This window comes from Cibotium barometz, chromosome 38 (genome assembly GCF_041138505.1).
Source record: "Cibotium barometz isolate CiBa-2024 chromosome 38, ASM4113850v1, whole genome shotgun sequence".
NCBI classification, from domain to species: Eukaryota; Viridiplantae; Streptophyta; class Polypodiopsida; order Cyatheales; family Cibotiaceae; genus Cibotium; species Cibotium barometz.
The window spans coordinates 20,462,568-20,534,656 of record NC_141083.1 but is presented as its reverse complement, the minus strand read 5'-3'; the positions used below and the strand labels follow the sequence as shown (position 1 = coordinate 20,534,656).

Below are 72,089 nucleotides of genomic sequence, written 5' to 3'. Positions count from 1 at the left end.
ATTCATTCCCTGGGGATGAATATGAGACACACACATGGAAGGAACCCTCAATTGCCAAAGAACCCAGAGACATAGGCAGCCTCGCGGCCGTACTGTCCACTTCTATGCAAATGCCATTGGGACGACTGCTACGCAATTCACCAACATTATGGGTAGACATAAAGGAATGGGTAGAAGGCACGGACTAAGGCTAGCTGACACTACAGAAGATGTTATGTCACCTCTAGTGGAAAGAACCTTAAAACACACAAGGGAAAGAACAACCAGAGTCATCAAGATACCGGTTAATCAGTTGGGGTGTTATTACAAAAGTGATGATACTAATGCTACAATCCCAATTCATCATAACAAATACCAGGCACTGTGTATCCTAGATGATGGGGCGGGGTTTAGTATCATCACAAAATAGTGTTGGAAAAACTGGGGAAACCCCGATCTAAAAAGAGCAGATCTTATCATTACAAGGCAAATGGAACATCTCTTTCAAGGCCCATTGGGCTTTTAGAGAATGTGAGACTCAAACTCTTCACGTTTCGCTACCATCATACATTTGTAGTAATGGACTTTCTGCGCCAACCAAACTCGTATGACATAATATGAGGAGGGAATCCAAATTGGTGCACGATTGGGCATTAAATCATGTGTATGTACATAGGGATTCACAAATTTTAAAGATAGATCTAAGAACGTGAGGAATGGAAGAGCAACTATTCAGTAATGATTCGATCACAAAACAACTGAGCAAACCACATCCGTACAAATATGCCAGCCCACGGTGGAAAATTCCAAAGAGGAGGAGGAAACGAAAATGTATGCATCACTTCCTCCTCCAAATTTCAACGAAAATTGGATGCATGTGCTAGCTACCATAGATGTGATGCAACCCCAAGGAACCCAATATGTGGAATCTAGAACTGTTCCCACTACCTCTGTCTGTATGGTCAATTTGGCAAACCATTGATGAGGAATCAAAAGAGGAGGTCTCTAGCATAGAAGGGACTAGATCACAAGGATGTACCAGCGCCCAACACCTTAGAAGATGGCAAAAGCGAAAATGATATATCGCTCGACAAAATGCCCTACTATGAAGAAAACCCACGGATGCCCAGTGGTTGAGATGCCTCTAAGCCACTACGGTACACGACAAGTTTTCTAAGGATCGGGGTGAGAAATTGAGTAAGATATCACTTGAAGGGAAACATAGGGAGGAGGAAGTCAACCAGAAACACGTAAGCTTACAAAAGCTGGGCGCTGAAAATGAAACAAAGCTTTTTTGGCAAAAACTGAACGAGAGGCCAGGAAAGTTATGGCTAAAACAAAAAGTGTGAATGAGGATAAACCAGACTTGCTTTCAGTACCAAACCATTTCAAAACCTACACAGTTGACAAACGAAAGGTGGTCCGGCTGATGGCAAAAAGAGTTAAGGAAGATGGGTTGTCTTTATCATACAATGGCCCAGCTAAAGTCAAGGAAATTGATATTGCGGGACCAAGGGAAGAAGCCAAACTTGTTCATATTGCTAAGGACTTGACTTCGGTTTAAGAAAATGAGCTCATTACTCTCCTTAAGGAGTTGAAGGATTGTTTCGCTTGGAACTACAAAGAGATGAAGGGTATACCACGTGAGGTGGTGCAACATACGATCCCAATCATGGAGGGATCAAGACCAACCAAGCAAAAACCATACCAAATGGGTTGTCACTAATCGTAATAGTGCCAAAAAAGAATGGGAAACTTAGGGTATGTGTCGATCTTAAAAAGGTCAATGCAGCTACTAGGAAGGACCATTATCCATTGACATATACAGAACATGTTTTAGAGGGAGTAGCTGGTGAAGAAGCTTACAACTTCTTGGATGGATTTTCAGGCTACAATCAGGTGTCTATAGTACCAGAACTTAGAAGACCAACATAAGACAGCCTTCAATACAATGTGGGGGACGTTTGCTTACAAAGTCATGCCTTTCGGTCTCACCAATGCCCCAGCAACATTCCAACGATTAATGTGCACAGCCTTCAAAGACTACTTGCAAAAGTGGTTGGAGGTATTCATTGATGATCTGTGTGCACACTCTCGATGAACAGACCATCTGGCTTACTTAAGGAAGGTGTTTGAGCGATGTTGATTATATCGTATATCCCTAAACCCTTTAAAGTGCCAATTTTGGGTCAAACACGGTGTGATATTGGGACACATTGTCTCTAAGAACGGTATATCCATAGATGACAACAAGGTCAAGTTGATCTTGGAACTACCACCACCCACTAATTACGTGTGCAAAAATTTATGGGCCACGTTGGGTGTTACCGCTGCTTCATAATCTTCTATGCTGAAATCACCAAGCCATTATACAAGCTACTCATTATCTTCGAATGGACTGAGGAATGCCATGAAGCATATGTCGATTAAAGCAGGCATTGGCTAGCGTGATAATTCTAAGGCCACCTAATTGGGACCTTATATTTCATGTGCATATCGATGCATCGAACTTTGCTATTGGATGCGTATTAGCACAGCCTAGGGAGTTCAAATTAGACTACCCAGTCTGCTTCGCTAGTTGTGCCAATTAAATGATGTAGAGGTGAATTACACTACCAAAGAGCGAGAAGGGTTGGCCATGGTTTATGCAGTCAAGAAGTATCGACATTACCTATTGGCCAACAAATTTGTGTTCTTCGTGGACCATCATGCCTTATTATATTTGGTGAACAAGCCTTGCACCACGGGAAGAATCACACGCTGGTTGCTATTACTATTGGAATTTGACTTTACAATTACGGTGTGAGAAAGGAGACACAGCATATGTTAGCCGATTATATGTCGAGAATTCCAAATGGGAAACGGGCAACAACTGGTGTTGATGATGACCTCCCTAATGCTTGTTTATTCAAACTAGACATGGTGCCCAAATGGAGCGAGGAAATATTCGATTATCTAGCTTATGGTTTTCCGCAAGAACGACCCTTGAACAAAGATAAAATGCGGTAGCTTATTAAGCTTACCGCACCTTATCAATTAATTGCGGGAGAACTATATAAGCTATAGGTAAGGACAATGTCCTAAGAAGATACGTGAGAGAAGATGAGTTCGTCTCACGATATTGGATGCACATTCAGGGAGGACACTTTGCTAGAGAGATTACGGCTCGCAAGGTGCTTCAAAGCAGGACTATCATGGCCTACTTATTTAGGGATGCTATAGAGTTTGTCAAAAGGTGCGAAGAATGTCAGCAATTTGCTATCCCACTACCGTAAACAAAGGGACAGGATGCCACTCACCCCTGACATTGTAAGACAACCTTTTGAGAAATGGGAGATTGATTTTGTTGGACCTATTAGTCCAGCAACGCATCCATCACAAGCCTGATATATAATCATGGCCACCACTGACTATTTCAAAAAATGGGCAGAAGCCAGAGCCTCTAAGCGAGCTGATGCACGAACAACAGCAAAGTTCTTATATGAGCAAATTATCTCGAGATTTAGCTGCCCATTAGAGTTAGTCAGTGATCTTGCGGTTTGGTTCAACAATAACTTAAAACAAAAAGAACTAGAAATGAGGGACCTTGTTCTTATGTATCGTGTAGGGAGCACCAGAAAAAAAAACTCAAGCACAGAGGTCTAGGACGTAGTGTCCGAGATCACACCTCAGGGGTCGGTTAGAATTGAGGGCGTAAAAATGGAGGGTTACATCAATGGGAGCAAACTTAAAAAATATTTTGGACCACTCACCCAAGAGATGCTCTTGCAAGAATATCTTTTAAAACAATGGAAGGAGCTTGCAAAAGAAAAAATCCAACAAGCTTAAGAAGAGGCTAAGGCAAGGGAGGCAGATACTCCAGAAAAGAATGTTTCACGTGAACATGGCTTCACTAACTCTCCTCGATGAAGAGGAACTAAACATTGAGCCAGCGCAACTCAGGGTGGGACTCTCTACGCCTAAATGTCATGCAACGAGCATTGCATTGATGATAGACACGGGATCAAGTCATAACCTGATCTCATATGAGACATGGGTATTCTTAGATAAACCACACCTTGAAACCACCAATGCACAAGCATGCAATGTGCACTTGACAACTACAAAAGCTGAGAGATTTTTAAGTGTTAATGTTTCCATCAGAAATAATTCCTTGGTTGAGAAGGTGTTTGTCATCAGAAATAATTCCTTGGTTGAGAAGGTGTTTGTCATGCTGCCCTGCAGGTTCCATGGAGGAGGAAATGATCCTAGGACAATCCTGGATTTGCGCTAGCAACTGTAATATCCAATGGGAGAAGAGGACAATACTGAACGAGGGCAACAATGTCATTTTCGTACCCTTATAGAGCCCAGCAGGCCATGATTGAGGATATAGAAACACCAAGCACGGTAACATCGGCTCATGGAGCAAAAAGGCATCAATTCTGTAATCCCTACGCAAAAAGCAACCCGTCATAGGGTACACAATAGTGGGTGCCTAAGGGTCAACTTGGAAACCAGCTCTACAAGGATGAGAAGGGTGTCAATAAGGAATCAACAAGAAGGGTTCAAAATGGAGACAAGGGACATAAATGGTCTTCATAGGTAAGCTGGTGGTACTCCAAAAACAAAACAACAATCCACAAAGCATTCGTAAGCAATGGGTTCAAAAGGACTTGCTAATGGCACAAGGTTATTACCAAGGTAATACAACAATATGGGTGCCCAAACTCCACCCAGTGGTGGCCATTGTTTGCAAACACCTTCAAATACAAAGAAAAGGGTAGTAAAGGCATTCATATCCAACTCCCAACTAAAACCAATGCTAAGAGTGCACAAACACTGGTGTGGAGGAAGAAGCCAACCCAACAAGATGGGTTAAATATAACAAAACCAATACCTATAACCACCTTTGTCAAGGAGCTGGACAAGGACACTGAAAGGAGGAAAAAGAAGGTGCAACAAATGGACACTGATACAAGCCCCAATCCATTGGACTCAGTAGAAACACTGTTTAGTTGGGTGGAGGGAAGAATCAAGCACTCTCACACGGAGTTAAAATGCATGCAACAACACCTACCCAGAAGTGCCAAAGTACCACCTTGGTTTCCATGGCAATAAAAAGATGAAGGTATTCCATTAGTCACAAAATGGATACAAGGTAAAATTGGGTATCATTCACTTCTTTGAATGCATGGTTGAGTGTTTGAGCATGAAGAGAAATATAGGGTATGAATCTTATACACACATGGTCCAAAAAGGTTCACGCCGTGAACTGATCTTAAAAGCTTCACGCCGTGAACTGGTACAAAACAGTTCACGCCGTGAACTGATCTTAAGAGCTTCACGCCGTGAACTCGTACAAAATAGTTCACATCGTGAACCAGTCTTATAATCAATAGTTATGATCCATGTTATTTGATGGATGATAGTTGTGCTCATTTATTATTTGAGGGACACCCAAGTATTTTTACTAGTTAGTAATGGATGGATTTCCATGTGTGGGTGGACTCCCATGTGTATTTGGTGACATTTTGGTATTTAATTTATATTTTTTATGATGCCTATTTCTCATGAACGCATTAGGATTAATTGATGCGATGTTAATTGATTGTTGATGATCTTTTTAGTAAGATGTTTTTATTAATTAGCATTATGTTAGGTAAAACATACATTGCAAAAAAATCCTTAAATGGCAAGTCCTAGGAGGCAAGATCGGCTTTGATACCAATTGTAAGGTTCCCCCCTTCCAAAAAATAGGGGAAACACTTAAGATAGTCCATGAAGTCTTAACTTGGAGAAAATGTCCTATTCATCAACACCTTGACCATGCAGAGATTCAAGGATACGATTCATAGGTAAGACCTAGTCCTATCCCGCAGGGGGAGCGTGATCTTCTAAAAATCAAATCACCCATAGGGTAATTGATCATAATTTGGGCAATCACTAGTCTTGATTCCTAGAGACAACACTTTTTTCATCATCCATGTAAGGCACAACCGCTGGCCTAGTCTTCTAGAATAGAATTTCCCGAGAACCTATTTATATAGCGTAGGGCTTTCACTTAATCTGTTTGGAAAGCTACCCGACTAATCGAGTCCACCCGTCTGTAGGATGGTGCCATCAGGGTATTCCATCCCCCCACCACTTTCCACCCTACTCACGCGTCAATTTTGTTTTCTAATTAATTCTACCACACTGTTTGACATAAATAAACATGTTCCTTAATTAAGGCCCTTTTTCACAAGGTTTGTTAAAACAGCCCTTTGCCATAGTACAATAATGCCAAAGACAAGATTTATAAAAAAAGTTTATATATGAATCAATTTCATACAAGCCAAACCGGCTCTCTTATTCTTTTCCTTTATATTGTCGATGATCTAGAATTCGGCCTTCCAACCTCTACATGCTGGGCAAAATCCTACGGGACCATACACCTCATCTCATCGATCGTTGGCGAGGACTCAAACTGGCGTGTCGCCCTCTCAGGCTCTGTCGCTTGATCCTCCCGTCCCTCAGAGGGATGTCTTCGCACTAGGGTGGGCTTATTCACCACAGTAGCCTGGGCCATGAGAACTAGACATCATCATAATCTCTCGCCTCAATTCGAGAACCTTGATCTCAATTCCGAGATCATTTGCTCAGCGTCGTATGAGCAAAAGACCACAGCGCATAAACCCTTTCTAAGGTCAAAACCTCTTGCTAAAGTCCACGCAAATGGGAGGGATTTGTGAGATGTCCTTCACAAAAACGTTTTGCTGAAGGGGAGAGGGATGTTGCTGTAAGTCTCTTCACACCGAGGGGGGTGGCGGAGGGAGGGAGAAGAGCTAAGGACACTGTCTTCTAACAAGGGGGGAGTTGAGGAAAGCTGTCTTATCTGAAAAGTGGAAGATGAGGGGGTGTTGAGAGGGGTAGCTGCAAGGGGCGGTTGCACTGCAGCAAGTACACTGCGCAGGGACAGAGAGCGGCACAAACGGCGACACGGGGCAGAGTATAGGCTACGCAGAAATGCATGCTGCTCTTGGAGCACCCAAGGGATTTATATAGCTATGGGATACGGGTGTGCGCACTGTGTAAAGTACGGTCGAAAGGACGGTGTGCCAGCAGCAAAGGATGTGGATCAGTGGCCTGCATGGCTCTGGGGAGGGAAAGGTACGGTGGCAGTTAACAGGGAAAGGAGTGGTACACATGTAACTTATCTGGTCTTCAGAGGCAGCATGGGTGTCCACATAGCGGTGCGTGTGGATCACACAGTGGGTGGCCGACCTTTGGTTCTTGTGTGGCCATTGTACGGGCACCCTGGTGAGTGTGTACAGTCCCTTTTTGGGGCAGGGTCTCCAAATTTGGGGTATCGGCCTCGATTTACATACCGGACCGCCCGAGGGGGGAGGTTTTTTTTTGGGTCTGGGATGTTTCCCTGGTCGTTGGGGTGCATAATGTTCGTCAATCGGACGCCCGGTCGTGCATTTATCAAGGTTTAAAGGTCATCGTTTTTTAACTAAAAATAATCAAAATTTGCGTATAAGCTTGATCCAGTGTCCGTTTTGGATACTGTAAAATCCTATATTAGGGTAAAATCACGCGCAGATTCCAAATTTGGGCTCAGAATTTGAAGACTCAAAGTAGAAATGGCTCATTTAATAAAATCATTGATTTTTATACCATAAAAACTCATAAATTCATCTATTACATGGAAGATGGGTATGTTACATCTTTCTACGACTTACTATAAACAAGTATGTCATCTAGGAAAACTACTACAAACTTTCCCAAGTATGGACATAAAATGCTGTCATCAATGTCATAAAGGTCGTTGGTGCGTTTGTTAGGCCAAACGGCATAACCAGGAACTTGTAATGCCCAAAGTGAGTCCTAAATGTAGTCTTGGGAATATCTTGCTCCCATATAACAAACCTGATGGTAACCCGACATAAGATCTATCTTAGTAAAATATCAGGCTCCAGTGAGTTAATCAAATAACTCATCAATTCTAGGCATTGGATATTTATTCTTAATTGTTATCTGATTAAGAGCACGGTAGTCTATGCGCATCCGCATAGATCCATCTTTCTTCTTTACCAGAAGAATGGGTGATGCCCAAGGTGAAGAACTAGTTGGGCAACTCTCACTCTGCCTCCTATGCTTTGGAGTGGCTAAGCCTATAAAGCAGGCTTACTTATTGGTTTTGAACTAGGCAATACCTCAATGGTATAATCAACAACCCTCGATGGTGGAACACCATCGAGGGTTTTGAACTAGGCAATACCTCAATGGTATGATCAACAACCCTCAATGGTGGAACACCATCTAGCAAGTCTTCTGGAAAAACATCCATATATTCTTGTATCAATAAGTTTAAAATAATTACATACTTTTGATTTTTCAAATTTTCATTTCCAACTTTGGACTATTTTATGTTTTGATTGCGAGCAAATAAAATAGGGTTTACAAATAGTGGGTCTTCGCCAAAGTCATTAATGTGTTCCGTTTCAACTACAGAAACAATAAGGTCATCAAAACAAAGAGTACAAGAATGTACTTGATCAACCTGGTCGAGCTCGATGGCATGGTACAACTCCATGGAAGAAATCAACGATGATGCCGGCACATTATGCTCACCATGCAATGTAATGATTCTATCCTCATGCATAAACTCAAAGCTGTTGTGCTGGTAACTACGATGTAGGCTAGGGCCCAAGTGAAATAATCACTCCCTCCCTAGTATCACATCAACTCTAGCCAAGTGCTTCACTTGAAAGTCGTTTGGTCTCATAATGCTGGAATGGGATATGCACTCCTAAAACCACTCCTAATGTGTCCCAAATGGTCTTATCAAAGCCATTTTCCAATGAGACCATGTACTTATGATCGCTACGGTTTCAGGTAGTTTCAATTTCTTAACCAATGCATAGTTAAGAAAATTGTGGGTGGCACCGTCGATCATTATGATGACTCTACGGTCATTGATCGAACTGTACATTTGGATCAAATCATGTGGCCCAAATGGTGGCTGCCACATTTCTTGCATAACACTACAAGCATGGGTGCCATCAATGTGATAGACTGTCACCTCCCTAAACTATGCAATCCGAAGAGGTAACATCTACACCATGTGTACTTGCCTAGAAGGCTTAGCATCTTTCTTAGCCTCATTGGAATTCTGTGTAGCACCCAACTTAGGATAAGCTATCTTACTATGTCCGAGTTCGAAGCAATGAAAGTATAAATTATCCTTTTTTGCTTTCTCATATTGCTCTTTCTTTTGCATGTGTGTGGGATTCCTTTCTTTGTGAGATTTTTGATGTCTCATGGTCCAGTGGCTCCCTTGTCCCTCTTTGCTCTCTTGCCCTCCTTGACCCCCTTGTCGGATCTTGTCACTCCGAAAATTTTTTCTTTAAAATTTTGATGTTCCACCCTCCCTAGATTGATGTTCAACGATCGACAAGATATGTCATCATATATCTGAGTGTACTTGATTGTTTTGTCAAGGTCTTCAAGTTCTTTGGGTTGCACATAGCTTTCGTACTCGGGTTCTAAACCACGCATAAATCCACACAAAATTTGGAATGCATCGATTCCCTTCAATTTCAAAACTATCTTGTGATAGTTTGAAATATAATGCACGAGTGTTATGCCTGTTATGGAGCATTTATCCCACTCACACCATGACTTCTCAAGCTTGTTCAACAGGTAAAAATTATTTGTGGAATGCACTCTCAAACTATGAGGCTATTTAGCACTATCGACTAGGCTCGTCTACCATTTATATGCCTTGCTCGACAACGTCAGGCTGGTCTCAACCACTCTATATTCCTTAGGCGTATGCCTAAGGTTATGTAGGTCAGACCATTTTTGCAAAAATATATTAACAACATCCTTATTGTGTTCTTTTTTCTCTCCCCCCAAAGATTGGCCAACACATTGAGATATTTTAAGATATTCCCAGCCGCTCCGGACTGCGTGGCAAAAGCGCTACGAACTGCCTTCATATGGATCACATGGCATATCATTGAGTATAGTTGAAATTCACTCTGCTTGATTGAGGGAACTTAAAAGGAAACTGTGGGGCTGTTGACTAGCCCCCCAAACGGTGGTGAATGTCCCAAAGGACTTTCAAGATATCTCGTTAGTTTTTCTCTAAAGTCTAGGTTCTTTTAAACAACTCCAAGAAAGTTTCATGATGCGAAACTTCCTATGTGGGAATCTCATCGGGTTACACATCTACGGCATCCTCCTCCTCAGTGTCTAAGAGGTCCTAGTCCGTGTCTAAGTTCATTTGGGCAGTGTTTAGATCTACATTGTATGCTCCCAAATGTAGGTCACCTTTAGTCTCTTACGGATTGATCTATGTCGTCTAAGAGGTCCTAGTCCGTGTCTAAGTTCATTTGGGCAGTGTTTAGATCTACATTGTATGCTCCCAAATGTAGGTCACCTTCAGTCTCTTATGGATTGATCTATGGGATCATCAAAGGACAATGGTAAGGTCTAGTTTCCACCATGAGAGCTACCAGTCTCGTGTGTGCCAAGTTGAGTTATTAGCGGAGGACGAATGGCCTTCGTCTGATGTGCATGCATTTCTTGATGCATATGAGCAAGCTCGGCTTGTGTCAAGGCAGAGAAAGGTGACAAGACTTTGGAAACACCCTTTAAGGTACCCTTGAGATTGAGGTTGGGCTATCACTTGTACAATGTACAAATGATAAATTATGCAAAAATGAACAGAAATGTTGAGTAACTAGATTTCTAGCAAGTGTACCGGCTGAATGCGATGTCAATGCCAAGCACGAGCTACATGATCGTGGGATTGAGGATGAGCTATGTCGTCGTGGGTGTCCTTTCCTTCGGTCTTTTTTTTTTAAATGCAAAGAAATTTAAATTAAGTATAAAAAAAGATATAGCACCCTAAGGTGAACACTGGAGCTTATGGACTTTCCTAAGCAGTAGATCCACAGTAGCTTTAATCTTCCCTCTCTCCCTAGTCCTTGCTAATACAAGACCTTCTACCACTAGATTCCTTGCTCTCCCTATGGAGCTATAGTCACAGCTGGAACCCCTGTGTAGTATAGCATTCCTAGATTCCCATATCCTGCTTAGTATCAAGCCTCTCAGTGTTTGCCACACTTGATATATGGCAGGGTTCATCCTGCCCTTGCATCCAATGACTGCTTGCTTCCAGTTGACCTTGTCAAGCACTCCACAGTCACTGAGGATTCTGCTGACTGCTGCCCACACAGGGTACACCTCCTTGCACTCCCAAAAGGCATGCCTCATAGATTCCTTATGGGTTTTGCATCTGGGACAGTAAGGGTTCCCCTGGCTCCATTTGCTGGTTATGCCCCTAACTGGTAGTTTCCTGTTCAATATTCTCCACAGGAGTAGGTCCAATCTGCCTGAGCCTGTAGAGCCCCATGTCTGCCTGGCTCTCTGCCTGCAATAATCCACTGTCAGAGTGCAGTTTTCCTTCTTCCAGGCAACAGCTGTCCTTTCCTTCGGTCTTGGGCAGACTGTGTGCTGCTATGGGTGGTGCCACGCTCTTACCCAGTAAAAATGTGTTCTGTGTTGGGCTTGCTGCCGTTCGCGTTGCCATTTATTGACCTACAGCTCTTTATCTAGCGCTACCGTTTATAATGCTCAGCTGCTGGGCTTGCTACCGTTTTGCTGCTTGCTTTTGGCATTGCCATTACGCTGAGACCACCGTCCCCTTCTTGCTTAGCACGAGGCTAGCATTGCCGTGACGCTGAGACTACCGTCTCCTTCTTGCTTAGCACGACGCCAGCGTTGCCTTGGCGCAGCGGAGGCAACAGCCGGTTCCTTTTTTGGCCTATAGTGCAGGCAAGTAGCTTGGACAGCATAACCCACGATGCTTGCTTTTTAGTGATACCGTGCTGCTTAGAGTCGTATGCGCTGCATTGCTCGGTTGTTGGGTTGCATTGCTATGTCTCCTTCTTGCTTGCTTGCACCTCTCTCTCCAGCAGTTGGAAGCGATGGCCTCCTACATGCTCCTCCAAGAAGAGGAGTACCTTTCTCTCAAAAAACAGCTCGAAGCGATTGCCTCCTCTGGTGTAACCGTTATATCCACACAGCCAACACAAAAAAAAAAAAACGATGAGATTTTTAAACCCATTGAACATCTTGTCTTGTTTTTCGCACATGGAAAGCCCATTCGAACCGCTCTGAAACCAATGTTGTGTTGCTTGTTAGGAAGACACCATAGCCACCCATATGAGGGAGGAGACAAGGCTCTTGTCACTACCCAGCTATAGAGGAATTGTGCTATAGAGGAATTGTGTTCACACTGTCGGGCTTATGTAGTGGCATGCTTGCCCACACTTACTCAACCCCGGTGCTTCACCCTTGAACCCCCGACACTCTTGCTGATCGTTCTTCGACGATGGGGCTCCATATCTGGTCGAGCCTTACGTAACCTGTTATTATAAGCTATGTGGCAATAGGGTTAGGGTGAGTGTAGGTAAGGATCAATAGGGTCATTGACACATCCTTGACCATCATATAATCCCCATTACCCATGCAATATTTGCACCTCTGACACCCCCCTCCCCCCAAGAGGGAGTGTTAAGGGGGTAGGTTTAAGGTGCATGTAGGTAAGGATTAGTAGGGTTACTTGACACATCCTTGAACATCTTATAATCCCTATTACCCATGCAAGATTTACACCTCCAACACCCCCTCCCCCCCCCAAATCATCATAGAGGGAAGTGACCTAGGATCTTTGTCTCACGGGAGTGAGATTTTTCAGAATATTTTATCGTGGGAGTGAATCCAATTAATTATGTGTGATGCATGGTTCATGTGTGAAGTATGGTAATGAATGATTTTTTTTATTTTTTTTTAAAGTTTGGTATTAGAGAAGAGCGGGCTTAGTACCCATGGTAATGAATGATTTTTATTTGTTGTAATTATTTTTGTGAGGGATTCCAAAGTAATTGTGATCTAACATTGTGGATTATGTTGAGTATAGATCATGAGTTCAAGATGACCAAGGTGGACATTGGACGAGATTATCTAGCCAAGCACATGTGTGCTAAATATTTAATTTTGTATGGTTTGGCCCATTGTATATATATTGGGCAAGGATTATTTTTGATGAGATGCTTTAAAAGCATTGGACTAAGGCTCAATTTTGTAAAAAAAGCCTAATTTTAGAAAAGCTATGCTATTAATGTCTCCAAGGGCTAAATTTATTAATATGATTAAAATACCGCATGTGGGAGTGGAGCCACACACGTCGGGGGGGGGGGGAGATTGCACCCAGTCTGCTGTTCTTCTTTGTGTGGTACTCTCTATCGTAACCTTTGATGATGTTGCTATTTAATGTATTTAATTTTTATTTGTTTAATGATAACAAGTCACGTTAATTGATTTTTAATTCAATTTCAAGTCTCCCTTTTATTAACTGATGTATATTTGTGAGGATTTAATTATTTCTTTTAGATGTACAAAAAGGATCCCCCTAACAGTGGTATCAGAGCTTGGGTGTACATTCTTGAAGAAGATTAAATCCTGAGAAAACAAAGGGTAAAAGAGGGAAAGCTCACAAGAAACCAAATGATAAAAGAGAAAGAACATAGAAGACCTTTAGGCCAAAGATTGAATGGTTATCGGATTAGTATGGACCCTTGGATGGAGATTAGAATCAATGGCTAGGAATCAATGTCACCTTTCTTGCGAATACCACTACTGTGTGAGAGAAAACCAAGTATGGTTTCACAAAAGTGGTTTTTAGAATTAGAATTTGGTTTTGAGATCTTTCTTTATAGATGTGAAGACCAAGGCATTAGTAGCACTCCCCTGTCCTCCGACTTCTGAGTAGAGGCCAGGAGGAGAATTATATAATGGACGGAGTGGGAAAATTTCAGCTTTTGAATATTATTTAGTACCTTGCTAAATTATAAAGGGCTGCATGCAAAAGCTTCAATAATTTTATTTATTTAAAATTTCTCTACCCGGATGGCTTTATGGAGAATTGCGTTGCTGCGAATTATGGAAGAAGGGCGATGATTGATTAGCCGCGTAGCGCTAATTCAAGCTTAATCTCCACTTAAGTAAGCTTTGATAAGCTTTTTACTACAAGCCTTACATATATGTACATACCTTATACCATATCACATCTACCTATCTCTCTCTTCACCTTTCGACGGCCTGTTATTTTTTTGACGGCGTGTTATTGATCTGAAGCCCTTGATTGAAAGTGAAAGTCTCACCGAGGCTTGTACATGAGACATCAAAGTGTGGTGAACCAGCCAAATGCTCACATTAAAATCCCAACAAACAACAGAATGTGTTCCTGCCATCAAAACCACTTTTATCTTCTCATTGCCAAGGTATGAGGCTGTCATGGAAGCTTATCTAGAAGGATTGAAAGCTTTGATTAAAACTTTTCTTTTATCTTTGTAATAAAGCTTTGATTAAAGTTTTTCTTTGATTAAAACCTTATCTTCTATTATTTTTCGGCCAGTGTACAGCAGCAAGGCACCTTAAATTAAGCATTAATTAGTACTTAATTAAGCATTAATTAGTGCTTAATGTTTGATTATCTATGTATATACAATTAACGTTTTAAAAATGTATATTTTGTTTTTAACAATCCTCTTAAAGAATTTTTAGATGGCCAGTTCTTTGAAGCAATGAAAGGAAACGTTGCTTCGTCACCATCGAGACTCGGCTCCCACAACTCATGAGCTAAGTCTTCGTTATTACGATTACTTTTTACCAGTTGAATTAATTAAATTATGGCATGCATATTTTGTGTCATCCAAATCAATTATTTTTGCAGCTCAGCGAATCAAATTCATGTGAGCTAAGTCCTTCACTACTCTCTCTATTTATTTTTATAATTTTGAGTATTTAATTTGATAATCATAATAATTAAATCTTAATTTATTGTTTCTTCAAATTATTAATTCGTTAAAAATGATTAGATCGTATCCTTTTAAATCCAAATAAATTTCATTAGTCATTGTTCAGATTATCACTTTTTCTTTGGATGATTAATTCATTTGCATGTGCAAAATTATTTATCTCAATGTTTATTTCTTAATTTTTAATTAAAAATTATTTGAAAAATTATAGTTGCATGCTAGAAAAATTCATAAAAATAAAATTTTAGTTTCTAAATATTCTTGATTAATTTTTAGATTTTAAAGGTATTTTTAAATTGATTTTTATAATTTATTTCATTGTATAATGCATTAGTAGATTAAAATTATAATAAAATTAGTAAAAATAGTACAAAAGTTCCAAGTAAATTTTTAAATGTTTTTAGATTTTTTTTAAAATTAGAAATTAATTTCTATAAATTTAGTTATTTAAATTAATTATTTAGTGATTTTTCTTAAGAACTGTATGAAAATTCATTTTTATTGCTAGAAAATTATAGAAAAATCATGTAAGTTATAATTTTAATCTCTTTAACCCTCTTTAATTTTAAAATTGGTTGTTGATTAATTTTTACTATTTCAAATTAATTATTTTATTCAAGTTTCATCATAAATGGTTGAAATTTCATTTTCGAGGTTAGGAAAATTTGTAAGCATTTATTTTACTGTCTTTTATATGTTTAAGTTTTAAGAATTAATCATTAATCATTTTCAAAGTGGAATTAATTAATTATTTCATTTCTTTCGAACAATTCTCTTGATTTTGAAAATTTAAAAATTAAGTATTAATTTCCTTCTGTATTATTGAGACCTAGGAAGAAAACTTTAGAGTACCCTAGTTTCTAGAAACCAATTATAGATGACAAGAAAACACTCAATTCATAATATCAAGAATAAGGAAAACTACTAGTAGATCACTTGGATTGATTATTACGACTAAGAGAAGATATGCTCAATTTAAGGACATAGCTAGTTGGTATCTAGCAAGTATTAGTTCAAGTGATGAGTAATTGCTAGTAGATAAAGACAAGTTCTCCATTAAGTTGTTGGAAAAGTACTTTGAAAATCAAGTTTTGTATCACTAGATCGTATCATGGATGGTAAGGTAAGATTAAAAGTAACCATGAAGTCAAGACTACGAATCAAAGTAGTAGTCCCTTTGGACTTTCATCTTCCATGCTTTCTTTACATGTGGGATCACTTGACACATCCTTCACCATCTTGCCATCTCCATTTTTGCACCTCCAATAGTTACCTTGAGGTAGGATCATGCACCAAAACTAGACCATAACTTTTTGACCAATCTTCTACACTCTTTATCTTTGACCAATGAAATCAACATTTGTACCAAATTCCAATGAAACCATAAAGTTAATATACGGGAACCCTTACCTCCCCTCACACCAAACTAGGAGAACCCTTAAATTACAATTGCCAAATACACAACATACCGATGAACTCTTGCCACCAACCAAACGCAATGTAAACGTGACATTTGTAAATTGGTTATATTCCCCATAATGGAGTCTTGTATGCACCTTGGTCCCAATGGCCCATGGGCATTTGTCATCTTTGAGTATTCAGTGTGGGTCTATGGGGCCACCGACCTCGAGTTGGCTCATAATGTCGAATCCTTGTAACAAAAACTGCCTTGGCTTGAGGCCTTTCTTTCTTCATACCATGGTTGATAATTATCCTATTTATTTTGTGTATGTAGACAAAATGTGGAGATCCCTTATTTAAAAATAAAATAAAATAAAATTGCGAGAGAATTACGTGCAAATATTTTGGACAGGCACACACTCAGTGTCCGCCCAGATGTGAAGGGTCCTCTAGAGACTAGGTCGTGTAGATAGTGGCCAACATTCTCTGTGCATCCGGAAAGGAAGGGCAGCATGAAGTCCGCGCTATCCATCCGCCGGGCAGCCCCAGCTCTGCTTCGCTTCACGCGCTCTTTCGCCTCCGTGGGAACCCGAGTCGACACGGACGCCACCATCCACATCCAGAAGGCCCGCACGTGGGAGGAAGGGGTTTCCAGCAATTTCTCCACCACTCCTCTGCGTGAGATTTTTGAGGTACTGTTTACCCTTTAGCCTAATCCACGCTTCTTTTCATTGCTTACACATCTCCACTATCTTGTTCTCTTTCATTAAGTGAAATCTCTGTGTACCTGCACTTTATAGAGGATAGAGCAGTGTAGTGTAAATTCTGTATTGTCATACCAACACCTCATGTCAAAGTGTTGACAGAGAGACAGCGAGAAAGACACATGCGATTAGAATGAGGGTCACAGGACCACCCCCCTCCGCCCCGTCTGTTTTCCCGCGAGCTTCTAACCTCATCTGAAAGGGGTCCAACCGAAAGATCTCTACCATATACACCCTGCGTTTAATGCAAAGGAGGGATGGACTCAAGTTAACTCTTACCACTTGCACTTTGTGTTTGGTTAGAAACACTAAGGGGAGGTGGGCTTGAGAAGTTCTACCACATGCACTCAACTCCGAGGAGAGGTGGTGTCAAATAACATACACTCCATGCTTGGAGGAGAGGTGGACTCAAGTGATACTCTACCACCGTATTGGAGGAGAAATGGGCTCAAGTGATACTCTTACCACATGCATTCCGTATTGGAGGAGAGGTGGTCTCTACCACATGCACTCCGTATTGGAGGAGAGGTGGACTTAGGTAAAGCTTTAGGTATGTTCCTGTATATCTGAAATAACATAACAGCCTACTATTCCGCGTGAAACTCGCGGCAGTTGCATAACAAACTATTCACTGCTAATCACACTTAGCCAACTTTAATCATTGCTGAATTTTGAAACAAAACAAGTCAGAATTTTCGGTAGAAGAATGGAAGAGAGAAAGCTGACACACGGAACGGCCGAGCCCCTTCACAAGAATATAGATTATTCCTCCAGTTTTTTTTTTTTTAACAAAGTGTATTGGCTGATTAAATTTAGCATGGAACTCACCTGTTTGTGTGCCACGCCAATGGCCTTGCAATGGGTCACACAACCGGTTGTCTTCTCTTGTGTGTTGGATGCACACAAGAGTGTAGTCCTTCGAAGAAGAATTCACAGCTAGCTTTTCTTCAAGGGCTTTGAAACACTTTCTCGCGTACACTTGGGCAGCACCTCCCGTTTGTGTGCCACGCCAATGGCCTTGCAATGGGTCACACAACCGGTTGTCTTCTCTTGTGTTACACAAGAGTGTAGTCCTTCGAAGAAGAATTCAGCTAGCTTTTCTTCAAGGGCTTTGAACACTTTCTCACGTACACTTGGGCAGCAGCTCCGCCACGAAGTGATGGTCTTCTCTTTTGCAAAAGAATCTCTACACTTGATAGAGTAGCCTTAGCCTCCTTGTCTTCTTGCTCTCAAGCTCTAAGTGTTGTTTCTCTCTCTCACAAAATGATTATGAAGTTCTTACCTCTCCTCTGACATGTGTATAATGAGGGTAGCTAGCCTCTTTTTGTAGTGAATTTCTTTCTCCTCTTCAAAAATAGAAAGAGAGTCTAAAAGTGCATCTCCCTCTTGAAAATAGAAAGAGATGGTTCCTAAAAGTGCATCTCTACACTTGATAGAGTAGCCTTAGTCTCCTTGTCTTCTTGCTCTCAAGCTCTAAGTGCTGTTTCTCTCTCACAAAATGATTATGAAGTTCTTACCTCTCCTCTTACATGTGTATAATGAGGGTAGCTAGCCTCTTTTTGTAGTGAATTTCTTTCTCCTCTTCAAAAATAGAAAGAGAGTCTAAAAGTGCATCTCCCTCTTGAAAATAGAAAGAGATGGTTCCTAAAAGTGCATCTCCTTTTTTGAAAATAGAAAGAATGAGTGTGCATGAGAAACTTTCTTAATAGTTCTCTCCTCAAAATAGAAAGAGATAGTCTACTCTTCTTTATAAAAAAAAGGAAAGTCATGGTTCTTTACAAGTAACTTTCCACCTTCAAGAAATAGAAAGAGATGCTGATAAGTGAACTTCTAAAACGAGTTTGCATGTTTAGCTAAAGGGAAAGTTGTTGAGCTAGCATGGGCGAGCAGATTTGGCACCACGTCATCATTTTTTTGGGGGTGTGATTTGGGGGTTTTCGACCGTTCTTCTATCCTTTGTTTTTGCAAAAGATGAAGGGAAAACCCTTAAATCAGATTTTGATCCTAAAAGTTAGTATATCTTTAAAATCTGTTGAAATTTAGGTGATAAGAATACTTAACCTCTTGCAAAATACAAGCAACTAGATCAACAACCAGTAACATGCAAACATTTGATGCTTAAGGATGAATGCCTATGTGTTCACGCATTCCCAAAACAGTATTCGATGCAAGTTCATTAAGCAACTTAATGTGCATGTGCCTAAGGTGAATACCATCCGCTCAATACACTTTGTATCCATCTAGACTCTCCTCCATAAAGGTAAGAGTGTATAATCCATCATGCTTTATAAAGCATGTCTAATCACACTTCCCCACTTAGGGATGGAAGTATGTCCATGGCCAATCATACTTCCCCTCTCAGGGATGAAAGCATGCCCAATCATACCTCCCCGTATAGGGATGGAAGCATGTCCATTCATGGGTTCCTCTGAAAGAAGAACTCATGTCTTATCATGAAGCTTGTCGTGCGAAGTCAGACAACATGTCCAAGTTATATTTATCTTCAAGATTCTTGATACAAGATTCCATGTACATGCTTAGGGTTCATACCTCCCCCCTATATTGTAGTTGTCCTCAATTGAAAGGCATCCAGATAAGGGTTCAATACCTCTGGATAATCTTCAAGGTCTTTTGGATCCATCCACTGAGCATCAAAGGGTGGATAGTTCTTAAACTTTACCAGGAATTTCTTGATAAGCTTTCCTTTGGGTCCTTTCCTGTCCTTATGATAGACAATTTGTTCAGGTTGTAATACCTCTATAGTCTGTTCATGTACGTGAGGTGGATCTTCCATGACTGGAGAAGTAGGCACCTCTCCATGATATGGCTTTAATAAACTTACATGAAAAGTGTTGTGAATTTGCCAATGAGAGGGCAATTCAAGACGCACAGCTACATCATTAATCATTTGTTTGATTTTGAATGGTCCATAGTACCTGTTTGAGAATTTAATAAATTGACTCTTTTCCTTTGTTCTTCTTTAAGCGTGCTTTCCCAAACTTGAGAAGCAACCCACTGACCTTCTTTATAATTAGTGTCTATTCTATGTTTGTTGGCAGCTTTCTTCTGTTTGGCTTGAGATCTCTCTATGGCGTGGTGCACTTGAGTGAGCATTCGGTCCATGTCTTCAACAAACTTATCAGCTACAAGGATCTTCTCTTTGGTTTGCATTATGGGCAGCAAATGCGTCCATAGACTACTTCGAATGGCGCTTTTTTTGTAGAGGATGTACAGTGTTGTTATATGCAAATTCAACAAGCGGCAAATACTACCATGATGCTCAACAGAGGCTCATGCTAGTTTTATACTAGAGGGGAGCCTTGCTTTTTGCTAGAAAGCTATCCAAGTGTTTGCTTTTCTTTTTTGGCTTTAAGGTCTTGCTTTTTGGCCCCCTCTTGCCAGTGGTGCTCTTGGCTCACTGTCAACTCAATTTGACTTTTTGCATTTCTTTGCTTTTTAACCAAAATTGGTGCTTTTTCATGTGCAAACCATATGGCTCTTGTCCCTATGTCTTCTTCTACCTATCCAATGTCCGAACAAGGGTTCCATCATGTGAATAGAGCAAGGGAAGGTTAAATAGTTACACCAGCCTTCTAGCATTCGGGATGTGCTTCATGTTTCCAAGATCTCTAGCAATCTCCTCTCAATTTTTTGGATTGCGGAGAAAGGATATGGTATCTACTTTGATAGTTCCATGCTTGAGATCATCGACACTAGCACCTTGCAGATTGTTGTCACATGTATCGAAGAAGGTGGTCTTTATCAGTTGAAGGACTTTGGTGGCTCTTTGATTGAGTCTCACATCTGCCACAACTTCTTCACAGCTATCATGCCTTGGTAGCTCATGTGGATACAGATTTGTGCCATGTTCGCTGCGGGCATCTGAATTATACTTCTTTGGAGTTGCGGTCTTCTGAGCAGATGGTCAAGAGTCTTCCACCACTGAAACCCTCCCACTTTGCTTGTGTGGCTTGTCTTCATGGCAAGCAACATCGAGGTGCCTTTCCTCACGAGGCTACTCATCGGCTTCTCATATTTTGGAGCTCATTCATATGGACCTGTGCGGTCCCATGCTGACTACTACCCAAGGAGGAGTCAGGTACTTTATGCTTATTCTTGATGATTACTCAAACAAAGTTTGGGTTTATCTCTTGGTAGAAAAATCTCAAGCTTTATCTCGCTTCCAAGAGGATGTGACTTTGGTCAGGATTGTGACCACACGGAAGGTTCGACGAATCCACTCGGACAATGGAGGAGAATTCTTCTCCAAAGCCTTCCATAATTTTTGTCCACACTAAGGTATTAGCCGTCAATTTTCCACACCTCGCATTCCTTTGTGGTTGTGTCACGTGCATCCCGCACTTGGATGCCACGTAGACATTTCTGTACAGAAGGTGCAGGACCTGGGATGGTGAACTGGTCCGATGTGAGCCCAGTCCGGGACGAGTCAGCCAGGGATCCATCTCAGTCGTCCGAGGTCAGGTGTGCATTGTCCTGCACATGAGTCCAAGGTCAGGTGTGCACTGTCCTGCACATGAAGCAGTGCCAGTCCGCGCTGTGAGTCTCCCTCTGGAATGATGTCAGATGTTCTGTGTATCTGGTTTGCAACTGGATGCCAGGCCTCTGTAGGCATGTAGGTTTGCATGTAGAGATGGGGCCAGCCCATAGGGCTACCCCAAGTGAGAAGATCTTGCACTTGCACTGTAGTGTGGGCATGGGGGAGGTGTAGAACCACCCCCAAGGGGCGAGGAGGGCCCACATTGTGCCCACCAGCCATGGCATGGGCTGGAGGGGCTGTCGGCCAGCTGTACTGCTGCTGGACAGGCAGCCGACAGGGTTAGAAACCCTGCCCAGCCAATCGGCCAGGTGTGGGGGGCAGTCCCACACCCATGCGCATGGTGCCCAGCAGCCAGGATGCTGCCCCAGAAGGCTGCGCAGGCTGGACAGCAGTTAATTAAGTGTGAAAGCATTTTATTAATAAAACACAGTCGTGGAGCTTCCTGAAGCCAGCCGACTGGATGCTATGAGGAGTATAAATACTCCAGCCCATAATCCATGAATCCATCTCATAATTCACCAAGTGCTCCAAGCAAACAAGGGCCAGGACAGCCAAGAACATTGCTAAAGCAAAGGGGTGAAGGACTGAAGGTCAAGGGCAGGTTTTCTAGCCAAGAAAAGGTCAAGTATTTTGTATTTGTTTTCAGATTTACATCATTCTAATAAAGCAAATACACCATCCGTGGTGGGGGCCCTACAGAGGGTAATTGGGACCCAATACTGTGTCCTCTCCATCTCCCCCTTCTCTCTCTATTTTCTGCACATCGTCTTTCAGTTTGTGCGTTAATTCCGCCGCGAAAAGAGTGCTGATTTCTGAGTTTTGAAGTACCGATCCTTCTCCGAAGCTTCCGCATATTACAGTGGTATCAGAGCTCACTTCAAGGACAAAGATTCAGCAAAGAAAACCAGAAAATTTTTTCGCTCGTGTGGTTGGTTTTTAGACGCCGGTGGACTACCCCTTTCGGAGTGACTCCTGTCCCTCGAAGGACGGTTGGTTTTTAGCCTCCGGAAGCCTTCGGAAGTCTCCCACACAGATAATGGATGGTCAGATTGCGTTCCGGAAAGGAATTGCATTTTCCTGCTATGGCGAACTTTGGCGACGAGAGAGAACCAGAACCATGGGACCAGAGTGCACCAGGCAGCCCAGCTAGGGCACCCGGCTTGAGTGTAACAGACATGTTCCAGCAGATGATGCGAGCAATCGCAGACCAGACAACCAAGTTGGATGAGCAGAAGGCGCGGATTTTGGCTCTGGAGGAGCGTTCTCGCTCTCCAGCGTCGCGTTTTCCATCTCCTCCTCCCTCTCCTTCCGTATCCCAGATACCAGATCCTCGTCACAGGGACCCTCTCGCAGGGTCACAGCCGCAGCCAAGCTCCTTGCTTGAGATGCAGATGCGCGCATTGGAGATTCGACAGCGCGAAGACGATGCCATGCGACGAGTGGAACACGAGCGTTACCTTAGAGCTTTGGACGCCAGATTGACACCGGCGGCGCCCTCGAATCATTTTCCCGAGAAAATGAATTTCAGTAAGTATAATGGTAAACTCGATCCCACTACTCTTTATTCATGGTTACATCAATTTGAAGCTTACTTTGCCGCAGTTAGGAAATCAGATACTGACAAAGTGATCTTAGCTAGTTGGTACTTGGAAGGTGAGGCCATCCCTTGGTGGACTCAGTGGGCTTATGCCCACACCAGAGCAGGTATGGCAGCTTATGTGTGGGACGAGTTCGTCCGTGACCTTAAGCAGTGGTTTCTACCGCCCCACTACTTTGAGCGACTCGAAGACGAGTTCAGGGGAGTGCGTCAGAACGCGCAACCAGTCCTTCAGTTTGCCAATAGAATTTCGACCTTGTGTCTGCAATTAGGCTTATTTGATACGGACAAGAAAGGGCAGTTTTTGTATGGCTTGGACACGCAAATCCAATGGGAGGTGCGTATGTTTAGGCCAGCCACCTTTGAGGACGCACTCTCGCTTGCGCAGAGTGCAGAAATGAAACACAATGGTGGCAAGCCCAAGACTTCCCAGCCGGCTTCTCCCAAGGCTAACGCCTCGGGGGGCAAAAGCCAGAACCAGACGGGGTCTTCCCCAGGACAGAGCCCGGGAGCCTCTGGCTCCAAGAACTCGAACAATGCGTCTAAGCTTACTCCAGACCAAAAAACGGAGGCAGGCAAGACGGGTGGCAAGTTGAGTGCTGAGGAGCTTTCTCAGTACAGGAAGGAGGGTAGATGTTACTTTTGTCACACAAAAGGACATACTTCTCGGGATTGTCCGAAGAAGCCTCCAAAGGCCGCCGCCGCCTCCACAGCTTCTGTGGTGAGCACAGCTCCCACACAGACCCCAGCGGCTACCCCTACTTCTTCAACCCCCGGTGCTTCAGTTGGAGCAATTATTAGCCGGGAGCTCGAAGATAAGCAGAAGAGCGCCCATGACCAGGAGTATGAGCGCAACGAATTGCTCAAGTCCTTTGGCTACATAGGTGGCCAGAGAGTCGTTGTCTTGTTTGACAGCGGCAGCACGGAGGATGTGATCACGGAAGAGGCCGCTAGGCGTGCCCGTTTCGAGCTAACTCCGGTGGACAAACAAGTTGAGGGTTTTAGCACAGGTATGACAATGAGCGTCAAGTATGAAGCTCTAGGTGCTAAGTTAGTGATTCAGGGCATAGAGTTTGTGCGTGACTTTATGGTTGCCCCTCTTGTAGGAGCAGACATAATTTTGGGTATCCAGTGGTTTCACAAGTTTCTTACTGATGTCAAGTGGGACAAGCACACGTTCCAGATTGATCGGAATGTGTCAAACACCCCGGTGACCATTAAGTGTGAGCCAGGTATTCCAAACTTTCCGCTCATAAGCCACTTGCAGGCTAAGCGAGCAGTCAGGAAAGGCGCACAGTGTGCGATGATTTACATCCAGACAGCCCAGACGGTGGCCAGTGCTTCCGAGAAGTACTCGGTTCTCCATGAAAAGTTCTAGAAGATTTTTCTTCGGGACAGTCTCCCTCCCCAGCCCCCCCCGTCCAGACCGGAGGATCACAGGATTGACCTCCTCCCAGGCTCGGAACCCCCGAGTAAGTTTCCGTATCGCCTTTCTAAGGCAATGGAATCGGAGTTGGACCGCCAACTCCAAGAATTGTTGCAAGTTGGCTTCATCCGCCCCAGTGTGTCGCCATTTGCAGCACCGATCTTATTTGTCAAGAAGAAAGATGGGTCTTCTCGGTTGTGTGTCGATTATCGTGCACTCAACAAGCTGACTATCAAGAGCAGATTCCCGATGCCTCGAATTGACTATTCTCGAGAGGCTGAATGGAGCTAAGGTGTTCTCCAAACTGGATTTAAAGAGTGGGTACCACTAGGTACGGATTGTAGAGGTGGACATCCCCAAGACAGCCTTCCGTACAGAACGGGCCCACTATGAATTTGTGGTTATGCCGTTTGGATTGACGAACGTCCCAGCTACATTTAACCGCATGATGATGCGTATTTTCCGGGAGTTGATTGGAGTGTGTGTGTTCATATTTCTGGACGACATACTCATGTTTTCAGCTACAGTTGAGCAGCATGACATTGATGTAGAGAAAGTTCTTAAGTTGCTGGAAGGCAACGAGCTCTATGTCAATGAAAAAAAGTCAGAATTAATTACTTGGGATATATAATCAGTGCCGAAGGCATTCGACTTGATCCGGCTAAAGTGGCCGAGATTGTTAACTGGGAAGTACCTCAGACTGCTTATGACATTAGATCATTTGTGGGTATATGCCAGGCATATTCCACCCACATTGACAAGTTTTCTGACCTCTCGGCAGACCTCACCGATCTGCTAAAGGGAGTGAAAACAAGGAGGCAAAAGATTCGAATGACTCCACGAGTGTTGGAGGCATTCTAGAACCTCAAGGTGGCTTTATCAGAAGCGCCTTGTTTAGCCCTTGCCTCGTGGAACGAACCATTTCAGGTGATCAGCGATGCGAGTAACATCGCAATTGAAGGTGTATTGCAACAGAATGGTCATCCAGTAGCTTACATTTCTCGCAAGTTACTGCCCGCCGAAAAGAACTACTCAGTCTATGATCGTGAACTCCTAGCAGTTATACAGGCCTTGAAACATTGGAAACATTTCCTGTATGGCCGAGACTTCGAGGTTCGCACTGACCATCAAGCATTGCGCTGGATTCAGACGATGCCAAGTGCACAGTGGAGTGATCGACAACACCGCTGGAGTCAGATATTCCGGCAGTTTGGTGGCATGATTGAGTACCTTCCAGGAAAGGCCAATCCAGTGGCCGATGCTTTGAGCAGGAAGGGACAAGTATCTGCGATTCAGACCACTAGACTTGACCTTGTTGGTACAGGACTAGAAGACATGAAGCACACGTACGCGGATTCCGAGGAATTCGGTACACAGTGGAAACAGGCATTGGATGCCACAGGACCATGCCATTTTTTGATACGCGATGGTTGGCTTTTCTACAAAGGCCGACTGTGTGTCATGAAATCAGTCCGGGCAGCTCTTCTCCATGATGCCCATGACGCCATTACAGGTGGTCATAGGGGCATGAATTCGACTTTGGAGAAATTAGAACGGCAATACTATTGGCCAAAGATGAGGCGTGATGTGTTTACATATGTACAACGCTGTGACATTTGTCAAAAGGTGAAAGCTCCTCGTGGAAAGAAGATAGGGTTGTTATAGCCTTTGCTAATTCCTGAGGGTCCTTTCGAGGACATTTCGATGGACTTTGTCACAAATCTGCCTCCTAGTCCGAGTAAGCGTACCACGCAGTGTTTAACTATTGTTGATAGGTTCAGCAAATTTGTTATGCTTTTTCCTTGCAGGGCCAATGTGACCGCCGAGGATGTTGCCCAGCTATTCATTCGGCATTGGTACCTGATTGGTGGGATTCCTAGGACCATAGTGTCAGACCGAGATGCCAAGTTTACCAGTCATTTTTGGAGGGCATTGTTTGATAATTTTGTTACTAAGTTGAATTTTTCCAGTGCATTCCACCCACAGACAGATGGCCAGACAGAGATATACAACCAGTTGGCCTTTGATGTGCTGAAGTGCTATGTCCACGATCAGCAAGGTAAGTGGGAATCGTTTTTGCCTTTAGTTCAAGCTGTTTTGAATGACTCTTTTTCTTCAGCTATTGGGAGGACTCCATATGAGGCAGCGTTTGGAAGGCCCTTCCAGTCGTCGTTAACCAGGACTTCATCTTCAGTACCGGAGGCGAACAGAGTGACGGAGTCTTACCAGGAGATCCTAGAGTCCGTTAAAGACAGATTGGCTAAAGCGCAAGACGCCTACACTCGACAGGCCAATAAAGACCGAAGGGACATCAAGTTTTCGGAAGGGGATTGGGTGTATCTTCGGATTATGAAGCAAAGGTTGAAGCAGGTGGGCAAGCGATGCCCAAAGTTGTCTTTCAGGAGCTTCGGACCATTTCCCATCCGGAAAAAGATTAATGAGGTGTCTATGCAGTTAAAGCTACCTCCGAGTTGGACTATGCACGATGTATTTCATGTCAGTTGGTTAAAGCCATATGCAGGTCCACCCCCTTCAGAGGTCAAAGACGAAGCGGAACCAGACATTATTGATGAAGCAGAAGTAATGGTTTCAGAACAGATCCTTCTGCACCGTTTCAAGTATGGCTCAGGCCGAAGACTACGACAGTTCCTCACGAAGTTTCAGGACCGAGGAACTCATGAAGCGGTATGGCTCGACAAAGAATTTTTCGAAGACTATCCGGCATTATTGACGGATTATTTGGAGGCTATGCAGCTTCCGTCAAGTTAAGCAGAAGGGGATGTCACGTGCATCCCGCACTTGGATGCCACGTAGACATTTCTGTATAGAAGGTGCAGGACCTGGGATGGTGAACTGGTCCCATGTGAGCCCAGTCCGGGATGAGTCAGCCAGGGATCCATCTCAGTCGTCCGAGGTCAGGTGTGCATTGTCCTGCACATGAGTCCAAGGTCAGGTGTGCACTGTCCTGCACATGAAGCAGTGCCAGTCCGCGCTGTGAGTCTCCCTCTGGAATGATGTCAGATGTTCTGTGTATCTGGTTTGCAATTGGATGCCAGGCCTCTGTAGGCATGTAGGTTTGCATGTAGAGATGGGGCCAGCCCATAGGGCTACCCCAAGTGAGAAGATCTTGCACTTGCACTTGTAGTGTGGACATGGGGGAGGTGTAGAACCACCCCCAAGGGGCCAGGAGGGCCCACATTGTGCACACCAGCCATGGCATGGGCTGGAGGGGCTGTCGGCCAGCTGTACTGCTGCTGGACAGGCAGCCGACAGGGTCAGAAACCCTACCCAACCAGTCGGCCAGGTGTGGGGGGCAGTCCCACACCCATGCGCATGGTGCCCAGCAGCCAGGATGCTGCCCCAGAAGGCTGCGCAGGCTGGACAGCAGTTAATTAAGTATGAAAGCATTTTATTAATAAAACACAGTCGTGGAGCTTCCTGAAGCCAGCCGACTGGATGCTATGAGGAGTATAAATACTCCAGCCCATAATCCATGAATCCATCTCATAATTCACCAAGTGCTCCAAGCAAACAAGGGCCAGGACAGCCAAGAACATTGCTAAAGCAAAGGGGTGAAGGACTGAAGGTCAAGGGCAGGTTTTCCAGCCAAGAAAAGGTCAAGTATTTTGTATTTGTTTTCAGATTTACATCATTCTAATAAAGCAAATACACCATCCGTGGTGGGGGCCCTACAGAGGGTAATTGGGACCCAATACTGTGTCCTCTCCATCTCCCCCTTCTCTCTCTATTTTCTGCACATCGTCTTTCAGTTTGTGCGTTAATTCCGCCGCGAAAAGAGTGCTGATTTCTGAGTTTTGAAGTACAGATCCTTCTCCGAAGCTTCCGCATATTACAGGTTGAATGCATGAACAAGATTGTTCAGGAGATGGCTCGTACCATGCTTTCTTCTTCTGATCTTTCTCCCTCTTTCTGGGGAGAAGTTGTGAGCATTGCTATTGTAAAACGGAAGGGGCAACTGAACATGGAAAATCTAATCAATCATGAAATCTGAAAATAAACATATGCATACCAGATGAAACAAGATGACAAAGCTGCACAGTACACCACACTAGGGGCCAGAAGATGGGTTAACCTCCCCCCCCCCCCCCCCCCTTATGGTTAGATTACCAAAATGGAGTCTGCTTTCAATGCAACTTTGCGGGTGCCCAGGATTCACCACTGGCTGCACCTATTTCTTCCAATACAATATGAAAACAAGAAAAACATCACAATATCTAAATTTGCTGACAATTTCAGCACAAGTGATCATTCCCGGCATCAAGCACATGCAGGACAGCTATGGACAGCCCATAGCACTCCCACATTAGCCCAGGACAACTCAACATCATCATCTTCCTCCTGTTTGGCTCATAAAGCAAGTGGACCAGCCCTCAAAGGCTGTTTTTGACAGTCGACCAGCCCTCAGTAGCCACAGAAGAAAGTGACTAGCAGTTGTGCACAAGCCTGCAAACCTTCGGTTGGATGCAAAGATTTTATCTTTTGTTCGTAAGATAGGTGGAAGCACCACCTTGCCATAGACTATCTCAAATGGAGCCTTATTAGTTGAAGAATGCACTGTGTTATTGTATGCAAATTCAACCAATGGCAAATACTTTTCCCAATCTGACTTCTGCTCAGATACATAGCATTTGAGCAAATCAAGCACAGCTGAATTTGCTATTTCACTCTGACCTTCCGTCTGAGGATAAAAGGCTGATGATAAACTCAACTTTGTGCCCATATTATCAAACAATGCCCGCCAAAATAAACTGGTAGTCCGAGGATCTCTATCCCCCACAATAGACTTGGGCATGCCATGATGTTTTAAAATCTGAGCTAAGAACAACTTTGCCAGTGCTCTGGCTTGATTGTTTTCCTCACATGAATAAAGTGTGCCTGTTTGCTAAAACGATCTATAATAGTCCATATAGCATCATTTCCATGTGCCGATTTCGGCAAATCCATAGCAATGCTTTCCCATGGTTCTTGTGGAATGGGTAAGGGCTGAAGCAAACCAAGTGTCTTGTGTTTGTCAAACTTGACTTTCTGACACACTATGCACTCTTGCACATAAGCTTCAATATCCCTGCGTAGAGCTGGCCAAAAGAAATATCTTTCCAAAGCCTGTGTAGTAGCCAGAATACCACGATGACCAGCATAAGGCGGAGCATGACACTCTTCCATAACCTTTTGGCGTAATTCCCGCACTACATAAATACGATTCTGCATCATCAAAAACCCATCTCTAATCGAATAAGATAGGACAGCAGTACCATGATTCAAATCAGCCTAAATAAGCTGAAAATCTGTGTCCAAAGCATACATATCTGGCATCCCTGATAAGTCCTGGTGGTAGGCGATAGTTACGGCATGCACTTGTGGCCTGCGTGACAAAGCATCCGCCACCAAATTCTTCTTGCCCGGGGTATCCAAAATCTGAAAATGAAACATGGACAAGAAGTTTGTCCACCTTAGATGCTTTTCCGAGAGTTTAGGCTGCGTAAGAAAGTGCCGTAAACTCTGGTGGTCTGTTTTTACCATAAATTCAGTCCCCATAAGATAATGCTTCCATGTTTGAAGGGCATGAATAACAGCTAACAACTCTTTCTCATAAACCTGTAAATACAATTCCACATGTTGTAGGCGGCGGCTTTCAAAAGCCACTGCATGTCCCTCTTGGTTCAAAGCAGTCCCCAAGCAATCTTCACATGTATCACACTCGACCACAAAAGGCCTATGCAAATCTGGAATAATAAGAATCGGCCCTGATATGATGGCATCCTTCAACTTCTGAAAAGCTGTCTTTTCACATTCTGACCAACGGAATGCTACTTTCTTCTTCTTCGTTAGATCATGTAACGGTGAAGCTAAGAAAGCAAAGTGTCGAATGAATCGACGATAGTACGAGCATAAACCAATAAAGCTCCTAACTTGATGCACATTCTACAGTTCTGGCCAATCCTTGATTGCTTGAATCTTTGTGGGATCCATGCGTACTCCATCCTTGGAAACAACATGCCCCAAATAGTGAATTTCTGACAAGAAGAATTCACTCTTCTTCCCATTGATGAACAGCTTATGTTTCCTTAGCTCTTCAAAAACAATGGCAAGATGCTCTTTATGTTCAGCCTCACTCTTTGAGAAAATGATAATATCATCAAAGAAAGTTCCTGTGAACTTGCGGTGAGGTCTAAAAATTCTGTCCATCATTCTATTGAAAGTGGCGGGAGCATTCGTAAGTCCAAATGGCACAACCAAATACTCATATAATCCAAATGATGTTCGAAAAGCCGTTTTGTGCACATCTTGAGGTACCACTCGAATTTGATGGTAACCATTCTTAAGATCAATGCGACTGAAACAAGCAACTCCCTCAAGTTTATCAAGAATATCATCGATTCGGGGAATTGGAAACCTGTTCTTGATGGTAATCTTGTTAAGGGCCCTATAATCAACACACATCCTGTATGTCTCATCCTTTTTTTGCACAAGTAAAATTGGAGAACAATAAGGTGAAGAACTTGGCCTTATCAACCCCTTCTCAAGTAAATCATTTACTTGAGTCATAATTTCCTCATGTTGGGCAGCACTCACCCTATAAGGAGGTCGGTTACGAGGAGAGCTCATAGGGATTATGTCAATACAATGATCCTTTGGTCTCTCTGGAGGTAATTGTCCTGGAAGTGAGTCGGCAAAACAATCAGCATATTCACTTAAGAAATCAATCTTATCTTGATCTACGGGAGTTACAGCATCATGCTTAACATTATAACGTACAAAGACCAAGTAAGAACAAGCTGATTTCTTTATTGCCTTTGAAATAGATATATGGCTTACAACGGGTATGGTACTCCAAGTAGTACCCGCACTAAAACAAACTTCTCTACTCCTATGAGTAAACATAACTTTCTTTTCTTTGTGCAAAATCTTGGGATCCAAACGATAATGCCAAGGCATCCTAAGTAACACATCACATCCTATAAGTAGTGCCACGAGGAAGTCTTCATGATCCAAATATCCCTGAATCTGTATGCGAAGCTTCCCAATGATGGGAGTGACCTTAACTTCCTTGCCCTCAAAGGCAGCATCTGCATGAAAGTCCATGTCCAATTCCTCAAGCTTTAACCCAAGAGCAGCAGCCATATATATGGATATGAAGTTATCTGTTGAGGCATTATCAAAAAGGAATAAAGCTGTTTGGTCCTTTAACTTGCCCCAAGCTTTGCATAAAAATCCTGGTCTTTGGTTCATGTGCAGTGTTACCTTGAACATCGGGTATAACATTCACACTTGGTTTGGCATCCTGCACATTATTCTTTTTGAGATTTTGGGGGCATTGAGCTTTCATATGATCTTTGCTCCCACATGAGAAACACTTCCCCTCTCTCATGCAATCAAAGATATACTGTCTGGACAGCTTAGGATCATCCTTTTTACCCCTTGGCTTCTTTTCTGTGCCCCCTTTTGCATCCTTGGACTCATGAGACATAAACTTAGGTGGCTCCACCCTTTTTTTGCTCATTTCCAGCTCTGAATTTTCCCTTGTATGAGCTGAATTCTTGTCTTTTTGATAGTTCCTTGCTATGCTACCCCTCAGAAATAGTTGCTGAGTATATGAGCTCGTGTAAAGTGTTGTGGGGGTACATTGCAAGGCTCTTTTGAATGATTCGTTGTAGCCCTGACTCAAACTTTCTTTTCTTCTCGTCCTCACTAATCGTCATGAGAGGTGTGAGATTGAGAAGAATCCGCCAAAACTTTGAAACATAAGAAGAAACGGATTCGCCTTCATCTTGTGTTAGCCAATCCCATTCCTTTCGTACATCCTTCTCAAAGTGAGGAGGAAGGAACTGATCATAAAATTGCTCTTTGAAAGCACTCCATGTATGGGCAGCTGTCCTATCCAAAAGCTTTGCCATCCACTAATCACTTGCAGTCTCTTTAAGATGCATACCCACATGCCTGAGCATAGATTTCTCGGTAAATTCCTCAGTGCAAGAGACTATTTCAAATTGCCTTATGAAAGCAAGTGCCTTGGTAGTATCCAACTTTCCATTATAGCTCTCGAATTTAATGTCCTTGTCCCCTGATTTGAACTCTTTGGCCTTCTTCCCATGACGGGCATCTCGACGCTCTAATACATCATTCTCCTCAGCATGCCTATGTTGGCGACGATACCCAGATCTAGGGCTGATTTCCCGCCACTCTAGATGGAACTTTAGGAGCAGGAGCATACCTAGAAGGTGGAGATACCACCGACAATGCATGAAGATCTTCTACATCTCTCAAATGGGTTGAAAACCCCTCATCATTCCCACGAGCTGCATGTCGATGTACATCATCTCCGCGTGTTGCATGCCCCCTCAAATCTGTTGCATGGGCTGCAAGCCCCCTCAAAACACTTGCTCGGGCTGCATGCCCACCTACATCACTTGCTCGAGCTGCATGCCCTCTTATATCATTGGTGTTTGCATGCCCTCTCACATCACTAGTGCGGCCTGCATGCCCTCTCACAACATCATGGGTTCCCTTCACGGGATAGCCTGTGAGGCTACCGTGTGAAGACCCACTTCCCCTCATCATCGGAAACAACTTCGCCACGGCTGTTTAGATAAGCAACAGCCAACTCTCGAGGTTTGTCGATTCCCATCTGTTGGGCAATTGCATCAAAAGTGACCACATCAGCCTTGATATGAGACTTTGATTCTATGACTCTCTGTACATCAGGATCTCCTTGCAAAGCACGGAGCTCTTCAAGCTCATTCATCAAGGCATCAATATCCTGTTGATCCTCAGCCCTGGCAGATAATGGTGGATCTCGTTACCCGCCAAAGCCCCAGCATGATCCCTGTCTCTATCTTCTTCCCGCATGCGGCGAATACGGGTGATAGAGTCCTCCACAGAATGATGAGACTGGCTGGCCATAATGTATCTTTCAGCTTTTCAGAAAGAAAAGAATTTTCCGTGCCCCGGAATTGCTCTCTACCAGTTTCCCAAGTATGATACCGAATAGACTGCAAGGGTGCAACAATGCCCCTACATAGACAGGAGGGCCACGAAGTCTTTTCGCACGCTCATTGCCGCTTAAACCAAAGGTAACCTCTTTCGAGGCGCAACAATAAGACGAGGGCTACCTCAGAATCCCAACCTTCTCTCACGGATAATGACTCCTTACAGCCATATCCAGCATCATATTAGGCACAACTGTGTAGAAAGCTAGGCTCTGATACCAATGTAAAACGGAAGGGGCAACTGAACACGGAAAATCTAATCAATCATGAAATCTGAAAATACACATATGCATGTCAGATAAAACAAGATGAAAAAGCTGCACAGTACACCACACTAGGGGCCAGAAGATGGGCTGATCCTCCCCCTTTATGGTGAGATTACCAAAAAGGAGTTTGCTTCCAATACAACTTTGCGGGTGCCCAGGGTTCACCATTGGCTGCACCTATTTCTTCCAATACAATATGAAAACAAGAAAAACATCACAATATCTAAATTTGCTGACAATTTCAGCACAAGTGAGCATTCCCGGCATCAAGCACATGCAGGATAGCTATGGACAGCCCATAGCACTCCCACATCAGCCCGGGACAACTCAACATTATCATCTTCCTCTTGTCTGGCTCATAAAGCAAGTGGACCAGCCCTCAAAAGGCTGTTTTTCGGCAGTCGGCCAGCCCTCAGTAGCCACAGAAGAAAGCGACCAGCAGTTGTGCACAAGCCTGCAAACCTCCGGTCGGAAGGAAATTTGTCTAGAAGCCTACGACCAGCTCTTCCTCCCTGTTTTTAACCTCTGTCCAGCCTCTATTCAAGCTGTAAATCCACCGGTCATCAGTGGAGAACATGCAGAAGGAGTCGGCCAGCTTCTCCCGTGCATCCGGTGAACTTCAGTCGTGTGATGAATGGCTGTAGAAACTTGCCAACAGGCTGAAAACCAGCCAACCAGCCCTCATGCACTCCTTAAAAGCATGCGCCTCCCTCCAATTTGGAGTTTTTGTCAATAAGAGGCTTCCCCGCTGAAAATAGCCCACACGTGTGCTTTTTTGGGTCCAGAAAGGGACGTCTACATGAAGGGAGTCCAAATAATGTCTAGTGCCCGGTCTTTGGCCGCCACGTGTATTAAATAAGTCCTGCTCAATGTGTACTCACCTATAAGTTGTCCGGTTACTTATAAGTGAGTGTGAACCTGCATCCATAATTATTAACATGTGAACTCTTAAAGCTGTAAATTGAGTTTTTGGGAATACCTACAAAACACATGTAGACCACCTGTCAGTCCCAAACAGGTGTGCACATACATGTCCACAGGGTGCCCAGGCGTCCCTGGCCCCATGGACAACATAGGCAGAAATCTCAGGCATTGTGCAGGCAAACAAGACAAGTCATCCAAAGATAAAATCCAAGTCATGCACACACATGAGTGCAATTATATTGGAAGAAACAGCCATCTGCTTAGTTGTATCCGATAAAATGTCCAGGGCTCATGATCCTTCCGGAACCTTCCCAGAACATAAATACACAAGATCTCCAAGATAGCTAGTCCCAGAGACTTTCATCATGTCAGGCTCCATGGCCATACATGTACACCATGTCAGGTCCCACAAGCCACACATATACTATCATGTCAAGCTACACCAGCCATACATATACTGTCATGTCATGCTCTGTGACCGCTCCCTACAAGAGGCCTACAAATCGGAAGACAATATACACATATTTAGAACACTTAATTTAAATGTTATTAAACAATGGAAACAACATCAGCAACACAAATACTGGAAATACTGAAAATACAAATGACACCAGCACTGGGGCCGGAAAGGACCGTTCCCCCTCCCCTCAATACTTTTTTTGTATTTCTTGGAGTATTTATATTTGTACAAGTGTCACGGGCCTGACTGGCCAGATTTCTCCACAAGGGAGTGAAAACAACCAAATAAAACTGGTTCAAGTCGATGAAGAGGGGTTGAAAGGAGTAGCCCCAAATCACAGGCTCATTCCCGGTGGACAACTGCCTTTCACTGGTCTTCCGGGACCGTGCACCAACAGGCACACCCATACTAACGCAGGCCAAGGGGTACACCGCGGAGGGAACGTGCCCTGGTTCTCCCCAATGAACTTTGCTCCCAAATTCCCTGGTGAGTCTAACCTTCCCTGGCTCTGAGAAGCTCTGAGAGCGCGGTTAACAACACCACACGGAAATATACTAGCCACACCAAGAAGAATTTCCTGAACATGGTCAGTATATACATGCCATGCTCCTGCACTACACAACTTAAAGCATTCTTTGAATTTAAATTTGCAAATTTCAAATTTATACAAATGAGAAAAATATGAGAGCACCTGGTACGGTGAGTACAATCCAGATACAACCGGTACAATTTGTAGCAGGTACAATCCAGCACATGAAGAACTTCACATGTGTGCAGGTACAACAGGTACTGTTTGTACAGTTGGTACAATGAATTCAGTAGGCAGGTACAATCAGGTACGAGTACATATGGGTAGCCAGTAGGTACACATGGGCAGCCAACAGTTGCAGGTACAGCAGGTACTAGTCAGGTACACGTGGGCAGGCAGTAGGTACACATGTGCAGTAAATGAGCATGAGGGTGCTGTACAGCAGGCAGGTACAGGCGTGGGCAGCCCTGCAGGCGGGTACGGCAGGCAGGTACAGGCGTGGGCAGCCCTGCCTGCAGCAGGCGGGTACAGATGCAGGTACAGTAGGCATGGGCAGCCCTGCAGATAGGTATAGCAGCAGCTTCAGTAGGCGTGGGTGGCAGGCGGGTACAGCAGCAGCTTCAGTAGGTGTGGGCAGCAGGCGGGTACAACATGGAGGATACCAGGCGATGGAGAGAAAAATCCAGCCACCACCCATGTGGGAAATATGTACTAATCTTCCATGCAATAGTTGCTTTTAGAATTATTAAACTTTAATCAAAGGTTAGAGTATAGGCACCCACACTAGAAAGTAAATGTCCAGCCCAAATTTAAATGTGTGTGAACACATTAGCTTATTAACGTTAAAGTTAACCATAGTTTATGGATTTTACCTTTTAAAAAGGCAAAATGACAATACTTACCACGTGTTCACACGCCACACCACCAAGTCAGCAAACAACATTCCACGGTACACTGGGGGCGTCCCCGTCCAGTGTACTGGCACGGCATAACACGCAGACACATGCAAACAAGTCATGCAAAAACAAATTTATGCATGCAGGCATAAATGCATGTGCACAAATAATGGACGAAATCTCCCTTTCATGAAACTTGTACAAGAGGTTCCAGGCACAAAACTGGCGCGACAAATATAAATAAATATGTCCTGGTCTTCCTATGGAGTGATAGTCCCATAGGTAAGACACCATCCTGGCCATACACGGGTGGCACCAACAGGTTCCCGTCCATACAGCACGAAGCAAATCACACACGGGTGACACGAAACTGGTTCCCGTCCATGTGACGCAGCATTGGTTGCACGGGTGGCACTGATCTGGCTCCCGTCCATGTGACACCATAAAAATGGCCCTTTTACATGGGACACTGGCCTAGCCCCATGTGAAGATGGCACAAATCTGGCCGCTTTATGGAGTGACAGTCCCATAGAAGTGGCTCCAGAAATGGAGATGGACCAAATGGTGACATCCCTCCGGGCTTCTAAACAGTTGACCTCAACTGAAAAGCCTCAAGATATGCTTGTAGGAGCTGAGGGTAGTCAACAAAATAATCCTCATCTACCCAGTTTGCATCAATTGGTAAATAATTTTTAAATTTCACAAGGTATCTCATGGAAAGCTTCCCATGTGGTAACTTTCTCTCCTTGTGAAATACAATTTGCTCTTGCTGAAGGATCTCCTCAAGCTCATCAACTTCTGGCGGATCTTCTGTGACAGGCTCCTCTGGATCTGGCCCCACATACTTCCGCAAAAGACTCACATGAAAAGCATTGTGAATCTTCCAATGGCTGGGTAAAGCAAGCCTAAAGGACACCTCATTGATCTTGTCAATCACTTGGAAGGGTCCATAATATCGAGTAGAAAGCTTTGGATATGATCTCTCTCGTCCTGGCCTCTTCCGAAGCCTAGCTTTCTCAAATTTCAGCAATACCCAATCACCTTCCTTGACTTGCATGTCTCTTCTATGCTTGTCAGTAGCCCTTTTATGCTTATTACTTGTGACCTTGCAATGGCTGTCCGCACCTGAGCAAAGGCTGCATCCAAGTCACGCACATACTCATCAGCTGCAAAAATCTCATCCTTTGTACGAAGGATGGGTGGCAAGACCACTCTGCCATAAATAATCTCAAACGGGGCCTTTCTCGTGGAGGCATGAACTGTGTTGTTGTAGGCAAACTCTAGAAGTGGAAGATACTTCTCCCATGCATTCTTTTGATCTGCCACATAACACTTCAACAAATCCAACACGGCTGAATTTGCAGCTTCACTTTGGCCATCTGTTTGGGGATGATAAGCTGATGAAAACTCAAGTTTAGTACTCATGTTATCAAATAAAGCCCTCCAGAAGAGGCTCGTAGTCTTGGGATCTCTATCCCCAACAATGGACTTAGGCATACCATGATGCTTGAAGATGTTAGCAAGAAAAAGCTTCACCATATGACAAGGTAGGATCAAAACGTACGTACGGGTCCAATCCGTACCGTACGGGGATCCGCACATACGGATCGATCCGTACGTTTTTTGTTTTTGTTTTTGTTTTTGTTTTGTTTTTGCGGCGTGCCTGTGTCTTGTGTCTGCGTCTTGCGTCTGGACTCTGGAGGCCGTACGACCTCAACCTTTCGGTAAGAGCTAGCCGCCATGCTCTCTCCTCTCTACAGTCGCACTCTCTCTCTCTTCACTACTGTTGCCGCCGCCTTCTCCCTGGGCCGCCCCCTGCTCACCGCCGCCTTAGTTCGCCTCTGCCCTCAGCGCCCCTGTTCGCTTCGCGCCTCTGTGCGTAGCCGCCCTCTCTGTTCGCCACTGGCGCCCAGTACGGCTGGCAATATAAGTCACCCACCCTTGCTTAGGCCCCCAAGGCAGCAACATAACTCTCTCTCTCTTTCTCTCTCTCTCTCTCTCTCTCTCTCTCTCACAGAGCCTTAGCCCACCATCTGTGGACCACTCACTTGTGACAATGTGACTTGTCTTAAGTAATAAGTATTAAGTATTAATTATGATTAACTTACTAAGTATGATTGACGACTTGTGATTCTAATTTCTCACTTTTGAATTAGTAGGTTTGTGACCTTGTTGTGTCTCTATTTCGAAAGTTTTATATGTCAATGTGGACATGGACTGAAATTTTATGTAGGTGGCTGAAATTTTTGAGATTTTATGTATTTTTACCAATGGTACGTATTTTTACGTACCTTAAATTTTTTTCTGTACGAAACAACGTATAGTACGTACGGATCCGTACAGTACATAACGTTTGGTACCACCTTGCCATATGATCAACTTTAATGATTTTCTTGATGGGCAAAAAGTGAGCTTGCTTGCTAAACCTGTCCACAATGGTCCAAATAGCATCATTCCCATGTTGGGATCTAGGCAAGTCCATAATAAAGTCCATAGTAATACTTTCCCATGGCTGTGAGGGAATAGGCAATGGCTGAAGCAAACCTGGAGGCTTTTGCCTGTCAAATTTCACCTTTTGGCAAGTAAGACATGTACGTACATATGCCTCAATGTTTTTATGCATGCTTGGTCAAAAGAAATATCTCTCAATCATGCGTGTAGTAGGCATGATACCTCTATGACCAGTATAAGGTGGAACGTGACATTCCTCCATAACCTTTGGACCCATATCCTTTACCACACACAAGCAGTTATCCTTCATAAGATAACCCTCTTTGATCACATAAGAGGCGTGTGAATGACCAGCCATCAAATCAATCCATATATGGCAAAAATCAACATCCAAATGATACAAATCTCGCGTGGCAGATAAGTCCCCGTGAGAGGCCACTGAAACTGTAGCCACATAAGGCCTCCTGGATAATGCATCTGCCACCACATTTTCCCGGGATATGTACAATCTGAAAATGAAACATGGAAAGAAAGTTTGCCATTCTCATCTGCTTCCCCGAAAGCTTTGTTTGAGATAGAAAGTATCTCAAGCTTTGATGATTTGTCTTTACTACAAATTCAGTCCCAAGAAGATAATGTTTCCATAGGCATGAATTACAACCAAGAGCTCTTTCTCATAGATATCTATATGAAGCTCGGTATCATGCAACCGACGGCTCTCATATGCAACTGCATGACCTTCTTGATTTAGGACAGTCCCTATACAATCGCCACAAGCATCACATTCCACTATGAATGACCTTTGCAAGTCGGGAATAATCAATACGGGTCCACATATGATAACATTCTTGAGTTGCAAGAAGGTATCCTGCTTCTTTGGGGTCCATTTAAAAGTGGCTTTTTTCTTCGTGAGATCATGTAGAGGTGTGGCAATCATAGCAAAATGCCGTATGATGGGGCTCGGAATATCCTATCCATCATACGATTGAATGTGGCTGGGGCATTGGCGAGACCAAAAGGCATCACCAAAAATTCATACAATCCAAAAGCTGTCATGAATGCAGTTTTGTGGACATCTTGTGGCACCACTCGTATCTGGTGATAACCACTCTTCAAATCAATACTGCTGAAACAAGCCGAGCCATCAAGCTTATCCAAAATATCATCAATACGCGGGATTGGAAATCTATTCTTGATGGTGAGCTTATTTAGAGCTCTATAATCCACACACATGCGGAATGATCCATCTTTCTTTTGAACAAGAAGCATGAGAGAGCAATAAGGTGAGGAACTTGGCTGAACCAAACCTTTCTCCAAAAGCTCATTAACCTGCTTCATGATCTCTTCTTGTTGTGTGGCACTCACACGATATGCAGGTGTGTTAGGTGGAGATCTGAGAACTACGTGGCACAAGATCTATGCGATGATCCTCGGGCCTTTGAGGAGGTGTTCACCAGGCAATGCATCCGCAAAACAATCTTTGTATGTATGAAGAAAATTCAGCCTATCTTGAGTCAAAACATCCACATTTTCATGACTTGGCTCAATGTTATCACGAACAAAAACCAAGTACGCAAAAAGACTCTTTTTTATTGCTTTATTTATCTGGATGTGAGATACAACTGGGATATAATCCCCTTCCTTGCCAACATCAATAACATGCATGCGGCCTCTAAGCATAAAGGAAATTCTATTTGTCTTGTACTCTTTGCGGGGCTCAAGCTTATGATGCCATGGCTTGCCAAGCAATACATCGCATCCATTAAGTGGGACAACCAAGAAATACTCATGATCAAGATAACCCTGAATATGTATGCGCAACTTCCCAATAAGTGGGGGTAACCTGCACCTCTTTACCAACAAAGGCAGCACTTGCTTCAATTTGAGGCCCCATATCCTCAACCTCAATACCCAAGGCGGCTGCCATCTGAATAGAGATGAAGTTATCTGTTGCACAATCATCAAACATAAATAGAGCGGGCTGATCCTTGATTTGACTCCATGCTTTGCATACCATCCTCTCTTTTCCATCGTGCTTTGTGTTTCCCTGCACATCGGGAACTGCATGCACATTTGCCTTGGGTTGTTTGTCGTCATGCTTTGGTTTGCAGTTAGGGCATTGTCTAAACATATGCTCTTTGCTGCCACAAGAAAAGCATTTCCCCTCCTTTGTATATTGCTCCCTTTGCTCGGGGGTCAAGCCAAATTTGTTCTTCTTTGGCCCATGATCCTTGGATGAGGTATTTTCAGCTTTACCTCCCTTCTGGACATCCCGAAAGCTCTTTTTAGGTGGCTGTCCACCTTTTTGCAGGTTTGGAACAGCCTTCTCTTTGCCCTTAGAACCCCCTTGATCTTGCTTAATTTTTAGCACCAATTGCTCCGTAGCAAGAGCAAAGGCTATAAGCTGTTGCAAAGTGTGTTTCGGGTGCAATTCAATGCCCGAGCGATAAGTTGGTTGCAATCCGGAGCGAAACTTCCTCTTTCTTTCATCCTCGGAGAGTTGCATAAAGGGAGTTACCTCAAGCAACACTTTCCAAAACTTATTGACATACTGCTGCACACTTTTATTATCTTTTTGCTCAAGTCTATCCCACTTTTGCGCGAGAGTTTGCTTCGCATTAGGAGGCAAGAATTGGGCATAAAATCTGTCCTTAAACTCTTTCCGAGTGCAAATGGGGTCTTTGGCGGTCTTTTCAGTGATCCACCAATGGGCAGCTGTCCCCTTCAAGAACATGCTTGCATGACGAATTTTGGACTTCTCAGTGAAGTCCTCATCACTAAAAGCAATATCAAACTGTGCCACAAAAGCTAGCACCTTAGAGGCATCATACTCTCCATGAAAGGCATCAAATTTCACGGACTTTTCCCCTGCCTTGAACTCCTTGAGCTTCTTGGGATGTGATACATGTTCTTCTCTTTTTCTCTTCCCCTTATCCAACAGGGCAGCTCTCTTTGCATGAGTTTCATGGGCAATGATAGGTGTTGCACTAGCCAAAGTGACATGGGTCTTTGATTCTTGTGGTCCCACTGCATGTGACCTCGCTGAAAGATGCCTTGTCTCGCCACGAGACAGCTCAATAGGCAAGGTCTTTTGGCTTGCATGCCGACCACTGTCCCCATGATGTACGTACCTAGAATCCAAATGGCCTTCGGATGCATAAATTTGTTTTCTCCTGTGCCATGAGGAGTGGATGCATGGCGAGAGGTGACCGATACTTCTTCTTTATGCAAATATGATCTCAACCTTTGAGAGGCTGGGTCTCCATGCTGCAAACGGGGTGGATTCTTGAACATAAGCTGTCCATCCTCTCCCTCTCTAAGGTCTCCCTTGCGGATAAGATAAGAGAGTGCCAACTCCCTTGGCTTCTTGCCCACTTCTCGAGCCATAGACTCAAAAGTCATGTCCACCATAGCATCAGCTTTCTTGGCTTCTATGACACTTTGTACATGAGGGTCTTTATGCAAGAATTTCAGCTCTTGCTCTTTTGCCTGCAAGAGCCTCTTCATGTGCTCCAACTCAGCCCTCAATGCATTGGGCTCTTCCTCGTGCATGGGTTCTTTACCACGTGATGGCTGTCCCATGTATGCACTGTCATAGACTTTCTCATGTATGCACTGTCATAGACTTTCTCAAGAGGCTTATGCCTTCCATGCAATGCATCGGAATCGTGAGAAGCACTTGATTGGCCCCTCGAATTCAGCACTTCCAATGGGTTGCCCTGGCGCTTGCTTCCAATCTCAAAACTCCGTGTCTCCTCTTGAGAAAGAGAGACGACCGGGCTCTGATACCAATGTGACCGCTCCCTACAGGAGGCCTACAGATCGGAAGACAATATACACATATTTAGACACCTAATTTAACTGTTATTAAACAATGGAAACAACATCAGCAACACAAATACTGGAAATACTGAAAATACAAATGACACCAGCACCGGGGCCAGAAAGGGCCGGCCCTCCCCTCAATACTTTTTTTGTATTTCTTGGAGTATTTATATTTGTACAAGTGTCACGGGCCTGACTGGCCAGATTTCTCCACAAGGGAGTGAAAACAACCAAATAAAACTGGTTTAAGTCGATGAAGAGGTGTTGGTCGGAGTAGCCCCAGATCACAGGCTCATTCCCACCTTCACTGGGTGGACACTTGCCTTTCACTAGTCTTTAGGGACCGTGCACCAACAGGCACGCCCGTAGTAACGCAGGCCAAGGGGTACACCGCGGAGGGAACATGGTCTGGTTCTCCCCAATGAACTTTGCTCCCAAATTCCCTGGTGAGTCCATGGCATTCTTAGCCAGGTATATGGCACTCTGGCTATCACAACCAAGGACCGGAGCCCTCTCTGGCAATCCAAACTCTGTGACAAGGCGTGCTAACCAAATGGCCTCCTTAGAAGCCTCTGTGACGGAGATGTACTCGGCCTCAGTAGTAGAAAGTGCTACTATCCTCTGGAGTCTAGAGCACCAAGAAACAGCACCACCTGCAAGAGTATAGATGTACCCACTAGTAGACTTGCGGGTATCAGAATCACCTGCCATGTCTGAATCACAATAACCCTGCACCTCAAGTGGACCTTTACCATACATAAGGCATTTCTTCTGTGTCCCCTTCAAGTACCTCAAAATAGACTTTATAGCATCCCAATGTGCTTTGCCAGGGTTGGACATAAAACGACTGACTACTCCCATTGAATGAGCAATGTCTGGCCGTGTAGCAACCATAGCATACATAAGAGATCCACAAGCAAAAGCATAAGGGATCCCACGCATAGTACTGGCTGCATCATCATCTTTTGGGCAATCATCCTTGGATAGTTTAACATAGGGCTGCAATGGAGCACCCAAAGGCTTAGAATCAGCCATGTTAAATCTATCAAGGACTTTCTGGATATACTTCTCCTGTGAGAGGAAAAGCAACTTCTGTGCTCTGTCCCGTCTAATCCGAAGACCCAAAATATGTTCAGCTGAACCCAAGTCCTTCATAGCAAAAGCTGACTTCAGCTGGTCCTTAAGAGCTTCCAAAATGCTCTTATTCTTCCCTGCAAGAAGCATGTCATCAACATACAGCACAAGTATCACTGGGCTGCCATCTGCATCAGTTTTAGTATACAAGCAATGATCTGCATGGCTACGATAAAACTTTTGGTTAAGCATGAAAGCATCAAACTTTTTGTACCACTGCCTCGGGGCTTGTTTCAGCCCATAGAGACTACGCTTCAGCTTACAAACCAGATGTTCTTTGCCAGGAATGACAAAGCCTTCAGGCTGCTTCATATACAGCTCTTCATCTAAATCACCATGTAAGAAAGCTGTCTTTACATCCATCTGATACAGTTCTAAATCCAAAACAGCAGTGAGAGCAAACAAAACACGAAGGGTGGTCATTTTGACCACAGGAGAGAAGACCTCCTGAAAATCAATCCCTTCCTTCTGAGCATAGCCCTTAGCAACAAGGCGGGCTTTATACTTAGGCTGGCCGTCAACTGTCTTGACTTTGTACACCCACTTGTTAGGAATAGACTTCCTTCCTTTGGGCAACTCAATCAAGTCCCAAGTGTCATTTGCATGTAGAGACTTAATCTCCTCCTGCATAGCATGCTCCCACTTGTTTCGGAGTTCACAAGACTTAGCCTCTTTGAAAGTAAGAGGCTCACCCTCATCTGTAAGCAAAACATGTTGCAAAGAGGGATCAAAACGCTGAGGTTCCCTCCGAAAGCGAGTAGACCTCCGTACCCAATGATCATTGGCTGGTTGGGGGTCAATATCGGGAGGAATCATAATTTCAGCATCAAAAGGCTGCGGGTTTTCACGAACAGCCTGATTTTCAGCATATAGGGGTTGCTGCCCTACACCTCCAGGAGCATGAAGCGGCTGTCCAACCTCTTCTGGCTCAAATATCACGGACTCATTATCTTCAGCCCTTTGTGAAGCATCCTGGGGCTCATTTTCAGCATCAATGGGTGGCTGCCCTTGCTGAAATTTGACCTTTTTCTGATCACCATGAGAGGCACAAACATTACGGAGCAGCTTTGCCTCATAAAATACAACATCCCGGCTGCGAACCACTTTGTTGGTTGATGGCAACCACACACGGTAGCCCATCTCACCTTCATCACCGTAGCCAACGAAGGTGCCCTTCTCGGACTTAGCATCAAGCTTGTTCCGGTCTTCCTTGCGGATATGCACATATGCATCACAACCAAAGATGCGTAAGTGGGCATATGAGGACGGTTTGCCAGACCAAACCTCCTCAGGGATTCCACCTTTCAAAGCTGTGTGTGGAGATCGATTGCAAACATGAACTGCAGTTTTCAAGGCTTCTCCCCAAAAATCCTGAGAGAGATTAGCTGTGGACAGCATGCATCGAATTCTTTCACACAGTGTACGATTATACCTTTCAGCCACACCATTTGAAGAGGGGCTATAGGGGGGTGTAAGTTCCCTCTTAATGCCATTATCATCACAAAATTTCTGAAATTTAGTACTAACAAACTCACCCCCATTGTCAGTGCGTAAGCATTTAATCTTCACTCCTGTTTGAGTATGAACAAATGCATAAAACTTTTGAAATGCAGCAAAAGCATCATCCTTAGATTTCAACAAAGTGATCCATACTTTTCGTGAGTGATCATCCACAAAAGACACAAAGTACTTTGAACCACCTTTAGATTTAATGGGCATGCTACACACATCAGAGTGGACCAAGTCCAACTTTTCAGCCTTGCGAGAGGCACGAGAGGAGTAAGAACTCCTATTCTGTTTCCCATACAAGCAATCATTACAAAAATCAAGCTTGCTTCCTTTTGCATCAAATTTGTTCAAAGAGGACAAAATGGAGAGACCCTTTTGGCTCATGTGGCCAAGTCTCTTATGCCAAAGCTCCATGTGGGAGCGTACCTCTGCAAAAGCAATAAACTTACCAGACAAAGCCTGACCATGAAGGCTATATAATGTTCCTTTCTTGCATCCTTTTGAAATCAGCCTTGTGCCTTTGGTCAATTTCCATGTGCCATTTCCAAATATGGCCGTGTATCCCAAGGCATCAAGCTGGCCCACAGACAGGAGACTGGTTTTCAAACCAGGCACATACCTCACATTTGGCAGCACAAACTCACTACCATCCTGCAAAGTCAAATTCACGGTGCCCATACCTTCAATATTGCAAGCATGATCATTCCCCAAGAACACCTTTCCTCGGGAGCCTGCAGTGAAAGTTGCAAAACACTCCTTGATAGGAGTTACATGAAAAGAGGCACCCGTGTCAATAATCCAAGTCTGTGAAAGCACATCAGATTCATACATCAAGGCATGAATAACATCTGGTTCTGTGACATGCAAGTTATGAACATCAAGTGCATTAGCAGAAAAAACACATAGCACATCATCTGAGTCAGACAGTTCCTCTATGACAACACCAGAGGCCACATTGGCCTTGCTCTTGTCCTTTTCGAACTCTTCTGCTTTGCTGGAATTACTCTCTTTTTCCTTCTTTTTGTCATTTGAATGACTGGATTTCTTCTTCCGGTCTTGCTCCATCTTGTAAAACTTGCAATCTGGCTTCTTGTGGCCTTTACGACCACACTGGTAGCATGTAACATCAGATTGCTGGCCCTTGCTCTTGCTTCTACCCTTTGAATTGGTAGTAGTATTTCCCCGCTTGGTCGTCCTCCCTCGTGAGACATTTGCAGAACCGCTAGTCTCTGAGGTCTTCCTCCGGATATCTTCATTGAGAATAGCACCCCTGACTCCATCAAAAGTTAGGTTGGGATTTGTCCCAAGTGACACCACAAGTGTTTCCCAAGAGTCAGGCAAAGTAGTGAGCAAAAAGATAGCTTTCAACTTATCATCAAAAGCAGGCAATCCAGAATCCTGCATCTGATTAAGCACCCCTGTGAAAGTAGTAATATGCTCTACTGCATTCTTAGAATCATCAAGTTGCATATTCATGAGTTTCCTGATGAGATGTACCTGGTTCACTGGCGTGGTGATCTCATAGGTGCTTCTCGGCTTCTCCCAAACGGCATAGGCTGTTGTCAGCCCTTTGAGGTCTACAAGGACCTCATCAGCAACAGCCATCTGGAGATAGGCAACGGCCTTTCTGTTCAGGATTCCCCATTCATCATCTGTCATAGCAGCGGGTTTGAACTGCTCAAGTGCAGTATCACATTCCCGCAGATAGAGGATATTCTGAATCCTCACCTTCCAAAGATCAAACCCAGTGCTTGCAAACTTCTTAATCTCTAGTAGACCCTTAAGATCACTTGTAGACGCCATGACTTATCAAACTGACACTTCAGAAAGTAAGCAATAGCAAGATGTTATGTACCAGATATGGGTTGAATGTAGGATGCTCGTAGATTGATGAAACAACTTCAAGTGAAGGAGACGGCGGAAGAGTATCACCGAATGTCGATGTAAACCCGAGGGGCAGTATGTTGCTGTCTTTTGAGGGTTGCTCGAAGATCCTGGCTGCTGGAGGCGACGACGGCTGCTGCTAGTGGCCGTGGGGCTGCTGGCTGCAGCCCGGACTGCTTGTTGGTGGCCTTGGGGCTGCTGGCTGCAGCGTTGGCTGCTGCTGGTGGTCGTGGGGCTGCTGGCTGCAGCCCTAGCTGCTGCTGGTGGTCGTGGGGCTGCTGGCAGCAGTGTTGGCTGCTGCTGATGGCAGCCGTACAGCAAGGAGAGGACAGAACATCAAACGCAGCAAAGAGGGGCAGCAGAAACGCAGCAACCAGCAAACGCAGCAAAGAGGGGCAGCAGAAACGCAGCAAAGGGGGGAAGCAAGGGAGAGGAAAAACGCAGCAGAAGGGCAGCAGGGGTGGAGCAGAAAACGCAGGAGAGGGAAGAGCAAGAAAAAACAGCAAAAAACAGTCTCCTGCGTTAAAAAAAAAAAGAAGAGCAGCACTCAAAAAAAAAAAAACGCACCATCTTGATGATAGAAGGGAGGTGTTTGACGATCCCGTAGTCAAGTGGTGGAAGACACCTCTAACTCCATAGCTTCTGCATACAGCTTCCCTCCATAGCTCTGATACCAGTTGTTGGAGGAGAATGACTCAAACACAAGAGCTTTAGCCAAGGAAGTGCAGAGGAGATAGAGAAGAGTGAGAGTGAGAGAGAGAGAGAGAACTCACACAATGCTCAAGAATATCTTGAATGTCTTATTGAGGCTCAAGGGAGACCTCGTATTTATAGTGATACAAGGGTATGGGCGGGCGCCCAACTTATGGGGCGCCCGGCGGACCAAATACAAAGAATGCCTTTACAAGGCCCATATGGGGGCCAAATGTACAAGTAAATATATGGCCGCGAAGCTCTCGAAAAGAGCTACGCGATGATCAAGGTCCGGAGGCGAAACTGGGACTTTATACCCAACAAAGGATGAGTCTTCTCGTTTGTGTGTCGATTATCGTGCACTCAACAAGCTGACATAACCAAGACAGCCTTCCGTACGGAACGGGCCCACTATGAATTTGTGGTCATGCCTTTTGGCTTGACGAACGCCCCAGCTACATTTAACTGCATGATGATGCGTATTTTTCGGGATTTGATTGGAAAGTGTGTGTTCATATTTCTGGACGACACACTCATATTTTCAGCTACAGTTGAGCAGCATGACATTAATGTGGAGAAAGTCCTTAAGTTGCTGGAAAGCAATGAGCTCTACGTCAATGAAAAGAAGTCAGAATTTTATCTGTTCCAGGTGCATTACTTGGGATATATAATTAGTGGTGAAGGCATTCGACTTGATCCGGCTAAAGTGGCCGAGATTGTTAACTGGGAAGTACCTCAGACAGCTTATGACATTAGATCATTTGTGGGTATATGCCAGGCATATTCCACCCACATCGACAAGTTTTCTGATCTCTCAGCAGATCTCACCGATCTGCTAAAGGAAGTGAAAACAAGAAGGCAAAAGATTCGAATGACTCCACGAGCATTGGAGGCATTCCAGAACCTCAAGGTGGCTTTGTCAGAAGCGCCTTGTTTAGTCCTTGCCTCGTGGGACGAACCATTTCAAGTGATCACCGATGCGAGTAACATCGCGATTGGAGGTGTATTGCAACAGAATGGTCATCCAGTAGCTTAAATGTCTCGTAAGTTACTACCCGCCGAGAAGAACTACTCAGTCTATGATCGTGAACTCCTAGCAGTTATACAGGCCTTGAAACATTGGAAACATTTCCTGCATGGCCGTGACTTTGAGGTTCGCACTGACCATCAGGCATTACGCTGGATCCAGACAATGCCAAGTGCACAGTGGAATGATCGACAACACCGCTGGAGTGAGATATTCCAGTAGTTAGGTGGTATGATCGAGTACCTTCTAGGAAAGGCCAATCCAGTGGCCGATGCTTTGAGCAGGAAGGGACAAGTGTCTACGATTCAGACCACTAGACTTGACCTTGTCGATACAGGACTAGAGGACATGAAGCACACGTACGCGGATTCCGAGGAATTCGGTACTCAGTGGGAACAGGCATTGGATGCCACAGGACCATGCCATTTCCTGATACGCGATGGTTGGCTGTTCTACAAAGGCCGACTATGTGTCATCAAGTCATTCTAGGCAGCTCTTCTCCATGATGCCCATACAGGTGGTCACAGGGGCATGAATTCGACTCTAGAGAAATTAGAACGGCAATACTATCGGCCAAAGATGAGGCGTGATGTGTTTACATATGTACAACGCTGTGACATTTGTCAAAAGGTGAAAGCTCCTCGTGGAAAGAAGATAGGGTTGTTACAACCCTTGTCAATTCCTGAGGATCCTTTCCAAGACATTTCGATGGACTTTGTTACAAATCTGCCTCCCAGTCCGAGTAAGCGTAATACGCAGTGCTTAACTATTGTTGATAGGTTTAGCAAATTTGTTATGCTTATTCCTTACAGGGCCAATGTGACCCCGCCGAGGATGTTGCCCAGTTATTCATTCGGCATTGGTACCCGATTGGCGGGATTCCTAGGACCATAGTGTCAGACTGAGATGCCAAGTTTACCAGTCATTTTTGGAGGGCATTGTTTGATAATTTTGGTACTGAGTTGAATTTTTCCAGTGCATTCCACCCACAGACAGATGGCCAGACGGAGATATACAACCAGTTGGCCTTTGATGTGCTGAAGTGCTATGTCCACGATCAGCAAGGTAAGTGGGAATCGTTTTTGCCTTTAGTTCAAGCTGTTTTGAATGACTCTTTTTCTTCAGCTATTGGCAGGTCTTGATATGAGGCAGCGTTTGGAAGACCTTTCCAGTCGTTGTTAACCAGGACTTCGTCTTCAGTATCGGACTGACGGAGTCTTACCAGGAGTTTTTAGAGTCAGTAAAGGATAGATTGGCTAAAGCACAAGAGGCCTACACTGGACGACAGGCCAATAAAGACCGAAGAGATATGAAGTTTTCGGAAGGAGATTGGGTTTATCTTCGGATTAGGAAGCAAAGACTGAAATAGGTGGGCAAGCGATGCCCAAAGTTGTTTTTCAGGAGCTTCGGATCATTTCCCATCCGGAAAAAGATTAATGAGGTGTCTATGCAGTTAAAGCTACCTCCGAGTTGGACCCCTTTCAGAGGTCAAAGACGAAGCGGAACCAAACATTGTGGATGAAGCAAAAATTATGGTTTCAGAACAGATCCTTCTGCACCGTTTCAAGCATGGCTCAGGCCGAAGACTACGACAGTTCCTCACAAAGTTTCAGGACCGAGGAACTCATGAAGCGGTATGGCTCGACAAAAAGTTTTTCGAAGACTATCTGACGTTATTGACGGATTATTTGGAGGCTATGCAGCTTCCGTCAAGTTAAGCAGAAGGGGATGTCACGTGCATCCCGCACTTGGATGCCACGTAGACATTTCTGTACAAAAGGTGAAGGACCTGGGATGGTGAACTGGTCCCATGTGAGCCCAGTCCGGGACGAGTCAGCCAGGGATTCATCTCAGTCGTCCGAGGTTAGGTGTGCATTGTCCTGCACATGAGTCCAAGGTCAGGTGTGCACTGTCCTGCACATGAAACAGTGCCAGTCCGCGCTGTGAGTCTCCCTCTGGAATGATGTCAGTTGTTCTGTATGTTTGGTCTGCCACCAGATGTCGGACAGCTGTGTGGATGTAGCTATGCAGCAGGTTTGGACACGGGGAAGGCTATGGGCCACCCCAAGGGGGGCCAAGCAGCCCCAGGACTTGCCCACCAGCCCAAGGAGGGGCTGGGCAGGTTGTCGGCCAGCCCAAGGAGGGGTTGGGCACGCTGTCGGCCAGCCCAAGAGGGCTTGGCCAAGCAGCCGACTGGCTCTTGGGCCAGCCCAGCCAGTTGGCTAGCCCATAGGGCAGCCTGGACTGCAGGCGGCCAGTGCCCAGGCGTTGCCCAGCAGCCTGCGCTGGATTGGACAGCAGCCCACAGAGGCAGCCAAGACAGTCCAGTGTGAAACGTAGCATTTTCAGCATTAAATGTCATTAAAACAAGTCGTGGAGGAAAAGTAAATCAGCCGACTGCTCTTGATGGAAAGTATAAATAGTGGAGGCCACAATCCCATTCACCATCTCATTATTCACCAAGTGCTCAAGCAAATCAAGGGCTAGACAAGCCAAGGGAATTGCTAAGCAAAGGGGTGGAGAACTGAAGGTCAAGGGCAGGGTATTCCCAGCCAAGAAAAGGTCCAAGATTGTTGTATTTTCTTTTAGATTTCTCATCATTCTAATAAAGCAAACACACCATCCGTGGTGGGGGCCCTACAGAGGGTAATTGGGACCCAATACTGTGTCCTCTCCACCTCTCCCTCTCTCTCTCTCTCTCTCTATTTTTTGCACTTCTCCTTTCAGTTTGTGCGTTAATTTCCGTCGCGAAAACATGCTGATGGATCTCTAGACGAACACAAAGCAAGATTGGTTGCGAAAGGGTACTCTCAAATTGAGGGTGTGGATTTTTGCTCCTACTGTAAACGGAAGGGCAACTATACATGGAAAATCTAATCAATCATGAAATCTTAAAATACACATAAGCATGCTAGATAAAACAAGATGACAAATTTGCACAGTACACCACACTAGGGGCCAGAAGATGGGCTCACCCTTCCCCTTTATGGTTAGATTACCAAATATGATGGCATCCTTCAACTTCTAAAAAGCTGTCTTTTCACATTCTGGCCAACGGAATGCTACTTTCTTCTTCGTTAGATCATGTAACGGTGAAGCTAAGAAAGCAAAGTGTCGAATGAATCGACGATAGTACGAGCATAAACCAATAAAGCTCGTAACGTGATGCACATTCTACAGTTCTGGCCAATCCTTGATTGCTTGAATCTTTGCGGGATCCATGCGTACTCCATCCTTGGAAACAACATGTCCCAAATAGCTAATTTCTGACAACAAGAATTCACTCTTCTTCCCATTAATGAAAAGCTTATGTTTCCTTAGCTCTTCAAAAACAATGGCAAGATGCTCTTTATGTTCAGCCTCACTCTTTGAGAAAATGATAATATCATCAAAGAAAGTTCTTGTGAACTTGCGGTGAGGTCTAAAAATTATGTCCATCATTCTATTGAAAGTGGCTGGAGCATTCGTAAGTCCAAATGGCACAACCAAATACTCATATAATCCAAATGATGTTCGAAAAGCCGTTTTGTGCACATCTTAAGGTACCACTCAAATCTGATGGTGGCCAATCTTAAGATCAATGAGACTCAAGTAAGCAACTCTCTCAAGTTTATCAAGAATATCATCGATTTGAGGAATCGGAACGTGTTCTTGATAGTAATCTTGTTAATAGCCCTATAATCAATACACGTTCTATATGTCCCATCCTTTTTCTGCACAAGTAAAATTGAAGAACAATAAGGCGAAGAACTTGGTCTTATCAATCCCTTCTCAAGTAAATGATTTACTTGAGTCATGATTTTCTCCTGTTGGGTAGCACTCTCCCTATAAGGAGGTCGGTTAGGAGGAGAGCTCCCAGGGATTATGTCAATACAATGATCCTCTGGCCTCTCGGGGGTAACTGTCTTGGTAGTGAATCAGCAAAACAATCAGCATATTCACTTAAGAAATCAATCTTATCTTGATCTACAACATTATGCTCAACATTATCACGTACAAAGACCAAGTAAGAACAAGCTGATTTTCTTATTGCCTTTGAAATAGATATATGGCTTACAACGGGTGTGGTACTCCCCGTAGTACCCGCATCAATACAAACTTCCCTACCCCTATGAGTAAACATAACTTTCTTTTCTTTGTGCAAAATCTTGGGATCCAAACGATAATGCCAAGGCATCCCAAGTATCACATCACATCCTGTAAGTGGTGCCACGAGGAAGTCTTCATGATCCAAATATCCTTGTATTTGTATGCGAAGCTTCCTAATGATGGGAGTGACCTTGACTTCCTTGCCCTCAAAGGCAGCATCTGCATGAAAGTCCATGCCCAATTCCTTGGGCTTTAATCCAAGAGCAGCAGCCGTCTGTATGGATATGGAGTTAACTGTTGAGGCATTATCAAAAAGGAATAAAGCTGTTTGGTCCTTTAACTTGCCCCAAGCTTTGTATAAGTTTCTGCTCTTTGGTTCATGTGCAGTGTTACCCTAAACATCAAGTATAACATTCACACTCGGTTTGGCATCTTGCACATTATTCTTTTTGAGATTCTGGGGGCATTGAGCTTTCATGTGATCTTTGCTCCCACATGTGAAGCACTTTCCCTCTCATGCAATCAAAGATATGCTGTTTGGATAGTTTAGGATTATCCTTTTTACCCCTAGGCTTCTTTTCGGAGCCTCCTTTTGCATCCTTGGATTCATGAGGCAAAAACTTAGGTGGTTGTCCACCCTTTTTCTACTCATTTCCAGCTCTGAATTTTTCCTTTTATGAGCTAAATTCTTGTCTTTTTGACGCTCCTTGCCATGCAACTCCTCAGAAATAGTGGCTGAGTATATGAGTTCTTGTAAGGTGTTGTGGGGATACACTGCAAGGCTCTTTTGAATGATTCGTTGCAGCCTTGACTTAAACCTTCTTTTCTTCTCATCCTCACTAATCGTCACGAAAGGTGTGACTTTGAGAAGAATTCGCCAAAACTTTGAAACATACGAGGAAACGGATTTGCCTTCATCCTGTGTTAGCCAATTCCATTTCTTTCATACATCCTTCTCAAAGTGAATGAAGTCCGGTTCCCACCTTATGGTTGCCACATGTATTAAATAAGTCCTGCCCAGTGTGAATACCTTATAAGTTGTCCGGCCACTTATAAGTGTGTGTGAACTTGCACCCATAATTATTAGTATATGAAATCATAAAGCTGTAAATTGGGTTTTTGGGTACACTAACCACCTGCAAAACACATGTAGACCACCTATCAGTCCCGAAGAGGTGTGCTCATACACGTCCACAGGGTGCCTAGGCGTCCTCAGCCCCATGGACAATGTAGGCAGAAATCTTAGGCATTGTCCAGGCAAACAAGACAAGTCATCCAAAGATAAAATCAACGTCATGCACGCACATGAGTGCAGCTAGACTGGAAGAAACACCCATCTGCTCAGTTGTATTCAATAAAATGTCCAGGGCTTATGATCCTTCCGGAACCTTCCCAGAACATAAATACAAAAGATCTCCAAGATAGCTAGTCCCAGAGAATTTCATCATGTCAGGCTCCATAGGCCATACATGTACACCATGTCAGGCCCCACAAGCCGCACGTGTACTATCATGTCAGGCTACACGAGCCATACATGTACTGTCATGTCAGGCTCCATATGCCACACAGACACACCATGTCAGGCTACACCAGCCATACATGTATGTCATGTCAAGCTCCAGAGTCCACAGCCACACATAAACAGTAGAAAAATAGAAGCTGTAAGGAATTTTGTGACACCTATAGCCGGATAGTTCTCGTTCTTTCTACTCATGAGCATTGGGCGGTTTACCAAATGGATGTCAAGTCTGCCCTTCTTAATGGTGACTCACATGAGGATGTGTATGTTAAACAACTTGAAGGTTTTTAGGTTCCCGGACACGAGGCTAAGATGTACAGATTGCACAAAGTCCTTTATGGTTTGAAATAGGCACCCAAGGCGTGGTCTGATAAGATTGATGCATTCTTTCTTTCCCTTGGATTCCAGAAATGCTTTGCAGACAACAATCGCTATGTCTTTGCTTAGGATGCTTGGTCACTTCGTTCGTGAGCTGGTTGCTTAGTGTTGACGGCATCATTATAGTGGAGTATTGTCCTTCTCAAGGACAACCTTGCTGATCTCTTCACCAAACCTCTTCCTCGAAATACTTTTGATCAGCTCCTTACTTGTATGGGAGTCGGACCCTCGTGCTAAGCTATAAAATATCTGAAAAATATGGGAAAAAACCCTAGTGACATCTGATAAATATCTGGATAAAAGAAGTTTTAGGCATTTTTATTAGTTGTGGACGTTTGTCCTCTAGCCCTACAAGCCAACTGGCTCTACAGATATGTATATAAGCATGGACATTGTTCATTCATAATTCAGTTCAATATTTTAGTTCTTGGCTGTCTACTTTCTTTTGTTTGATCTCTATTTGCTGCCGCTTCATATTCACATATTCTCACACTGATTAGCTTTGGTTGGAATCTTTTTTTTTTTCACCAGGGGAAAAAGATTGTGATCTTTGGTCTCCCGGTAAGTGTGAAGATTGGCATGCTTTTGTGGGGGTTGGGAAGTTGGGATTGTAGGCTTCTAACAAAATGATAAGGCTCCACAATGCTTGTGATCTAGGGGGCCTTTACAGGGGTATGCACACAGCAGCACGTTCCCAGTTTCTCAAAGTATGCTGAGAAGTTCAAGGAGAAAGGTGTAGATTCAATCATATGCCTGGCGGTGAATGACCCTTATGTGATGAATGCATGGGCTGATAAGCTTCAATGCAAAGAAAAGGTGAGTGCTATGGTTTAATGTCTTTGCCACTTCCAAACATACGTACTCAAGTCAGGCTAACTATAGCTATTACTGATTCTGGAATGAGATCATTTTGTTTGTCTAGTTGGACTTCTATGGCGATTTTGATGGCAAGTTCCATAAGCATTTGAAATTGGATCTGGATTTGTCAAGTGGCCTATTGGGACCTCGGTCACACAGGTAAACTATTTTCAAAAGACTACACCAAGGCACTAGTTTCAAGTTGGATGTTGATACATACATATATATGCATGCACACATACATACGTACATACATGCATGCATGCATACTACATGCATGAATGCGTACATGTGTACATGCATACATACAAACTCACACACTACATGCATACATGCAAGTTCACATATTACTACATACAGATGTACATGCTCTACCATATGTACGTACATGCTCTACCATACATACACACACACATACATGCATGCATTATTTATGCATTTGTGGAGTTTGTAGCTTTACTGCCATGCCTGCTAATGCAGTCTGTCTCTGTGTCGTTTTTTCTGCTTTACAGATGGGCAGCATATGTCGTGAACGGTGTCATCAAGCAGCTGAATGTTGAGCAGGTTCCGTCTGAGTTTAAAGTGTCTGATGCAAAGACTCTTTACGAGCAAATATGAAGGATTTCCAAAATGATACTTGCTCTGAGATATTCATCTAGGAAATTTGTAGGGGTATCCCATTGACACAGATAGCATAAGCCTCTTATATATATACAGCTTACGCTGTGTGTTTTTGATCAGTTGGCATCCACGGCAAGGCCAAAGGCGAACACAATGTCCATCACGGACATTAAGGGCTTGGTTTTTATTGCACTGCACTTACAAACATAGGTTGAATAATTAAGGGAAGAGTTTGTTGGCCTCTCTCTTATGGAGTATGGATATGGATCCATAAACATGGCCATGGTGAATGGGTTTGCATGTTTGAGGTTTCAGTGAACTTAAATGGCCTTTTCGACTTGGGAAACCGTTTGAAGTGTTGCGCATGTCATTATGTTTTGAGTTTTGGTGGTGGTGTTTTGTGCGTGCGTGCATGCGAGCTTCAAGAGCTCTATGGGAAATAGTGATGGGCCATTTGGTAAGGTCTATTTAGCATTTCATGTCTAGTCCTATTTATTCTGTAGTATGCGTGTGTATGATTAGATTGTGTTTTACTGGCTGGGTATCTATGGGATGATGATTGTAACGATTTATTTGGGGGTTAATGTTTTGACATATGCATCTGCTGTTGGTGACCCGCATTAAAACTTTGGAAAAAACTTTTGATTTGCTGCTCTGAACATGGCTACTATATTAAGCATTATTACATATTAGACAACGGATTGTTAACTTATGTAATAGCCATTTTTATGACCTAATGCATATCTGGCAATTGATATCTAACATTTGCTATTGTTAAATAACTGTAATATCTAATTGATTTATGACTAGCACTAGGATAATTCTCTATGATTAGTGAACCCATTCATGAGGGGTCTTGTTGGAACTTATACATAACCTTTTGAGATTGGTATATTGCAGTGAGATCTTTGACCTCGAGGGGTTTACTTAAAAATATGTAAGTATATCATGTTTGTTCAAATGAAGGGATTTTTTAATTCAAAATTTAAGGTGAATTTACAGAAATACATTTACAGAAGGGGTTTTTATAATCAATTTTGAAAAAAACCCATAAGTCCATAAAGAAAAAGGAGTCATTTTATTCATGAAAGATTCGCAGGTAAGGGATTTTTTAAATACTCTTTGAATGCACGTAATACATAGGGTTTTTTAGTAGTGTACCCTCGGAGTCTTTGACTAGACTCTTGTGAGGCACCATAGACATGCACATTATGGCTGGACCCCTCTCTCAAATAAAATGTAACACATAAACTGTCCCACTCTTATTATAAACACGCACACACATCCGTCTCTCTATCACACACACACCCTCTATCTATTTTTGAAAGACACACATAGATCTAATTTCTCTCTCTTTCAATTTTCCTATGTTGAATTTTGAATTAATCCTTTGTCAGTCTTAATCCTAATAAACACTCCTCGGGGGTGTGTGTGTTTATAATAATGAGAGAGGGGTCTCTCTATCACTACGCACACACCCTCTATCTCTCTTTGAAAGATACACATAGATCTAATTTCTCTATCTTTCAATTCTTCTCTGTCAAATTTTAAATTAATCCTTTGTCAACCTAATCCTTGTTTAATCCTTGGTTAATCTAACTCATAGATCTAACAGTAATCCATAATCTAACCTTTGGGTGACATTCTTTTTTATTTATTCACTCTTGTTTATTGTATTCTCTATATTCATAATGGAGGTAAAAATTTGTATTGCTTAGCCATTTTGATAGGGGAATAGAATATCGAGGACACAAACTTCTTTTTTACATTTATGTAGTTACATGTCATTCCATGTGCTTGCAATTGTTTGAATTTATGTAGATACATGTCATTCCATGGGTTTGTAATTGTTTGAATTATGGGACAGTAGTTTGGAGCCCGTCCACACCAAGTGGCCATGCTCCATAATCCATCTAGTTAGTACACGAGGAGAAGCAACATTGACATTATGTCAATGCCCCAATGTTCTAATAGAAAAATAAGGAGATGATGGATTACATGATTTGGACATAGCATATTCTCCTTGAAACCACGAATCTTTTAACATTGTTATCATTGTACGATTAAGACCCAATACTTCAATGGTTTTAGACCACCTAGACAATGTTATCTTGCCAAGCTATCCATTTACACCCAATGCCATAAGAGGAAAAAATGTGCCCAGTATCAGTGTGTATGATCTAGGGACATTCTAAAGGTAAGTCTTAATGAGCTCTAGAGAACAGTGTGGAAGGCTTCCGAACAAGAGCCAGGAGTGTTTATTGCTATTCATAGTGCAAGCAAGACTTCACTATGTGAATAACAGTACCCATTTGCATGCCTAAAATAGTGCATGAGAGAAAGCTCACAATATTAAAGTAAAATACACAAGATATACACGGTTATACTCTAGACGTCACACAGATGGACTTCAATACATAGATGATCTAAATGTTTTTGATAAAGTCACAATCCATTGCTTACAAGACTTATCTTCTTAACAAACTGGCAACATGCCCACTACTCAACACAATATTCTCTCTCTTGAACTCTAGTAACCTCATTTATCCAATGTGAAACTAGCCTTTTATCCCTCCTACCTCATATGGGTACTACCTGAAAAGGATGCGGGGAGAGGATGAGCTTGATCTCCTTGCCAAAAAGCACACACACATATAAGAGTAGACAAGAACACAAGAGAGATGGATGGTTGAATTTTCTTCTCTTCTCACATAAAGAGATAAGTGGACATACTATAAAGAAAAGTACTCTTCTTCGATAACATACAAAGGTCTGTCCATAGTGTGAACCCAACTACATGAGTTGGCACTATAACTATGCCATAATTGTAGTGCACCAAAGTGGCTATCACACAGCCTATAAACCCCATTACATGAGTTGGCACTATAACTATGACATAACTCTAGAACACCAAAGTGGCGACATATCACTCATAATGTCACTAACCCAGCCAATGATGTAAATGCGGAAGCTATCACTCAGGCGGGTTGTCAATGTCTACAACACTAGTTGAGCTCGATATCTCAATACTCCCCCTTGAGCTCAACTCCACACATTGCACTCCAAGTAAGCTTCTAGACTTGTGGAGATTCTCTATACCCAATGATTTCATGAAAATGTCAGTCACAGTGTGTGTGTGTGTGTGTGTAAAGAGAGAGATCATATATTATAATTTAAAATTATTCAAAAAGAAACATCATATATTATAATTTAAAATTATTCAAAAAGAAACAGTTGTTTAAATCTTATAAAATCTTAAGAATTTAAAAATATTACTTAAGAATTTTAAAACTCAAAACATCACAATCATATTAATGACATAAAATTAAGAAAATAATAACAAAGTCCTATTCTTAAAGTTTAATAAAACTATAAAAATCACCATATTTTTATAGCTTCTAGAGTTAAGATTAAAAAAAAACATTAGAAATCACTAGAATATGTATATTTTTTAAAATAAAATCATGACACACACTATTTCTTAAAACCATAAAATATCACCTCAAAATTAAGGTAATCTTTATTTGGTAACCTTGTAAGTTAGCCAATGAAGGGTTTTTTTTCGTGTAATAATCGCCTCATATTAATTAATTCGCCAACTTGCATTAATCTAAGCGATGACTGCAGAAGGTCCAATCGCCATGACTGTAGAAAGTCCAATCGCCGATTTACATTAGTCCAATCACCGACTGCATTAATCCAATCTCCAACTTGCATTAATCTAATCGATGACTGTAGAAGGTCCAATCGCCGACTGCATTAGTCCAATTGCTAAATGCAGAAGGTGCAATTGCCAACGGTATTAGTCCAATCACACGACTGCACTGGTCGGATCACACGACTGCGCGGGTCAGATCGCACGACTATATTAGTCCAATTGCCTGGTTGCACTGGTCGGATCACACAACTGCATAAGTCCAATTGCTGGTCGGATCGCACAACTGCATAAGTCCAATTGTTTGATTGCTCGCCTCTGAGGATTGTTCGAGTTCGATCGTCTGATTGTTCAATTCACTCCGATCGCTCAACTGGTCACATCTCCGAGCATTCATTCTTCTCCTCCGGATTACGCAATTGGTCATCTCCAATCGCTTGATCGCGCTCCTCTAATCACCAGATTCCTGATCATTTATCATTCTTCTCCTCTGATGATTGATCCCGATTGCTCGCCTCTGACGATTGTTCGAGTTCGATCGTTTGATTGTTCATCTCCGATCGCTCAACTGGTCACAGCTTCGATCATTCATTCTTCTCCTCCAAATTGCGCAATTGATCATCTCCAATCGCTTGATTGCGCTCCTCTAATCACCAGATTCCTGATCATTGATCATTCGATTCCTGCACACAATCTGTGAGCTTCCCTGTTCGTTAAGCACACTTTACAAACTTATTCGATTCCTGCACACAGTCTGTGAGCTTCCCTGTTCGTTGAGCACACTTTACAAAACTTTGCTAGTACCCTCCGTTTGCCAAGAGCAATGTCAACTTGTCCTCCTTTGATGAGTTGGTGTCCTTATTGTCAACTTGTACTCCTTTGATGAGTTGGTGTCCTTATTGTGCTTCAAGAGGAACAATCTTGGGTAAACCAGTCAGGCATGATTTCTAGAGATCAGGCTTTTGCTGCCTCGTATAAAGGTAAGGGCATTTTACGAAAACCATCAGCCGCCAAGCCTAAAGGCAAGGCCACTTCATCCATCAACCAAAGATGAGGACCAAAAGAAAAAGCCATGTAACTATTGTCGGAAGCCTAGTCACCTCATCACAGAATGCTGGAAATACATTGAAAACGAAAAGAAAAAGAAACAAAATAGCATGTCAATCACAGATATCACATGAGGTGCTGCGAAGGAAGAGTTAGTGAACATAGTTCAATATGATTGGGCATTGATGGTCACATGTGATTATGATCCTTTAAAACACACATAATGCATGTCAGTGTATGGCAATCCAAACATGCATTATGATCCTTTAAAACACACATAATGCATGGAAGTGGTAGAATCCAAACATGCATTATGATCCTTTAAAACACACATAATGCATGGAAGTGGTAGAATCCAAACATGCATGGTACTTTGATAGTGGTGCTTCTAAGCACATTACCTCATGCAAAGGGTTGCTTATCTATATTATAGGATGCACCTAAGGGGGACGCTATCGTGTGTGCCAACAATGCTTCATATGCCTTCAAATGCATTCAATTTGGGCAAATTCCACTTATAAATGAAGATGTCATTACTCTCAATGATATTTTGTACCTGGCATTTAGGAAAACCTCATTTTGGTTTTGGCAACGTTTGAACAGGAAAGCTTTGTTGTTCAGTTCATTAGATGATAGATGCATAGTGCATGACAATTGTCACGAAGGGGATATCATTGTCATTACTAGTACATTATGCCATGACTTATAGATGTCTATGAGAAGAGTGCATTAGAAGATGTTTTAGTAGTTGACACACTGCAATTATGACTGACACAAAGTTGTGGTATGCTTGGTTTGGGCATCTAAACTTCACTATAGTTTACTTTGCCTCAAAAGGGGCTATCTATATTTTATTACCTTCATTGATCATGCTACATGCCACACCTAATGGGTATATTCATTGAAGAACAAATCAAAAGTTTTTTCATGCTTTAAAGTTTTTGTGGGCATGGTTGAAAATTTCAATGGTCATAAGCTTTTGATCCTTCGCACAGACCAAGGAGGGGAGTAGATGTCACATTAGTTCAATTCATTCTTGAAAGAAATCTAGGTATTATACACCAATGTACTGTGCCATACACACCTCAGTCAAACAGTGTGGCTGAATGCAAGAACATGTCTTTTATGGAGATGGCACATTAGTTCAATTCATTCTTGAAAGAAATCTAGGTATTATACACCAATGTACTGTGCCATACACACCTCAGTCAAATGGTGTGGCTGAATGCAAGAACGTGTCTTTTATGGAGATGGCACATTATATAAATTTTAGATGGAGGTAATCATGTGTGTAGCTTATGTTTTGAATAGATGGCCCACTAAATCTTTGAACACCGTGATGCCATAGCCCATTGATCAGGTAGATAACGATGATGGAGTTTCCGACAAAATGCTGGTATCAAGGAGGCCAAAGTAGCCTCAAACATTAGGAAAAATTTAGGCTCCAAATGGGCCCTTTAAGGGCTTTCTCTCTCTAAGCCTTCCTAGAATCTAGGAAAAGTGTAAAAAATAAGACGTTTGAACTACATGCTGACATTGAAGGAAACACAATCCCTTTTGTCTCATATTCAACTTCATAAAGAAATCGCTACCAAAAACTGGTGGATGGGACTGAAGATGAGTGGATGAGATCCAACCACTTGGAAATCTTTTAAGACGAGTGGATGAAATCCAACCACTTGGAAATCTTTCAAGAAGAAATTTACAGAGGTTTGAACTTTGTGTCTTGGTTGTAGAAGAATTTTTCTAAAACCTTCTCCTTCCAATGGGCCTTCTACATTAAAAGATCCTATTAGTCGCTATCCATGAAAATTTAGGTGGTTGTTGGGTTGAGGGATCAAGTGGGTAAATTGATCCTTTTAGCCATATATCAACATGTTTTCTCCCTAATTTCCTAGTCTGTTGCATTACATAAGGGTTGACCTTAGAAGACTCTGCTCTCTTATAGAGAGGAGCATACTCATAATCCAGGTCCACATTTAAAAATCACTTCTTAGAATTGTTTTTGATGTCCTATAAACCATAAAACTACTAAAATTATAATTAACTCTTTTCTTTGCAAAAATATAAGTGTAGTAAAACATTATCATTAATTTCAGGCACTTGTATTTCAAATAACATGAAATTAATGTCCTCTAAACATATCCATACCTCCATTGAGCACTTTAGCAACACTTCTTCATGAAACAACACTTCTTGGCAGTAGAGGAATTGTGCATAGAAAATCAATAAAGGTAAAAATGACTTTTTGGTTCCACTTTTAATGGCACCAAAAAATAAAATCTCTCTTCATTATTGTCCATGCATAAATAGTATGTGAAGAAAGAGGAGATTCAGGTGAAAGCTTAAAGGCTTGCTTGAGAGATTCAGGTGAAATCTTAAAGGCTTGCTTGAGAGATTCAGGTGAAAGCTTAGAGGCTTGCTTTAGAGATTGAAGATTTGAATGGAGGGAAATTCAAATGGAGGTTGGGCCAGAAGAGGAAAGGCTACATTCATGCTGAACAACCCTCTCTCACAAGCGTTGTTTGAGGTGCATACAATTCAATTCAAAATTTTAATCAAAATAATAATAAGGTAATATTTTACTTCATTAATGTTTTCGTTCAAGACATCAACTAATTAATCAAATTTTTTTCACTCATTTGCAGGCCCGTATTGAATGAGGAAAACTCACCCAACAACAACTACCATAACTTCACGAAAATGTATTAGAATAAAACTTAAGCGTATTTATATATGCCAGAAAAAAAAACTTTTCAAAATACTAAGTTTTCCCATCCTCGTATGACTAAGAGTCTTACTGATCATCCCAATAAGACTATATGAAAATGCACAAAAATTCTTCAGTATCAAGATGATGTGTGTTCCTTGGGTTTTCTGCAAGAACCTAGCAGTGTTAAAAGGTTTTAAGGCATAAAATATTTGTACTTACTCAAAGTAACATTTTGGGGCCTCCTCTAAGATAGTGACCCCTCAACCTCTCACACACACATTCCCAACTTTTTATTCCTGGTAAGTTGAATTTGAATTCATATTTGCATAGAGCATAAAAAATTCAGCACTTCTTCTTTTTATAGCTCGTCAATTTGGGCTACAAATCAAAACTTATGGTCATTTCTTTGACACCCTTGAGAAAGTTACTACTAAACGATTTAGGACATCCAACAAGATTGTGACTATCTAATCACCTTGCAGTGATATTACTTTATTTTCACACAAGTTCTCCATAATGTAATGTGACACCATTTCTTTGACACTCTTAAGAAAGTCACTACAAAGCGATTTGGGACATCCAACAAGATTGTAACCATCTAATCTCCTTGTAGTGATTCTACTTTATTTTCACACAGAAGTTCTGCATAATGTAATATAACACTATTTCTTTGATGTCCTTGAGAACGTCTACAAAACGATTTGGGGCATCCAACAAGATTATAACCATCTAATTGCCTTGTAGTGATTTTGCTTTATTTTCACTCATAAGTTCTCCATAATGTAATATGACACCATTTCTTTGACACCCTTGAGAAAGTCAATACAAAGTGGTTTGGGACGTGCAACAAGAGTGTGACCATATAATCACCTTGTAGTTATTCTGCTTTATTTTCACACAAACATAAGTTCTCCATAATGTAATATGACACCATTTTTTTTGACATCCTTCAGAAAGTCGTTACAAAGTGATTTGGTGCATCTAACAAGATTGTCACTATCTAATCATCTTGTAGTGATTCTGCTTTATTCTCACATATAAGTTCTCCATAATGTAATATGACACCATTTCTTTGACACCCTTGAGAAAGTCACTATAAAGCTATTTGAGACATCCAACAACATTGTGACAATCTATTTATGCCTTGTAGTGATTCTGCTTTATTCACATATAAGTTCTCCATAATGTAATATGACACCTTTTCTTTGACACCCTTGAGAAAGTCACCACAAAAAAAATTGGGACATCCAACAAGATTGTGGAAATCAAATCGCGTTGTAGTGATTCTGCTTTATTTTCACACAGAAGTTCTCCATAATGTAATATGACACCATTTCTTTGACACCCTTGAGAAAGTCACTATAAAGCGATTTGGGACATGCAACAAGATTGTGACCATCTAATCGCCTTGTAGTGATTCTGCTTTATTTTCACTCATAAGTTCTCCATACTGTAATATGACACCATTTCTTTGACACCCTTGAGAAAGACTACAAAGCGATTTGGAACATGCAACAAGATTGTGACCATCTAATTTCCTTTTAGTGTTTCTGCTTTATTTTCATTCATGAGTTCTCTATAATGTAATATGACACCATTTGTTTGACACCCTTGAGAAAGTCACTACAAAGCAATTAATGTAATATGACACCATTTCTTTAACGCCCTTGAGAAAGTCATTACAAAGAGATTTGGAACATGTAACAAGATTCTGGCCATCTAATTGCCTTATAGTGATTCTGCTTTATTTTCACACATAATTTCTCCATAATGTGATATGACACCATTTCTTTGACACCCTTAAGAAAGTCACTACAAAGTGATTTGGTACATGCAACAAGATTGTGACCATCTAATTGTCTTGTAGTGTTTCTACGTTATTTTCACACATAAGTTCTCCATAATATAATATGACACCATTTCTTTGACACCTTTGAGAGAGTCACTAGAAAGAGATTTCGGCCATGCAACAAGATTGTGACCATCTAATCGCCTTGTAGTGATTCTGCTTTATTTTCACATTCTCCATAGTGTAATATGACACCATTTCTTTGACACTCTTGAGAAAGTCACTACAAGGCGATTTGGGACATCCAACAAGATTGTGACCATCTAATCGCTTTGTAGTGATTCTACTTTATTTTCACACATAAGTTCTTTATAATGTAATATGATACCATTTCTTTGACACCCTTGAGAAAGTCACTACAAAGCGATTTGGGACATCCAACAAGATTGTGACCATCTAATTGCCTTGTAGTGATGCTACTTTATTTTTCACACATAACTTCTCCATAATGTTATATGACACCATTTCATTGACATATCTCACTAGTAAAAGCAATTTCTTTGGCATATCTCTAGAATTATTACAGGCAGAGAATGCAAATGAGAAAATGAGCTAGCAACACTCTAGTGTTTGTTGGAATTAGGGTTAAGATTGCAACAATGCATACACATAAGATAGAGAAGCTTGAGAGCACACAACTCTAGCCTTTTCTTACACTCATTTATGTAGTGCCCTGGTTTCCTGCATAGTGACACTTGCCCTTCTTTTTAGGCTTATCACCTTCTTTCTCTGCATTGCATCAGCCCACATCCATGCCCAATTTTTTCTTTTTCTCCTTCTCTAGCCTTTTCTTACACTCATTATGTAGTGCCTTGGTTTCCTGCAATAGTGACACTTGCCCTTCTTTTTAGGCTTATCACCTTCTTTCTCTGCATCCTTACCTGAGGATTTTGATTTTGGCTTATAGTCACCATGCGAAGAAGATTTACCTTTGCCTTTCTGATTGGCAATAAAATCTTGGTTACCAACTCGCATAACAGATTTGTTTTACCTAGACTACTCTTCTTGCAAGAGTGTTGAAACCAGCTCATCAAATCATTAGGGGAAGGTTGAGGTCTATGGGGGCCCTTTAAGCTGCCATATTATGTTTTTAAGTACTTTTGCTTAAGGACTCTAAGCAAACTTTGACTAGGCCTGACAAGGGGATCTTTATGCAATCATTATTTGAATTTCTATTTTTTCAAATATATATTTGCTTGAGCTAAATTGGGGGTAACTTTTTGGTTTCCCCAAATTCAAAATGGCTGAAAAGCCTTCCCTCCTCTCTTCCCTCCACTTTTAGGACCCCCACTTTCTCTCTCTACATTCTCTCTCTAAGACGCCCTCATCTCTCTACCACTCTCTTTCTCTTCCCCTTTCTCACATTTGGGTGTGCCATGGCTCTGCATCTCTGATTAGTAAGCTTCCATAACCTCTACACTTCCAAATGTAGATATCTCACACTTTCATCCTCCATGCCTCATCTTTTTATCATTTTCTGCTCTCTCTCTCTCTCTCTCTCTCTCTCTCTCTCTCTCTCACATGTCTTTCCCACATTGAAGTGCAGAAAATCCCTCTGTCAACCTCCATAGCTTCAGAGCTTACCACTTTCCATTCTTGCATTGTTTACCATACATATCCCCTACTTCCGTCTACAATCTACTTCTTGCATTGTTTACCATACATATCCCCTACTTCCGTCTATAATCTGCATCTCTCTCTCTCTCTCTCTCTCTCTCTCTCTCTCTACTGTATTATGCTGCAAAACCTCAATCTACCATCTTCTATGCCTCTTGCCATCTTCCTTGTCCTTTCTCCTATTACCTAATCAGAAGATCTACGATCTTCTAATATTTTTTACAGCAAAACTTCATTGCACTCTCCTCAGAATACCCTATCCTCACTCTTGCATTGTGTTCTACAAGAAGCTCTTTTCAGCATTGCCTAACCCTAAAGAAAATGTCACTTGAAGATACATCTAACAGAGCACCAAAGTTTAGGTTACATGTAGATTTGGCTGCTGAGTATGCTACCATCTGCCCGCAGCACAAAAACAAGTGGTGTGACCAATGTGCCATTGGGTACTCTTCGATCTCACAAGGGCGAAAATGTATTGACCTCTGGACGAATGGATTCATATACCCTATTTACCCGCTCACCAATGCTCCACCTCATTTTGTTAATATCACTACATTTCTTAGTTATGTAGGTGATGGAGCTAATGGTCTATTTGGCTATTGTAGGAGGCTTTCTTTTGTTGCAGCTCAGGAATCGCATTCAAGAGTGCATTTTTGAGGCTTATGGCATGAGTTGCAGCAGAAACACAAAAAGGACATTGATAGGCTTGAAGAAGTGGTGAACAACTTGAAAACTCAGAATCAGGAAGAACAACTTGTTGCTTAAGCAGGCCTTTGATATTGAACGGGACAAGATGAATGCAGCCAAACAGGATGCACGAAACAAGCAACGACACCTTGCAAGCTTGAAGAAGCTTCTAGTAGGCTTTCGACAACGGAAAAGAAAGCATCAGTCCCTAGAAACCTTGGCAACCCTAAGTGGAGCAAGAAAACAATGTGTACGAGCAACAAGGTAACTTCTATTCTTGCCATTGTTTTACAGGCCATTTTGTTTTGTGAAACATATTGATGTTATTTTGTATTTATGTTCCACGTAAAGATATTGTTGGGGATATGAAGGTGGTGCTGAGGAATGTAGAGCAGGAATATTGAAACATGTTCTTAAGTTATCAGACATATCAAAGCTGCTAGAAGATCCCACATGCAAAATATCTAAGCAAATCTGAAACAAAATTTATGGAGAGCTGCAAAATATGGTAAGCCCCATACAGATTATGGATGCATGTGATAGTGTTGGTGTCAGTAGGAAGGGATATGAAGCTATTTACAGGGTGTTTACACTATGTCATCGTGCTAAAGGACTTATTCGACCCATGCTACCAACTCCATACAGTGTAACCATGGCAAGAAAAAGTGCAAACTTAGAAATTGCGAACATGTTAGGGGAGGAGAGAGAAACACGCCCCTACTTTTGGAGGGAAGAGGGAAGTGAGGGGGGGTAACTTTTTGAAACTTTTCCTTTAAAAAAATATAAAAAGAAAAGATATTGAAGATTTTCTTTGCTGGCAGATCTAAAAAAGGTAAGATTCTACCTTTGACCACAAGATTTAGGTTCTTAATCAACCCAACATTTTTGTACACATGTATTTTTCCTATTGGCCTTCACACTAATCATCTCCTTAATCTCATGGCAGCCTAAAGGGCCCCCATAGACCTCAAACTTCCCCTAATGGTAAGGGCATTTGGATTTTCCTTCATCATGAGTCTAAGGGTAGAGGCAAAACTCTGATAAGAATCCGATAATGTATTGAGAACTGTGGGCACCAATGTACTATCAAGATATATCTCATCCACACTAACGAGTTGCTCCTTAAAATCTTTGATCTTAGTCAAGAATTTTTCCTTTGAGTCTCCCTTATTCATATTCTTAAACGCCAATTGTTTGCACATATATGTAACACGTGCTTCATTGCGCACCTGGTATAATGCAGCAAGTGCATCCCATGCCTATTTTGAAGTCTTACATGACCGAATATGAGGAATAATGCTTCGCTTGACACAAAGTGCAAGCAATGCATGTGCATGTGCATTTCTTCCATCCCATTTGAGTAGCAGCGGGAGGTATTGGTGGTGCATGTGGAGGAGCCACATCTGTATATCAGATTCTACTTCATATATGTACTTGCAGCACCTGGCTGCACTGGTAGTTCTGAAATACCACTGGCCACATTCCAAAGGCCTTTAGCAACCAGTACATTCCTCATCATATAGGACCACAATGGGTAGTTAGTCCCATCAAGTTTGTCCTTAGCAAACAACATGTTGAATACATCACTACATGAGTGTCTACCAAATGCAAAATCTTTGAACACACTACAAGTACTTAGTATTCACTGAATGTAACCCCGGATGGCTACCAACTAACTGAATCACCTGTTTGCAAAGTGTATTAAAAATAACACAGAGTAGAGAATAGACTGTTACTGGCAAAAGTATGATGGTCAATGTTGTTGAAGACACTGTAGATGTTGCTGCACAGCAAATCTTTGGGCTGCACAGCCCAAAGACCCAAAATCTAGCAGACCCAATCCAAAATGACGCCTCTCCAGAATGTCTGCAGAAACCTTGCGGTGCCCAAAACCTACTGTGGACCCTAAAATTTTTTGTATACTTTGTATATAGAACACTACAATATATACCTTCTTCTCCTAAGAGGGTATCTCAATCGGAGACAGCAAAACAGGGTCGTGAGGAGGGAGGCAGACTACTAGATCGTGTCAAAGAAGCTAGCTCTAATACCAATTGTTAGAATTAGGGCTAGGGTTGAAACAATGCACACACACAAGATAGAGAAGCTTGAGAGCACACAAACTCACTAGATTGGAATGATCAAATGTGTGCCAAATATAAAAGATAAGTACACACCCCATAATGAGTCGATAAGAGGATATACATATGCATGGGAAAAAAACCTCCTATTGAGGGAAAAAGTGCCCCGACGGTCCTAAGTGTGTTCACACACATCACTACCATATAATGCTACCGTGTTCATATATATTACAAAGCTGACAATATGAATTGTGGCCTAAGTATTTTATTAAGCAATTCATATTTATTTATTAATAATATATTAATACTCTTGAGTCTGTACCTGGTCATTTTGGCTCCCCTAAACCCCTCATGTGCCTTGTTCAGATGGTTGAGCTCTCAACACCCTTATAATTAAAGTTTCATTAAGCTCCTAAATAAGGGCTCTTCTCTTATGTAAAAGAGAGCTAGAATACTTAGTTTTGTGAGTTTTGCGTGTTAATTTGGTGGAATAACGCATCATCATGCACTCTATGTACTTCTAATCTCTTTTTATAAGCTCATATTAGCCCAACAACAACTAAAATCTCCTTTTTAAAACGATTTTTCTACTCTTTTACGTCACTAATCACTTTTCTAATACAAAAAACTAGCCCAATTAGTGAAATTAGTGAAAATCTTTTAAAAGGTTTTTTTAATTATGATAAAGCTAACTAAGATAGATGCTAACACTCTAATCTACTCAAATACAATAAAAAACTCATTAAAAGTTTAAAAATTAGCATCTAAAGTCTACATAAAAAATTATAAAAGAGAGCAAAACTTTCAGTAAAATGCTTCCTTATGCTTAATGTAATGCAAATAATACATTCTAAGCCTAGATTAACCTATTTGGATGCTAAATGAACTATTAAAATCAACCTAAACACAATAAATACAATAAATTAAGCCAAAAATTAAGTTAAAACTCATTCTTTTCAAAACAAAAATGAGAGCAAAAAGTAAACAAAATCACAAAATATCTCCACCAAACCAACTCTTTTTTGTGGGAATTCACTACTAGAGAATATGCGCAGTGGGTTATTTGAAGGTTTAGAGAGAAAACAATGAAAAAAGCCATGGATTTCTCTTCGATGATGATGAGCAGCATCTCCAAGAGTGTTATTGCCCTTTTTGGCCTCTCCTAGAACCACATTCACAAGAAATTACCTTAGCAAGCTATAACCATTGTGTGGAGATCTTTCCAATGGGGCTGAGCTTGTAACCCGCAAGGTCTCCAAGCTCCACACCTCCTTGGGTAGCATTTTTGTCACCATCTTCTGCCTTGCGAGTATTGTCACATCATTGCATTGGACTACGGGTTCTCATCCCTCCTCTCATTTCATAACACTCACACACACTCACTAGAATGCATTAGAGAAGAAGATAAGAGAGAGTATTAGCATGAACAAGAATCAATTACACAATGTAAGAGTATCTTGCATTATGAGAGAAAATGACTTATATACATGGCCATACGTGTTCACAAACACACTTATATACAAGGCCATACGTCTTCACACTGTTATGGGAATATATTTTAAGCCCTCTTAAAAATATTATTCTACCCTCTTAGATAATTCGGGGACGCTTGGATTATCTTTACGTCATGCCAAATTATGTTAATATCATGGGTTATACCATTATAAATATTAATATGTTTGGTGGATATTGACGTATGCTTGGGGTTTCCAATGTTTTTAGTTGGTTCATATATAGGGGTGATTCGCGGGTTACTTACGCTTGGCAAACATGTGTGTGATGATGG

The 72,089-nt window shown here is 42.5% G+C and overlaps 1 protein-coding gene across 1 annotated transcript; it reads left to right on the top strand.

The window, feature by feature from the left end:
* Positions 1-16,694: 16,694 nt before the first annotated feature.
* PRXIIF (peroxiredoxin IIF) lies at positions 16,695-57,000 on the top strand. Its single transcript, XM_086777521.1, has 5 exons — positions 16,695-16,930; positions 55,707-55,736; positions 55,833-55,991; positions 56,098-56,192; positions 56,546-57,000. The coding sequence occupies exons 1-5, from the start codon at positions 16,751-16,753 to the stop codon at positions 56,649-56,651; spliced, it is 570 nt and encodes a 189-aa protein (XP_086633647.1). The 5' UTR covers positions 16,695-16,750; the 3' UTR covers positions 56,652-57,000.
* The last annotated feature ends 15,089 nt before the right edge of the window (positions 57,001-72,089 follow it).

Excerpts from the sequence above, each read along its gene's own strand:
- PRXIIF (XM_086777521.1), top strand. The coding sequence starts at position 16,751 with ATGAAGTCCGCGCTATCCATCCGCCGGGCAGCCCCAGCTCTGCTTCGC. Across the intron at positions 16,931-55,706 it reads CTCTGCGTGAGATTTTTGAG|GGGAAAAAGATTGTGATCTT; the intron begins GTACTGTTTACC and ends TTTTTTCACCAG. Across the intron at positions 56,193-56,545 it reads TTGGGACCTCGGTCACACAG|ATGGGCAGCATATGTCGTGA; the intron begins GTAAACTATTTT and ends TCTGCTTTACAG.